The sequence below is a fragment of the Pteronotus mesoamericanus genome, unplaced genomic scaffold, assembly GCF_021234165.1.
Source record: "Pteronotus mesoamericanus isolate MK-2021 breed Mesoamerican mustached bat unplaced genomic scaffold, CSHL_Meso_final contig_436, whole genome shotgun sequence".
Taxonomy (NCBI): domain Eukaryota; kingdom Metazoa; phylum Chordata; class Mammalia; order Chiroptera; family Mormoopidae; genus Pteronotus; species Pteronotus mesoamericanus.
In genome coordinates this window covers 44,289-110,933 of record NW_026555164.1, presented here as the reverse complement: position 1 = coordinate 110,933, position 66,645 = coordinate 44,289, and the positions used below count along the sequence as shown (strand labels likewise).

At 66.2% G+C, this 66,645-nt stretch overlaps 2 protein-coding genes across 3 annotated transcripts; both read left to right on the top strand.

Annotated features, from left to right (window-relative positions):
- Positions 1-12,771: 12,771 nt before the first annotated feature.
- Positions 12,772-40,602, top strand: MYT1 (myelin transcription factor 1). Its single transcript, XM_054577472.1, has 21 exons — positions 12,772-12,826; positions 13,442-13,472; positions 17,439-17,501; positions 18,088-18,335; positions 19,555-20,355; positions 21,833-21,967; positions 22,452-22,542; positions 22,803-22,916; positions 23,508-23,722; positions 25,225-25,349; positions 25,804-26,100; positions 28,364-28,518; positions 29,415-29,477; positions 29,582-29,650; positions 32,967-33,029; positions 33,275-33,358; positions 36,425-36,646; positions 37,606-37,697; positions 38,183-38,286; positions 40,136-40,279; positions 40,458-40,602. The coding sequence occupies exons 1-21, from the start codon at positions 12,772-12,774 to the stop codon at positions 40,596-40,598; spliced, it is 3,312 nt and encodes a 1,103-aa protein (XP_054433447.1). The 3' UTR covers positions 40,599-40,602.
- A 6,856-nt stretch (positions 40,603-47,458) lies between these two features.
- PCMTD2 (protein-L-isoaspartate (D-aspartate) O-methyltransferase domain containing 2) lies at positions 47,459-60,879 on the top strand. Of its 2 annotated transcripts, none has more exons than XM_054577506.1 (6): positions 47,459-47,579; positions 50,653-50,979; positions 53,146-53,248; positions 53,951-54,122; positions 57,107-57,230; positions 58,318-60,879. In XM_054577506.1, the coding sequence occupies exons 2-6, from the start codon at positions 50,673-50,675 to the stop codon at positions 58,695-58,697; spliced, it is 1,086 nt and encodes a 361-aa protein (XP_054433481.1). In that variant the 5' UTR covers positions 47,459-47,579; positions 50,653-50,672; the 3' UTR covers positions 58,698-60,879. The 2 variants fall into 2 exon arrangements, with proteins under 2 accessions (XP_054433481.1, XP_054433482.1); XM_054577507.1 differs by lacking the exon at positions 47,459-47,579 and adding an exon at positions 48,062-48,900.
- Positions 60,880-66,645: the final 5,766 nt, after the last annotated feature.

Below are 66,645 nucleotides of genomic sequence, written 5' to 3'. Positions count from 1 at the left end.
ACCCATCGCTTCACCCATCGCTTCACCCCTCCCTGTTTTCACATTTGCCTTTAAAAGTGCAGCGTGATTTTATCAGAGGGCGTGACACCGGCCGGGAGCCCGTCTGCTCTGCTAGGTGAGAGCGGCTGGGGGGAAGGTGGGTCAGCGCGGGTGGGCCTTGCGCCCGCAGCCCTGCCTCCAGGCGCCTTTGGCAGCTGCGGGGGTTGGTCCTGGGGCAGCTGGGGGTCCGCCGGCCGTGTGTGGTGCTGTGGCGCTGGGGTGGGGCCGTGGCAGGAGCCGGGCCGCTGTAGGGGGCGGGGGACAGGCCGTCGAGGGACGGGCGCTCCGTGTGGCTCAGGGGGGCGGGTGAGGTGCGGCCGCGCCCGTGCGCCGACCTCGATGGCAGGAACAGGGGCGTGCCAGGTGGTCCCCGTCGCTGACAGATTGACCCGCCGGGCGCCCGCCCCCCTCACGTCTGGCTTCACACCTTCCCCGTGTCGGACATGGGCCAGAGGGCTCTGGCGGGAGCCATCGGGGTCCCCTCCTTTCCTCCCATCTGGTTGCCTGAAAGCCCCACGTGGAGGAGCAGCCCGAGGGACGGGGTCCAGGCGCGGCCGCCCCCGAGTGCCTGCTGCCGCCGTGGGGCCGCACACTCTGCTCTGCCCAGGTGCCTGCTTTACGAGGTCCGGCGGGGCGCCGGGGCTCCCAGACCTCACATCTGCGGCGGTGGCGGCATGCCAGGCGAAAGGCCCTGAGCCACGCGAGGCAGGCCCACAGCCCTGAGGTCCCCGGCGCGTCCCAGTTTCCCCGGACGTCTTGCTGAGTCGAGCTGCCCCCGCCTTCACTCTCCGCATCCACTGGGCTTGTTGAATTCCGAGAGCTACCAGCCTCGGGTCCCCGTGAGGCATCCCGGAGACCACGCTTCGCCGGCCACGTGGGTGCTCGGCGCGAGGGCCTGCCAGCCCAGGGGTCCCAGACAGTCACCCACGGCCCAGGGCTCCGCCGGCCGCAGGGACTGGAAGCTGCCTGTTCAGTCACCAGCCCTGACGGACCCGCGAGCTCCCGCGTCAGTCACTGGTGCGCACGCGAAAGCGTGCAAGTCCTCAGGCCTTCGCCCGGGCCGGCGTGTGTGCGGCAAAGACGGGGCCTGAACTCGGAAGGGCTCACTGCACCGTCTCACGGAGGCTGGGCCCCCGCTGCAAGGCAGATACATGCAGCGCTCACCTCGGCCTCTGTGCCCGGAGCCGCGCTTCGCGGGCCCGTTCCCAGGCAGGCGCCAAGGCTGGGGGAGCCTCCCCGGTGAGCGGGGACTGGACGGGGCCGCCCAGTCCCCGCGGCCCAAGGGGCCGACCTGCTGCCGTCCGCCCTGCGCGGCCCTCTCGGGAGGCATCCTTGGTCTGTATCCAGGTGCCTCCAACCTTACCCTCCGTCCCCAAAGTCAGGGTCCCTGACCTGCCTCCCCAGCGGAGCTCCCCCTCCTGCAGAGGGGTTTTCTCTTTCAAGGCCTCGTACAGGTGCCGCCGGGGACCTCTCGGGCTTCACCGTTGCAGACAAACTGGCCGTGTCCGCAGTTCCTGACTTGTAACAAGCGGGGACAGGCCGCCTTTTGTCGTGCAAGTTCTGATGCTTCTCGGAAATGCTGCCGAGTCGCCCGGAAAGCTGGGGACCGGGGGTGGGGGGGCACCCAGGTCGGGGCCCTGCCCCCTCAGGGTGTCCGGAGCGAGACCAGGTGTGGCCTCTTGCAGGCTCTGCGCCCGGGCCCTGCCGTGCAGCTGCAGGCCTGACGGTCGGCTTATGGCCCAGAACCTGCCCCGGACCCCGGAGGGGCTCTGGCTGGGGAGCTACACGCCAGCTCTTCTCACGGTGGGGGTGCGCTGCAGACAGGGCTGTGACCCCCGGGCCCTGGGGCGCTGCCCGCCTGGAGTGTCCGTGGCCGTGACCCAGGGCGCGGAGCTTTGAACAGCTTTCCTCTGTTCTCTCGGGACAGAGCCCGTGCTAGTCGGGCCGCCTTCCAAGGGGCAAGGCAGGGGCCCGTCCCCGGGCCGGGCAGTCTGGACGAAGGCCGGGGGGCGGAGCGGAGCCCCGGGGAGGCCCCTCCCGGCCGCGGGGGCCGCCTGCGCTCTGGGGCCCGAGGCCGACGTGGGGCCCTGAGCCGGTCCTGGTCGTTCCGCCACGGCGGGCGAGGCCTGTGCCCCATCGGCCGCGTTGCCCTTCCTCCGCCGTGCACCCCAGGAGCCAGGCAGCCTGGCTGGCCCGCACCCCCTTTCCTGAGTGCCGGGGGCAGCCGCGCTCTGGGTGTGGGGGCGGCGGCCGGACACAGAGGGTGGGCGGGCGGGTGGGTGCTGACAACCGAGTGGGTGTCTTCCCTGCGTCTGCCTGGCCTGCGGACGGGAGGGGGGTCCGAGGGAGCCCCCGCGGTGCCTTCTGCATACGCGTGGCCCTAGGGCTCCTCGGTCCTCCTTGCCCCGTCCTCCCAGCCTTTCCTCCTGGCCAGGAGGGTCGCCTCCCCTGGATTCCCCCCTTGCGGGGAGCCTGTGTGCCACCCCGAGGGCATCCGGTCCCGTCAGCCCCAGCAGAGGTGGGCACTGGGGTCAGAGAGGACCCCTAGGGCGGACCCTGCGTCGGGGGAAGGCTGCCAGGAAGTCCGTGAGCCTGGCGTGGCGCTCGCTCCGGCAGCCTGCGTGCCGGGCACCTGCCTGGGCCGGAGGCCTGGCCATTGTGCCGTCCCCGCCACGCGGCGGAGGGCATGGGGGTGACACCTCCTCTGGTCACGCCGGCACCGCCCACCCCCGCTGGCAGGCTCGCGACAGCCGCCGGGAGAGGCGTCCCGCGAGTTCGCGCGGGAAGTCATTATCACTGCGAGCACTTTAGCTGTTGTTTTTACAGCCTCGGGAAGGTTAAAAGAAATAATAATAATAATATAAGAAAGGCTCAGCCCCAGTAACTGCCTGCAACGTGCTATTTGCATTTTTAAGGAAACATGTCTCTGAGACAGCTTGGGTGAAAGGTCACTATTTGCATATAAATGGAAAAGAAAGTGTACGAGGCTGGAAGTTACAGCTGCATTATTTTCTCAGCGGAGAGCTGCCGTGCGAGATTAGGGGATAGGCTCGCATTTGGCTTTTATTGAAAAGAGAAAGTCGCGCGAGGCTGATCTGGAAGCGAAATAATGAGAGGAGTGTGCGGAGCCCCCGCCCCTCGCTGGCTCTCACCTAAACTCAGCAGGAGCAGGTCTGTCTCTGCCCCGCTCAGCAAGTCTTCATTTCCTTCTCCCTGCAACCCAGCTTCAGGGAAAGGAAAGGGAAAGAGCCAAAGCCTCACTTGCCCCTTGGCCCTGTTTGCGTTTCCTGCCACACGCCAGCCCATGGGTGGGGCCCCGGCGCCGGCCAGGGCCCCCCCTGCAGCTGCGACCCCGGTGTGGGGGTCGGGGATGAGAGGGAGGCCCCGGGGCTGCAGGAGGGGCCGTGGGGGGCAAATGTGGGGCCTGAGCTGCCCTGCAGCCCCTGCCTGGGGCCCGCGGTGTCCCAGGCACAGCGGCCACTTCCTTTCTCCTTTCCTGGGCGGCAAGACTCTCCCGAGGACCAGCGCCCCCGGGGGGCCAGGCCCCGTGGCTGGAGCCGGCCTTGGCCCAGACCCTTCAGCCGCCCTGGCCCTTGGGGACGGGGAGCTGTCCTGGGACGCGAAGGTGGAGACCTGCACGTGGAGGGGCCTGTCGGCCGGGTCGGCTGCAGCCTCTCTTCAGGCCCCCGGTGACCACGCCTGCTGCGGAGGCTGCGTCCCGGTGCCACATTGTTTTTAAAGATGTTCCACTCCCAGAAATGTTTCCAGATCAGGACGGAACAGCCCTTTTGGAAGCACCCGAGGGCGTGTGAGGGGTCCATGCCCGTCGCCCAGCACACCTGTCCAGGGCGCCCCCCTCGCCGTGCCGGGGCCAAGGGCGGGCGCAGGCCCCGGGGCCTGGCGGCTGCGTCTCACTGGCCCCTGTTGGTCAGCCCCTCTGAGGGGGGCCGGTCAGTTGGCCCTGGAGCTCCGGTTTGGGTTTGTCGGGGGTCCTGCGACCGGACGTACGATGCTGGGGATGCCCAGGCGGGGGGCGCCCCTCCCTGGTCCTGATGCCCCGGCTTCGGTCACTGGGTGGCACAGGGCCCCCTTGGCTCCCAGTGCCGGGAGGCTTTCTCTTTGCAGTCAGTCAGTGTGTGGGGGGTGCGGGGGGGTGCTTGGAAACTACAGAAATACCCCGTCCCCCGTTTATTCATTTTTTTTGCGCTCTGGGAGGGTGCAGCCTCTGTGTGTTCCCGGGACAGGCGCCGGCCACCACGCCGATGCCCCAGCGCAGCGTTTGCCTGGCTCCGGGCAGAGCCCCAGCCCCACCGATGGCTGCCCCGCGCTGACCCCAGGCCCCGCCCCCTCCAGCCCGGCTCCGGGCTCCGCGGGTTCGCCGTTTCTGGGTGGTCTGTGGAGAAGGAGCCGCGTGATGCCATGGTTTCCGCCTGCACCGCACAGGAGCACTTGACCCCTTTGTGCTGGCCACGCGGTTCAGTGGCATTTTGCCTTGTCCATTCAGCCCCTGGCTGACCCTGTGCTCTTCCCACTTTTTGGCCGCCGGGAATAAAGATGCCAAAAGGAGCTGCGTCCAAGGCCTGTGCGGACGACGCGTGTTTTCACGTCCCGGGGTCTGTGCCGAGGGCGGAACGGCTGCGTCACGCGGTGACGCTGTGCTTGACCTTTCGAGGCGCCGCCGAGCCGTTTCCCGAAGTGGCTGGGCCGCTGCTCATCCCTGTCAGCAGCGAGTCAGGCAGCCTTCCAGTCCCCCCTGTTCTCTCCGGCTCTGCTGTTGCCTTTTTAAAAAAGTGTAGCCGCCTCAGTGAGTTGGTGGCTCTCATTCACATTTCCCCAATGACCAGGTGCGGAGCGTCTTTCGGGTGTGTAGTGGCATGTGCGTGCTGTCTTGGGACAAGTGTCTACGAGAGCCTTTTGCCCAGATTAAAACCGGGCTGTGTGGTTATGGGGTGGAAGCCATTCTTTGCGCATTCTGAACGCCAGTCCTCTGGCAGATACCCCATGTGCAGATATGCTTCTCCCAGGTTATGGGCTGCCTTTTTGCCGTATCGATGGCGCTTGACGCACCAAAGTCCTAAACTTCACGGAACCCAGTGCATGCATTGTTCTCTTTCATACCGTGTGCCTTCAGGGTCACGTCTCAGGGACCACGGCCGACGCGGGAGCGGGAGGGCTCGCTGCCGCGCCTCCTGAGACTCAGCTCTTCTGCCGAGCTAGGTCTGCGATGCTCGGCGCGCTCGCTCCTGTGAGCGGGGTCCGCCCGCACAGCTCCGTCGTTTGGCCTCTGTGCCGGGCACACGGGGGCTTCTGTGCCGCCTCCGTGACTCAGACAGGAGGGTCTGGTCTGTGGGGCGGTCGGGTCACGGGCAGGTCTGGGGACTCAGAGGGCCCCTGACTGCTTTCCGGCAGAGGAGCAGCTCTGTCTCCCAGCGGTGCCTGTAGCTGGCTGCCTGCAGGTTCCCGGGCGAAGGAAGGGCTCGCGGGCAGAGCTGCGTCTGGCAGGAGGGCGGAGGGTGGTCTCGGGCCTGTGCCCCGTGGCTCTGTGTCCCCGGGGCCCTGCCTGCGGCTGTGCCCAGAGGACGCAGGGGTGGCCTTGGAGGGGACGGGTGGAGCTCTTCCCTGAGCAGGAGGGGCCAGAGCTTCCCTTCCAGACCCCAGACAGGCCCTGGGGGCCTTTGTGTCCCATCGGCCAGAAGACCAGGGGGGCCCCGCCCACACTCCCCCACAGAGCGGCTCTGGGAAGCAGGAGGCGCCTCAAGGGCGTCCACAGGGGTGGGGGCGCCACTAGGGCACCTGTGGGGGCCCCGGGGCCGGGGGCCCTTCTGCTGCTACCACAGAGCTTAGCTCTTGGGTCCTCCCTCCGGCTGTCCCTGACACGTGCCCGGCACCTCACAGGTTTGCTCTGTCACCTGGCGAGAAGCCCCACGTGAGCCTCACGAGTCAGCCCGCCTGGTGGTGCACAGGTCTCTGTGGCGCCTGCTCTCCCGGGAGGGGAGTGTGGAAAGGGGACCCCAGGGCTTTGCCACGGGCCACCCAGAGGCCCCCCCGCCGTGTCCTCGGGTGCGAGACACACGCCGCGGCTGGCGGACTCCACCTGCGAACCCAGGGCCCGTGTGACTCCCGAGAGCTGCCCCAGGTGCCTGGGGTCCCCGCGGGCTGATGACGCCGAGGACCTGGGGGCCGGCGCACACCCTGTCATAGGGCTCCCGCTTCGGGCGAGGCCAGGCCTCACAGGCCCCCTGCAGGGGACCCCTGGCTCGGCAAGGGGGGCCTGCAGTGGGTACCACGCAGGTCCTTTGGAGCCCTGCACTAGGCGTCTCCTTGACAACCAGGCTGCTGCTCTCCGAGCCCTGCTCCTGGGGGTCCCAGGAGGCCCTGTGGTGGCGCAGAGTCACTTCCAGACAAGGACACTGGCCAGGAGCCTCCGGGATGCCTGGGGCGGGAGAGGGGAGATTGCGGAGGAGCCGCGATGGGTGCAGGGGGGGGTGCGGCCTGATCTGCCTCGGACCCAAACCCCCTTCCAGGGGAGGCAGGGAGCAGCGCAGGGATCTGTATTTCCTGTTTTTATTGTTGGTTACTAATGACCTTCCTTTGAAATGCGCCGTCCTGGAAAGCTGGTTGTCATGGAAACAGGGAGTGCCGGGCGGGGGGGATAGGTACACAATGCGTTTCTTTGTCACGTCCAGCTGATGCCTCAGCCTCTGCCCGTGAGGAAGGAAACGTCCACTGGAGGCGTTGTCTGCAGAGGAGATGCCGGAGCCGGGAGCCAGGGTGGGGGCAGCGCGGGGGCCCCTCAGGGACCCGCACCAGCCCCGGCTGGGAACCCACAGTGCGTCCCCTCCCCCGCACGGAGAGCGAGGTCCCTAAAAGGGCTCCTTCTCCTGTGCCTTGTGTGTCTTCCGGTGGCTTCCAGGAGAGGGGCCGGTGCGGATGCTGTGCGGGCCTGGCCCGTTTCTCGGCTTCTGCCCGCACAGCCTGCACTCACTGTGCCTCTCTCTGACCCTCAGAAAATGAGTTCCGGGGTGAGCTGCTGAGCCAGAGGTGGACGCGCGGAGACAAGGCCAGCCGCTGCAGGACCTCCAGGCCCCCGGACGGACGCGGCAAGGTGAGGCGCTGGAGGGCCGCCTGCCCCGGCCCCGGGCCTGGGCCGGGGCCCTTGTCGCTGGGGCTGGGCGCACGCAGAGGCTGCCCCGTCGGTCCAGAGCAGGCGACGGACAAGCGAGGGTGAGGGCCGTCCGTGACCTGGTCCCTTTAAAACCGAAGGAAGAGAAGTGACAGCTGCCTCAGCTCGTGGGCCAGGGCCCAGCCCCGAGGCCCCATCGCGCTGCAGGGGGGCCTGCGCCTGCCTCCCCGCCGTGGCCGGCAGGCCGAGAGGCCCTGCACACGCGTGAGGCGTGTCCACCGCGGTCATTTTGCTCTTCCCGGACGGCGGCGGATGGCTTGTGCGGGTGTAAAACTCGCTGTGCACGGGGCGCAGGCGCCCGGCCCGGTCCCGGGGCACCACGCGTGCTGGTGGCCCCACGGCGCTGCTCCTTCTCGAACCGCCCCTGACGTGCTCTGGGTGCCGCCGGGGCCCCAGGGCAGGTGACAGTGGGCTTGGGGGAGCCCGGGTTCTGGCGTCCCTCTCCGCAGGGCCCGGAGCCCGGGGTGGCAGCTCCAGCGTGGAAGGGAAGGGCTGCAGAGCTGCAGGTCGCGACCTCAGCCGAGGCGCTTTCCTTTCCTCCCAGAGCCCCAGGTATTTCTTTAGAACTGGGCGCCCGGAAGGAGTGTGGCCGTGGGCCAGTCGCGGAGCTTCCGCCCGGCGCCCTGGGCCGTCGGTGTCCGATGCAGCCCCGCCGGCGGGCGAGTGAAGGGCATAGTGCTCGTCTCGGCTTTTCTGCACTAGTTTTGATGTTTTAAAGTATTGCATTAAAGTACGAGTTAACCTTGCCCACTGAGTTTTTGTTTCCCCTTGAGTCTGCACCTGGGGCAATGCCTCGCTGGCTGCACCCCTCAGCCCCAGGCCCAGCAGCTGACCAGAGATCACGTGACCATGAAGGTCACAGGCAGCCTCAGAGGTGTGGCGGGTCCAGGCCTCCAGGGTAGAGCAAGTCACCCCAAAACAGTCACAAAAGCCACACTGAAGACCCCCGGTCACAGGCCACCGCAGCACACATACCAACACTGGAACAGCCTGAAACCCTTGGAGAATGACAGATGTGACACAGAGGCATGAAGTGAGCAGACACTGTAGGGAAAGAGGCCCCAACACACTTGCTGGATGCGAGGTTGGCGCAAACCTTCAGTTTGTAAAAACACAGGATCTGCACGGTGACAGATGTCGCAGCTCTCGCAGCCACAGGAGGACGGGTTGGGAGGTGGCTGTCCCCGTGCCGGAGCGGAGACCATGCCCGGCTCCCCAGCAGCGGCGGCTGTTTCAGGAGACAGCCTTTCCTTCCCTCTAGTTGGGGCCGGCAGGGCCCGAGAGGATGTGCACGTGAGGAGGTCGACTTCGGGACAGCAGGGGCAGGACCGGCCCGGGCAGGCGGCGGGCGGGGGAGGTGCGCAGCTCGGCCGGGCCGTGTGGGAGGCGCCGAGCCGGCCTCCGGGTTCAGCACCAGGCCTGTGGACAGCTCTCGGGTGGGCGGCAGGGCCCTCTGTGCCGATCAGGTGGCTGTGTTGGCGGGCGGCGGGGGCTGTGCGTGTGTTCCAGCGTAAGGAGAAAGGGACTCAGTGTGGACTGTGGGCCCTCAGACCTCTGCCGGCCTTGAAGAAGGAAGCACCGGGGCCCCAGGCCGCACGCGTCAGTGGACGGCCGGAGATGTGCAGGCGAGAGTCGGCCAGGCCCTCCTCCTGCCGTGACCCGGGCCCCGACGGGGGAGGGCGGTGCGGCCTCGCCTGGTGCGCCGATCCCTGCCTCTGGGCGGGCGGAGTGTCCAGCAGGGGGGCTCAGACATGGCCACTCTGTTGGGGTCACTGCGCAGCTGTGGTTTTTAACTCGGGGTTGGAGGGAGCCGTGGCCCCTGCTCAGAGGCGTCAGGAGAACCCTCCCCAGGACGCGCGTGGCAAGTGCTCCGTGGGTGTCCTTCCCGCAGCCCCGAGGAAGGCTGGTCCCTCCGGCTGCCAGGAGGTCGAACAGCGGGGGGCCGCCAGGAGAGCGCCGGATGCGCAGTGGGGCGCCCGGGGGAGGGCAGTGCTGTCACCGCAGGGCCCCGGGCGCTGGGATGGCCGTCCAGGGCGCCGGGGGGCGGGCAAGGCTTTGGCCTCCGAGATCGGGGGCTGGGAAGCCGGGCGCCTGCTGGGGGTTCGGAGGCAGCAGGGCCTGCCCGTCTCAGAAGCCCTGGCCGCTGGGGGGCCGACCGCGGCCGCGCAGGCGCGCAGAGGAAGGGAAGCGGGGAGCCCGTGCCGTGGCGGGGGTTGAAGGATCCCATGGGAGGGGGGCCAGGAACATCCCGGGATGCTGCCCCGAAGTCCCGAGTAGAGCTCGGGACGGGGGCGGCTGCGGTGCCGTCCGCCCGTGCGAGCAGGCGCAGCCCTCGCTGGACAGCGAGAGAGCAGAGCGGGCCCGGACCGTCACCCTGCCCCAGAGAAAGGTGACACCGGGCGGGTGCTTCGGAGCCAACAGGGCGGTGACAGCCAGTTGTGGGTGTCCCCCTGCCCTCCTCACGCCAGGGCGCCCCTGCCCGGAGGTGGGTGGCCTGGGGCCTCCTGGGGGTCAGCGATGCTGCCCTCCTCTCATCTGCCCCGGGGACACTGTTACCCATCTCCTGTGGGTGTGAACGATCGCCCCAAGCCCGTTCCGTCCCGCGCGCTGTTGGAACGAATTCTGAATAAACGAAGCACTAACCTGTCTCCTCCTGCAGCGCGGGGCCGGGCGAGCACCCCCGTGGCCCGGTCCAGGCCCTCAGAGACCTTTCTGCCTGTCCCCTCGTGGCTGTCCATCCGCCCGTCCTCACGCCATGTGTGCTGAGCAGTGAACGAGGCCGCGGCCCCTCGCTCTGCAGGACACAGCGACCCGCGAGGGGAGCGAGTGGGCTTCTTTCGGTTGGAATCGGGGGCCGTGAGGGAAGCGCCGCCCCTGGCGGGGGGGCAGGCACAGGCCTGGCTGCTGAGAGGCGCACACCCGGCTCTGGGCGCCGCCTGCCCCGAGACGGCCTGGAAGGCCTCCGGGGTCCCCAGTTCAGAGGCTGCCCTCGCGCCAAGGCCCCGCCTGAGCGCGCCCTGGCCCCCTTTTCCTGGAGCCGGGACCCTCAGGGCCTCGGGCGGTGCTGCTCCAGCCAGGACACCCTGCAGGGCTCAGGGAGGCAGGTCACTGGGGAAGAGCCGAGTAGAAAGGTGTGAAAGCAGGAGAGAGGCTGGGGTGGGGGTGAGCGAGGAGCAGAGAGGGGCAGGGAGGGGCAGCGTCCAGAGCCCACCCCGGAGTCCCTGAACACGGGGGCGGACCTGGAGCTGGGGACCCCGCGGAAACGGTGGCGCTGAGTCGAGGCCCCTGAGGCCCAGCAGACCAGGGGCTGCGCCTGCACGTGTGGATCACTCTCCTGCCTCGTTCTCCATTGGAGGCAGAACTCGGGGACCCTCTCCAGGGCTCCGGGCAGGCCGGGAGCACAGGGGAGCGTGGGACGCCCCTCGAGGCAGAAACCCGGGCCGTGCCCTGAGGGGACTCCTGGCCCCGGGACAGAGGGGCAAGGGGGTCTTTTCGTGCTTAAGGCAGGGTGCCGTTCCGTTGTCTGGGCTGCAGGAAAACAGGGCCTCGATGGGTTCGTGCTTGGAACAAGTGGAGGATTTTTAACAACCGATGAGTGAAAAACTGGGACACGCCTCCATGCCTCTGCAGGGTGGGGCTGCGGGGCGGTGCCGGGGAGCAGCAACGTCCAGGGCTCGAGGGCAGCGGCGAGCCCGCCACTGAAGCGTCCGCGCTCTCCAGGGCTTGGGGCTCAATCGCAGCCTCGCTCAGGGCTCCAGGGGGCCGGGGACGCCTCTTCGGAAGAGCTTGGGACCCTGCCTTGTCGGTGCTGCCGCAGGTCCCCCGTGCACGCAAATTCACTCTCACGGTAAAGAGCTAACCCGCCTCTCGCCCCGTGGGGCGGTTCCTCCTCCTAAAATCAGAGCTGCACACCCCGAGAACTCACCGTCTGACGCGGAGCAGTTGCAAGTGGAAGGTTCCCGGCTGAGGGCTCGCAGTTTGCGGGCGGCGCCGCGGCCCACCCTGCCTCCCCCTCTGCTCCTGGCTCCTCGAGTAGTTTATCTGCAGGAACCCAAATCGCCAGGGCACGCCAGTTCCCTTGGGGAACCTGACGAGGGAGGGGCCGCAGATGGCCTTTCAGCGGCGAGCAGGCCTGCGCCCGGCAATCAGCCGCACCAGCACCTCCGTGTGCCCGGCCCGGGAGGCGGGCGCTGCGGACCCCAGGTGCAGAGGGAAGGGAGATGGGTCTGGAGGCTCGGCCTTTGACCCCGCCCTCTCTGGTGTTCAATGGGAGCCGTTAATCCACAGGGGACCTCCTTACAGAACAGAAGCTAAGGCCCTGTCTCCCGCTGTGGGTCGGCTGCTGCGGGTGCAGCTCGGACTCTGCGGCTCCGCGAGCGACCGCCGCACGGGTTACCCAAGGTTTGGATTTTCCTTTTTAACAAGTCACACGGCTTGTCATCGGTGCCGCCTGCGGGGGGTTCGCTCTGCAAACTGCACCGCACGGACCCGGGGTGTCCCCACGTCTTCCCCCGGGGCCTCGCGGTGGCCTGAGGCTGCTGGGACTGCGTGCTCCTCTTCTGGGCCACGGGGACAGGTGGCGAGCCCGGCCCTGCTGGGGTTGGGGTGCGGGCACAGGCCTCTCTGCTGAGGGGACACACAGGGGCCCCCGCCCTCCGCCCACCGCCTGCCTGGACGACACGGGCCGAGGGTCTGGGGCGATGCCCTGTGGCTCCTGGGGGCTTGCCCTCGACTCCCTGGGGGGCGGAGTGGGTCGGCGTAGGGGCTACTGGTGGGTGGGGTCCCTAGCGGGCCCTGGAGGGGGCCCCTGGGAAGCACCGCTGCCTGTGTCCCGGGAGGAGTGGCCCCTCGAGGGTGGCGGAGGGCCCGGCGGCCCATTGGCCTCCGTCCGTGCCTGGGCCTGGCTCTCGCCAACACGCCTCCTGCCACGAGAGTCGCACAGCCCTGGGCGCGTGGCTGGTCAGACCCTGACGTGGCTGGTCAGACCCTGACGTGCCAGGAGCCGGGACGCGGGCGAGGTTCCTCAGTGTTCCCGCGGGGCGGCCCCCGCTCGTGCGGTTGCGTGGGTTGTTGTTGGAGCCATGTGTCTTGGACAGATCCGGCTGAGGACGTGTGCTAGTAAAATTAGTTTTGGCTGTTTCTGTTTACACCGTTGCCGCGTTCCCAGTGGTGTGCGCGGCGGGGCCCTTGCCCACGTCGGGGAGGGTCCCTGAGCTCAGGCTACCTCTCCTGGGGCTGTTGGAAGCTGTCCCACCTCTGGACGCTTCCTGGAGGCCCATTGGTGTCCCAGCCACCTGTTCCTAACAGGGTGACCCTCACATTACCTCCCGGGGGCAGCCGGGCCCAGGGGCGCCGTGGGGTCTGCGTCGGCGGTGGGTGGGGTGGCCTCATCCTCCCCGGGTGGGCGTGGGGCAGGCGCAGGAACGGGGACCACGGCTGCCCTTCTGTGTCACAGATGTGCCCCCCGCCGCCAGGCGGGCGCGGGAGCTCGGCGGGCAGTCCCGGCAGCCCTGACTTCCTGTTAACGTGGCCGTTGTTTCTCGTTGCAGATGAGCTTGGAGAAAGAGGACAAGCGAACTCGCACGCGGTCCAAGGCCCCGCGAGGTGGGTGCCCCCGCCCCATCCCGCTCTGTCCGCAGCCCCAGCGTAGACGCCCCAAAGCTGCGGACGTCCCTTTCCCTCCTGCGTCCTCAGGAGGACGGGGCCCCCGGCCGGGCCCTCCCTGCACTGGCCCCCGGCTGCCCGAAGGCAGCTGTGGGGCTCGCGTGCTGGGACGGGGAGGCCAACACGGCTGCACGGGGCGGGGTGTTGGGGGGCGGCAGGCCGCCGGCCTTGCCTCACGAGCCCCCGCCTCCCAGGAGGCATCGGCCCTGCAGGGACTGAGCCCGCCCCTCAGCCGGGGCGGACCCTGGCGGGGGCGCTCGGCCCACCTGCCGCCCTCCTGTGCGGCTTTACCGGCCGGGTCAGGTTTCCCACCAGAAACCAGCTTCTCTGTGCAGTTAGAGAGAGACCGGCCTGGCTGGGAGGGCCCCTGTCAGGGCGGCCTCCGTGTCCCGCAGGGCCACCGGCCCCCACGCTGGGAGGACGCAGTGCGCCCGCTCAGGCCTGGGGCCGGCGGGTCAGCAGAGGGCGGGGCTCACACTCCCAGCGGGGCCGCTGCACCTCCCTCCACGTGCCTGCCTCGCTCTGACTCCCCGTCTCTCTCTCTCCCCCCACCAGCGCCCCCAGAGCCCGCAGGTGCCGACCTCAGGTAAGGACCGCTTCCTGCTAGCACCGGGCACGGTCGGGTCTGGGGCCCGCTCTGGGGGCTTGGGATTGGCCACGGCGCCCGGGGCCTGTTTCCCTAACGAGGCCCCGCCCGCTCTGCCACCTGTCAGTGGCCGGCACCTGCCTCTGCCCCGGCCGCACCCCGCCGCCGGCCTCCGCTGGGGCGCGGACAGGTGCGCACCTGGCTGCCACCAGCACCTGTTGTCCCCGGGGCCCCAGCCAGCAACAAAGGGCCGCTGAGGGGGCTGTCACCCAGGCTTCTGCGCTGGGCGGCCTGAGGCCATGTTTGGCCGGAGGTGGAACAGGCTGTTCCCGGTCCCGAGTCTTTGGTTTTGTGTGCTGGTGGCCCTGCCGCTTCCAGGCCTCATCTCTGGGGACGAGCGTCCTGAGGAGGAAGGGAGGACGGCCCGCCACAGCCAGGGGCAGGTGCGAGCGGGGGAGGCCAGTGCCGCCGCGGAGGCCGACCGCCGCGCGCCTGCTGGCTCTGCCCCGGGCTTGGTGAGAGTCGCCGGGCGGGGGATGATGGACCGAGGGGAGCCCACCGGGTGTCACCACGCCCACGGCCTGCGGACGGGGACTCTGCGGGCCTGGGCTCCTTGTGCGTCCGGTGCCAGCCTGGTCCCTCTTCTCAACCAGAACGGGGGTGCAGGGTGTCCAGTAGCTGGCAAAGGAGAGCGGCCCCTGGCCCGCTTTTCGGAAGGGTGGCAGTGCTGGCTCCACACACGGAAGACGGGGGGATGCTGGCTGAGGGCCCCCGATAGGCCACGTGGGCCTTGGTGCCCCCTTCAATTGCCACGAGGTCCCCAGGAGAGAGTCGGCCCAGGCTCCTCCTGGACGGGTGGGGGCCCTGCCCCACAGCGGCTCTGGAGCTGGGGACACCAGGCGCCTGACCCCTGAGACAGCGGGGTGGCCGTAGCACGAGGTGCCCGCACGGAGGGGCCGGGTGACAGCAGTGTCATGCTGGGCGTCTCTGTGGGCTCCCAGACCCAGGCGGAGAGACAGGCCCCCGCTCCCGAGGACCGGAGCGCCCGTTCCCGGGCCGGCTCCCCTGCAGCCGCGGGGTCCCAGGGCCCGCCCAGCACTTCGTTCTTAGGGGCAGAGGTTCTCACTAGAACCTCTGAGAACACACCAGGGGTCGGGACCATTTCCTTCTGCAGACGGCTGTTGAAGGATGGTCTTTTGCCAACCTGGAGAATGGGAGGACCCCAAAACATCCAAGAGTCTCTCTCGCTCTGAGGCTGTGACGGAGCCGGGAGGGAAGACGGGGTGGGGGAGGCGGGGGTTGCCGAGCCCGGCAGGACAGGCTCCGCGGTGGCTGCATGACGCTGTCTAGGTGTTGGGGATCCTCGCGGAAGCTCTGCCTGCTGGTGTTATGGTCCCATTTGTGAAGTGGGGGCACTGAGGGTCACAGGGCGGGAGGGGTGAGGGCGGGCGGCCGCCACACCAGCCCCACGGAGAGACGCCGCGGGGCCCTCCGAAGGCCCGACTTTCCGGGAGGAGCCGCCACTCCCTTGCCGGGGCCATGGGACATCCACGCGGGGCCATCCTGGAGAGAGTGAGGAGAGGATGCGGGGCACAGTGCTCGGGGAAGCCCCGGCTTTGCCGATGGCAATGGACTTTGGCAACAGGCGAGGCTGTGGAAGAAGTTGGAAAGGCAAACCCAAAGGGCTGGGCGTTCTCTCGCAACTTTGAAACAGGAAGCAAAAATGACTCTCAAAAGAGATCCGCTTTGAAATATGGTACGCGAGGCCCAGCCAACATCAGTGAGGCGCTGTGTGGACGCTGCGTTCGCTCCACCGTCGCTGGCATCACGGGCCCACCTGTGGACTTGGAGCCGTGAGGCCCGCACAGCTTTTCGTGCAGAAAGAAACCAGGGACGGGTCATGGACACCTGGCGTCCCCGTGACTGCCTGCCGACGGTGCCAAGGGGTCAGACGTGTGCACCGCCCCGCCCCCCGGGACGCGAGCCGCTCCCGCCGCAGCCACAGGGCCTGTGACCTGCGGCCGCTCACGGCTCAGCTCTCTCTGCGCGCCGTCCGCCGCGGGGGCACGCTCGCCACAGGATGGGCAGATAAGGCAGCCAGGATGCGCCCCGTCCCTGGGGGACCCCCACAGCAGTGACTGCGACCGCAGAGAACTCACGGCTGGCGGTGCGAGAGGCACCTCGTGAGGCCGGAGGAACTGAAGCTGAATTGCACGCAGGACTCTGTGTGGGTTGGGGGCCCTGCGCCCCCTTGTCCCCGAACCCACGTCACCCGCACCGCCGCCGTCCCCGGGCCGGCTCAAGGGCGGTGGCACGGGGGCCGGGATGAGGGGAACTGCGACCAGCGGGCCCCCCGCTCCTCCTGCTTCCAGAGCCGGAGCTGAGGGCTGGAGAGAAAGCCCGCGGGCCTGGTGGGGGCTCCCCTCGCGCTGAGGGAAGGTGACAGACACCCTCCCGGGGCCTCCGTCTGGGCCCATCTGCCCCATCTGCTCGTGCTCAGGGCCCTCGGCGGCCGCCCACAGGCACACAGGCCGGGCCGGGGCCGGGGCCGGGCCTCTCCGGACGGGGCGGGGGCGGAGGTGCGTCTCGGAGCAGGTGACACGCTGGGGCGGCGCCAGGACCCCGCCGGCCTCCCCGGCAGCTGGCACCTAATTGCCTGATTAGCTCAGTGATTAATCGACTAATTGGGACCTCAGCTTCAAATCCCCCGTAACAAGGAGCTTTTGTGGAAAGTCTGAAAGCTAGTTCTCGAGAGGGCGAGGCGAGTGTGGGGCGCAGACGGGCGCAGGCAGGCCAGGGACGGGGGCCGCGCTCTGTGTGTGCAGAGGAAATCCACCGCGGGGGGGCCTCCTCCTCCCTCCTCTCCCCTTCCGGCTTCTCACAAAGACAATGCGACTCAACAGGGAGGCCGCGGGCGCTGTCCCGTCAGCCCGCCCGCCCGCCACGGCCGCCGCCGGCCCCCACGCACTGTCCCTCCCCTCTCCCCGACGGGCCCGCGGGCCCGCAGCTGCCTGCGCAGGTCAGGCCGGGCGTCGGACGGAGGCCGGTGGAGCCCCCTCCTGGGCCCAGGGCCCGTCGGGGTTAGTGGCCCGAGCGCTCACTCTGTCTCGGGCTCCGGGGGCTCTGACCCCGGGGCGTCGCTCCTGCTGAGAACCCGGTCACCCTGCCGTGGGCGGGGGCACCTTGGGGTGACTCCCGAGAGGCGCTCAGGCCGCCCTCCTGGAGGTGCCCCCCACAGACCCTCCTCCTGCTGTGCACCCGTGTGCTGCTGCGTGACGTGCCGTGACGGCGGCTCTTTGCGGGCCTCGGCCCGGGGACGTGTCCCGCAGACGCTGACGCCTCGCTACCCCGGGGGGCGGGTTGGGTGGCGTGGCCCACGTCCACAAGCAGAAGTTTCCGGAGCTCCCCACAGTTCGGTTCTGCGGGGAGACTGAGGGTGGTGAAGGCTGAGGAGCCCCGGGCCCCTGTCCCCGCCCAGCTGGCTCACCAGCCCTGAGGCTGCGAGAGGCTCTGCCCCCACCGAGCCGCTCCTGGGTCCCCGTCCTCTGGGCTCCCCCCGGGCCGGCTGCCTCCCGCCAGACCCACCGCGTCTGCGTGTTCCCAGGGCCCTGCCTGCCCGCGCAGCGCCCCGGGCCCGCCTCGGGCGGGGGTCTGGGGGCGCCGCAGAGGGTCTGCCTCCAGCCCCGGGGGCCGCTTGCCTGCTCTGGGAAAGGCCTGTCTGTGGAGAAAGGAACCTTCCGGGAGGGGCCGCCCTGGAAGGCTAGGCCAGGGCAGGCAGGCCCTCCCAGTGGGAGCGCTCGCGAAACGGCCAGGAGCCGCTCGCGTATTTAAGTGGGGGAGTCGCTTCCCCAGCTTTCAGTGCCACAAGCAGCTGCTTCGAGAGGGGCACCTCGGAGGCGCCTGCTGCTGCCCAGGGTGAGGGTCTGGGGGCCCCGCCCCGAGTGACCGCTCTGTGTGTCTCCCCAGCTGCCCCACCCCGGGGTGCACGGGCGCCGGCCACATCCGCGGCAAGTACTCCAGGCACCGGAGGTAAGGAGGCCCCGGCCTTCCCCGCGGGCCCTGGCGGGGCGGGCAGGCTGCTGGGTGTCGGAGCTGGTCACTCACTCTGGGCATTTTGTGGGTCTGGGACCTCCCGTGTGTGCCCTGGCGGCAGCGTCCCCCCAGGCCTGCTACCAAGGGCCCTTCAGAGTGAAGGCTGGGTGTGACCGTGGGTGGGCTCGGGGCCCCGGTTGGGCCGCCATGAGGTGGCAGGAGAGCTCGGAGCAGACCCGGGGCACATCCCGGGGGGGGGGCACTTGACCTCGGGGCCCCCCCAGCTGCCCCCAGTTCAGAGGTCGGGGAAGGGTGCAGGGTCTGCTGGTCGACCAGCCGGTGGCCCCGGGGACCTGCGCGGCGCGCGTGGCGCAGAGCAGCGGGCGCCCGGCCTGCGCTCGGGGGGACTTCTGCGAGCAGCTGGGAACGCGGCTCGAAGCCCAATCAGGACCCTTCGCGCAGAACCTGAAACAGCCCGCCCTGCCAGGGCTGCAGGTGGAGGGGCGGCAAGGAGGTGCCCGCGAAGCGGGGGCGGGGGCCCCGGAGGTGCTGAGGGGCGGCCGCGCCCGTGCCCTTCCCCCAGTTTGCAGAGCTGCCCTCTGGCCAAGAAGAGGAAGCTGGAGGGCAGCGAGGCGCCGCACCTGGCGTCCAAGCGGAAGTCGCACCCGCTGAAGCTGGCTCTGGACGAGGGCTACGGCGTGGACAGCGACGGCAGCGAGGACGCCGAGGTGAAGGACGCCTCTGTCTCCGATGAATCGGAAGGGACCCCGGAGGAGGACGAGCCCGAGATGCCAGGACAGGAGGAGATTCATCGCCCCGAGCCAGCTGAAGGTGCTCTGTGGCTCTTTCTGCTCCGAATAAAGGGCGCTCAGTGTGTCCCCGGAGAGTCGCAGCCTGGGAGCCGGGCGGGCCCCCTGCCAAGAAAGCCCTTCCTGAGAACAAGTGACGTCCTGTCCTGCCGCTGGCGGGGCTTCCTGGGGCGCGTGGGGGCGTCTGTGTGTGACAGCGGGCGGTGTCGGCGCACGCGAGGGACGGGCGGACGCGCGGACACGGCCGTGTGTCTGGGCCCTGGGGAGAGCTGCCCGGGCGGGGCGGGGGTCCGCGGGGCGTCCGGCGAGACCGAGGGGGACCAGGGGGCACCCCTGTGCGCACCGTCTTCCCTGAGCGGCACCCAGGCCTCAGCAAATGCTGGTGGGAAGGCCTGAGGTCCCAACCCCCAGCACCCTGAGCTCCGGGTGTCTCCTGACCTCGCAGGGTCCGAGGCGGATTTTAATTTTATGCTGGAGCCAGCGGGGGCGGGCCGCACACGCGCCTCCATCCCGACCCTGGCGCGGCCCCCGGCACGGACTGCGGGAAGCGCTCGCTTGGCCGCTTCCTCACAAAGGAGGGTGTCCGGGTCGGCCGCCAGCCCCTGCGTGGGGCCCGGAGCGCGAGGGCGGGAGCTCCTGTGCCCCCGAGCCCTGCGGACGCCCGCAGGCAGGGCGTGCGGTCAGCACCACGCCTTTTCATTGTGGCTGTTGCAACCTTTAAATTTACATCCTTTAATAAGTATGAATTCTGCCCCGGCTGGCACGGCTCCGTGGACTGAGCGCCGGCCTGTGAACCGAAGGGTCGAAGGTTTGATTCCCAGTCGGGGCCCAACCTGGGCTGCAGGCCAGGCCCCCAGCCGGGGGGGGGGGGCAAGAAGCAACCACACAGGGATGTTTCTCTCCCTCTCCTTTTCCCTTCCTTCTTCTCTGCCTAATACACACACACACACATTTATTTGGTGTTTTTTGATTTTGAAAGAGTTTTTAAATAGTTGAGCTCCGTTTTGAGAAATGATTTGAGAAAGTACCACATGGCTTTAAAAATACAGGAGCCATTCCCCACCTGCCCCCCGAGTGCGCTCGCCGGGACCCCAGTGCAGGCGGAGGTGGGGACCCGCAGGGCCTCCCCGAGCCCCGTTTCCGAGGGTCTCGTGTCCCGGGCCGGGGAGGGGCGGGACCAGCGGCCCGGACGCCCACCTTCCCTGTGGGGCCCCCCCATGTGGCTTTTCTATGTTGTGCAGGAAGGAGCCCCACCAAGTCCCACTTTGGACCCCACCCCGTCGGCAGCCCCGCGGGCCCCCCGAAGGGCGGTTACGGCAGCTACCAGGAAATCCTCGCCGCCTCTCTCCTGAACTTGGGCCAGGTCGCTGGGGAGACCCTGGTCCGCGAGGGCTCGGGCCAAGGAGCCCAGCCGGGCCCCAGCGTCGTGCGCCTGGCCCAGGAAGAGGCCGAAGAAGGGGCCACGAGCGACGAAGGGGAAAGGGCCATCTTCATCCCGCCCGAGGACGCGGAGGAAGTCGTCGAGGTCACCAGCGAGCGCTGCCAGGAGCTGTGTCCCCCGGCCCTGGAGGGTGGGACCGGCGCGGAGCCCAGCCCGCAGAAAGGCGCCCGGGGTCCTGAGGAGGACGAGGAGGAGGAGGAGGAGGAGGAGGAGGAGGAGGAGGAGGAGGAGGAGGAGGAGGAGGAGGAGGACGAGGAGGCGGCCACCCCCGAGGGGCCCTGCCCGGAGGGCGCCCCCCACGCCGGCGCCCCGCAGGCCGCCCACGCCCCCCGCCCCCCGCCCGAGGACTCGGCCACGGCCGAGCTGCGCTCCGAGGACGAGGGTGCGGACGAGGACGCGCGCTCCCCGACGTCCGCGGTCACGGACGACTCGGAGCTGTACGACGTGATGACGCGCGGCAACCTGGGCCTCCTGGAGCAGGCCATCGCCCTGAAGGCCGAGCAGGTGCGCGCCGTCGGGGCGCCCGCGGGGCAGGGCTCGGCCGAGCCCCTGAAGGCGGCCCGGCCCCTGGACGCCGCGCGGAAGACCTACGGCGGCAAAGGTAGGGCTGGCGCTGGTCCTGCCCCCGGGCCTGCGCCCTGCGGCCCGGGACGCCGACTTCCCCCCGAGGCCCCTTGGGGCCAGGGGCGGCCGCAGGCGCAGACCAGGGACAAAGATGCACACGGCGCAGAGCCGGTCCTCGAAGCGCAGGCGACGGGCTCGCAGAGGGTCGTGGGAGGCGCAGGGCCGAGGGCAGGGGCCGGAGGGGCAGGGGCCGGCCTCAGCGGCTCGGCCAGAGCCCGGGGAACCCGCCGGGTCGTGGCGGGGCTTGAGTGGGCTATAGCTCGGGGACCCCCGGCTTGCGGAGACGCTGGGCCACAGTTTCTGGGAGCACGCACGCGTGTGGTTCCGGCTCAGGGGCAGATATTCAGGGACACGGCTGAGGGGACACGGATGTGGACGTTGTTTCAACCTGAGGGTGGCTGTCGGGGCAGCAGGCTTGAGGGGGAGCAGCTTGGGGCCCACAGCCGGGCCAGCACAGGGTCCCACATAGGCCTCCAGGGCCGTGGGCACCAGGACACCCACGGGCAGGGGGCGGAGACTCGGGGCGGCTGGGCTCTCAGGCTGGGGGTGGGCCTGGGGTCCCAGGTCAGCAGGACACGGCTGGAGAGGGGTATGGGGGGTACGGAGACACAGACAGAGTGACGGCTCTGGTCCCAGGCGCTCGGGACGCAGTCCCGTGGGGCGGACGTCAGGGGCCCGGACGCCGTGTCCTGCTTTCAAGGACAGCGCTGAGGGCGTGGGGCCAGGGGCCGGTGCGGAGGCCGAGCTGCGGCGACAGACCCCACGACGCAGGCTGCCGGGGGTGGGGCTGAGGCGCAGACCGGGCGCCTGGGGGAGGCCAGCGCGGGGGGCCGGTGCCGGAGGGGGCGGCGAGCCCGCCCGCCGCCCTGGGCGCGTGGCCCTGGGGCTCCCGGGGGCCCCCAGAGGGCGGCCCCTCCTGCGGGCTTCTCAGGGCGGAGGCCGTGCTCCGGGGACCCTCCGCGTCCCGGCAGGCGACCCCTTCGGGCCCCGCGTGCTCCCGCGACCTCTCTGGGCGCGTACAGGCTGGGTGAGGCCGGTGGCCGAGAGCCGAGCCTCAGTTCCCACCCGGGCACCGGCGAGTCACGTGCCTTTGGGCGAGTCCCTCTGCTTCTCTGTCGCCCTCGTTCGGTCACGCCCGCAAAGGGCACGTCCGGGCAGGGGCCTCGTCACATCACCCCCACCTCCCTATGCGGACGCTGGGCCTCGAGGGACAGGGCCCTGGCCGTTCGCCCGACTCTGAGTCCAGCGGGGGGAGGCGCTGGCGCCGGCCGCGCTCTGGGCCCCGTGCGTCGCTGTGCGTCCTGCCCGCTGTTTGGGGCCGTTTGGCCAGGCCCCGGGCAGGCAGCTGGAGTCGCCTGGCCCTCCCGCCCCGGCCCCTCTCCCCTGGGGCGCCCGGCCCCTCCGCCCCCCGCGGCTCCCACGCCGCCTCTGACCGGCGCGCCGTGTCTGTTTAGAGGCCTCAAGGGCGGAGAAGCGGGAGATCAAGTGTCCGACGCCCGGCTGTGACGGCACCGGGCACGTGACTGGCCTGTACCCTCACCACCGCAGCCTGTCTGGGTGCCCCCACAAGGACAGGATCCCCCCGGAGAGTGAGTAGCCCCGCAGACCTCAGGCCGGCTCTGGTGTTTGGACAGCGGCCACTCGGGGCCCCATCCCTGGGGTTGGCCCCGTCCCGACGCCCAAACTCGAGCCCTACAGGTCTGGGGACACAGAGGGTGCCCGGCCGTCCTCCTCGAGAGGACCATGCGGGTCAGGCCCCCGGGAGACGGCCGTGGATGCAGGTGCCCCGGGGGCGGACAGGCTGCGGGGGGCTGCCCCACACCCCGAAGGCCCAGCAGGAAGCCCGTCCTGGCTTCCGGGCCGAGGCGGTAACTGTGAACTTGAGGTTGGTGGGGCCAGTCACAGAGCAGCCAGAGGTCGGGAGGCTGAGCTGGTTTCGGCCCAAGGGCCCTGTGGGGGGCTTGTGCGGGGCGGGGCCGCGGACCGTCCCCCCGTTGCTCTGTGCCCGTCCTAGGCGGCCGCGGCTCTCGGGCTGGCTGTGCTCCCCCCAGCCCCCCGCTCGCTCTCTTTCAGTCCTGGCCATGCACGAGAACGTGCTCAAGTGCCCCACTCCCGGCTGCACGGGCCAGGGCCACGTGAACAGCAACCGAAACACGCACCGAAGGTACGCGCCGCGCCGGCGCCGGGGGCGGGGCGGGGGCTCTGGGGTCCTGGTCCTGCAGGGCTGGCGTGAGATCGGGACAGACCCCCAGGTGCCGCTGGCTTAGAACGGCCCCCACAAACCACCTGAGGGCTGGGGCGCAGCGCGCCCGGGAGGTCCCGGCTCTGGAGGCGCGGTGGCTCCCGGGGCCCATGGCCCTGCCCGTGTCCCCGGCCCAACAGGCGGGCCCACCAGAGGCTTCAGCTGCCCCCGCCCTTCCCTAGTTTGTCCGGGTGTCCCATCGCGGCTGCAGAAAAATTAGCCAAGTCTCACGAGAAGCAACAGCCACAGACGGGAGATCCTTCCAAGACTGGCTCCAATTCAGACCGGATCCTCAGGTGGGTCTGGGGCGGCTGCCCCCATCCACGGCGGGAGGGTCCCCTGTGTTCCTTTCTCTCCCTTCCCACTGAGTGACGGCACCGAAGCCCCTCCCTGCCCTGCCGGCGCGGCCGGCAGCCTCCTCCTGGGTGGTCTTCCTGGCCTGGGGTCTCACGCCACCGCTTGTGCACTTAAGCATTTGAGCTCTTCCAAGAGCTTCAGTAACGAGGAACGCAACGCTGGCAGTGGTCTCGGCCTGTCCCTGACCCTGCGCGGTGGCTGCGTGAGGAGCTGCGTCCTGGTTCTTGGGAACCTTCCGGGACCCGTCCCCCACCCCCTCCCGGCCGAGGCAGCCGGGCTGTGGGAACCTGCTCTCCTGAGTCCTGGGGGAGGGTCTCAGGCCCCCCCCCCGCCATGCTGTCCGCGAGGGGTCACGCCCTCCTCCCCCCTCAGACCAGGCCCCAGCTCCCGTTCGGGCTGGGGCACGGGGGGCGGTCTCCCCGGCGGCCTGTCCCCACAGGGCTCTGCGGGCCCCTGTGCCGGCGATGGGGTGCAGAGTGCGGGGTCCCTGCGTCCCGTCCTCACGGCTCTGCATCGGCCCGGCCCTCCAGACCTATGTGCTTCGTGAAGCAGCTCGAGGTCCCTCCGTACGGAAGCTACCGGCCCAGCGTGGCCCCTGCCACGCCCAGGGCCAACCTGGCCAAGGAGCTGGAGAAGTTCTCCAAGGTCACCTTCGACTACGCAAGTTTTGATGCTCAGGTTTTTGGCAAACGCATGCTTGCCCCAAAGATTCAGACCAGCGAAACCTCACCTAAAGCCTTTAAATGTAAGTGGGGGACTTGCTCCTGGGAGGTGTGGGGTGGGGACGGTGGAGGAGGGGCCCTGGCCGTTCGGCCTGGGGGCTGATGGACGGGACGGGCCCTCACTGTCCCAGGCCCCGCGTCCTGTTTGCCACCAGGCTCCACGCGACCCCTTGCTGCTGTGAGACAAAGCCAGGCCCCCTGCGGTGTGTGTGCCCAAAGGCTTAGGAATGGCTTCCCGGCCAAGTGCGGCTGGGCAAGCGCCCGCTCTGGGCCTCCTGCTCCCAGCCCGGGGGTCGGGACTCAGGGACCCCACGGGCAGCCTGTGCCTGTGGGGGCCGGGGGCGGGTCAGGCAGCCCGGGCGGAGCCTGGCACCCACCAGGGGACCATCTTGCCAGATTCAATGTGCTATTTGTGATACTAGCAACATATTTTCCGGGTGCTCCTACTAACAAAAATGAACCTTCGGGAACAATCCTTCTGTCACTCATTACTCTAGTTTGTGGGCTGCCAGCCTGTTCGCCCTGGAAGTGCACATGAAACGGGGAAGCGTGTCCCCCCGCACCAGACCCGGGATTGGAACTGGCATCTCCCGGTGGGCGCCGGCCCCCAGGGGCGGCAGGGAGGAGGTTCCCACACGTTAACCACAGAAGGCCCGGCTGGCACAGTTGCCGGCTGTGTCGCTGTAGGCCCGAGGGCGCTGCCCGCCAACCCCAGCCCCTTCCGGAGGCCTGGAAATTGGTGGAGGGTGTTGTGGAACTCTCATACCTTAGAGTGGTTTTATGGCTACGGCACAATTACCAGAGAAGATGACATTTTATGCCTTGTGTTTATTTGAACAGTAATGTCACGTGTTAAAGCAGGGACAGCAAAGTCAGCCTGTTGAGAAGTTTGATTCAGTTTTCCTGTTTGGACGATATTCCAAACATGCATCCTGTTTTCAGAATTCTTTAGTCTCTTTTTATAAAAAAATTTTTTAAAAGATTTTATTTTTTTATTTTTAGAGAGCGAGGATGGGAGGGAGAGGAACATCCATGTGTGGTTGCCTCTTGTGCGCCCCCTGCTGGGGACTTGGCCTGCAGCCCAGGCCTGTGCCCTGACTGGGGATTGAACCTGCGACCTTTTGGTTTGCAGGTGGGCGCTCAGTCCACTGAGCCACACCTGCCAGGGCAGAATCCTTTAGTCTTTTGGAGACCATTCACCGGTGGACAACCTGTTTTTGTTTGAAACATCAGGGATGCTGGAATGTCTTTGAAGGGTTTTGCTCTTTCTGCACAAATTTTGGTGAGGCCAGATATAGCCTCCTCAACCCCAGGCAGGAAGGTGAAGGCGGGGGTGGGTGCAGGTGAGCCCCAAGCCCCCTGCCCCGCAGCTGCGCCCGTGCGCCCCGCCGCCCCAGCCCCGTGTCTGTGAGCCGCCTGCCGCGCCGGGCGGGCCTCAGCCTGGCGTGTTCCCTTCTTGCCGCCAAGCCTTTCCCAAAGGCCTCGCCCCCCAGGCTTAGCTGCTGCTCCCCATCCCCCTCCGCAGGCTTCGACTACGCCCACGACGCCGAGGCCGCACACATGGCCGCCACCGCCATCCTGAACCTCTCCACACGCTGCTGGGAGATGCCTGAGAACCTCAGCACAAAGCCGCAGGATGTGCCCGGCAAGGTCGGCGAGTCCCCCGCAGGGAACAGTCACGGCCACGGGCGGGCGCGCAGCGTCTCCGGGGAGGCTCACCCTCACATGTCTGCCCCAGCCCTGGCCCCCGGGGACCGGGGAGCTCGGAGGGAGCCTCTGAGAGCCGTGTGCTGGGCCTACGAGGGCACATGGCTGTGTTCATGCGTGTTCCCCCGTGTCTCCCTGCGTCTGAGGGTCGTGCCCATGTTCCCTCTGACCGAGCTCACGCCCTCAGGGGTCTGGCCTGTGGCCTGGGGACGGGAAGGAGGGAGGCAGCGTCTCCCCCACGTAGGTTCCACAACTCGCCTCCCGGAGGCTCTTCCGCGCGGCTGGGCTCTGCGTCCCTTCGAGGGCACGCGTGCTCACGGGGCCTCTGCGACGCCGCCTCGACCACCGCCCGCTGGGAGGGCGGGTCCCGGACGCAGCTGGCGCCTCTGCGTTGCAGGCTGCGGACATCGCGGTGGATGAAAACGGGACCCTGGACCTGAGCATGCGCAAGCACCGCAGGCGGGAGAGCGCGTTCCCCGGCGGCGGCGGCGGTGGCGGCGGCGGCGGCGGCGGCGGCGGTGGCGGCAGCCCGGGGGTGAGGTCTCCTGACGCCTCCCAGCGCCAGAGCAGCGCCAGCGCCCCCGGCAGCTCCATGACCTCGTCCCAGGCCAGCCAGGCGTCCCGCCAGGAGGAGTGGGACCGGCCCCTGGACTACACCAAGCCCAGCCGCCAGCGAGAGGAGGAGCCCGAGGAGGTAGGTGCCGCGCCAAGGGCTGCTTCTCTGGGCAGAGTTTCCGGGGCCCCGCCCCTTGGCACACAGGGCGTCCCCTCCGCGCAGCCAGGACGCAGCCCGGAAAACCTCTGCGGGGGGCTTTCCCTGCTGGGCAGTGCGATGTCCTGGTCTCGTCTGGGGGATGATCTCCTCTCTCCGAGGACTCGTCAGTCCCCAGGGGAGGAGATGGCTTCTTTCAGACCCCCCAGGGCATGGCTCAGGGGTAGCCCTGAAGTCCCTGGTTTTGTGGGCCTCCCACCAAATGGGGACACCCGGAGCCCCAGCAGCGGCCCTTCCCATGGCCTCAGGCTGCTCCCAGCCACCCCGGCTACAGGCCGCATGGGACCCCTGGCCTCGGGGGCCCCCGGCAGCAGTGGCCCGAGTCCCAGGACGAGTGCCCCCGGCGAAGAGCACACAGCTGGCGTCTCCGCGGGGGCGCGGCCTGGGGACGGCGGGCAGTCCCTGCCCAGGCCCTCCGCCCCCTGGGAGCCGAGGGAGGGCTTTTCCCGAAGGGCCGTGTGTCCCGAACAGCGGGCCCAGCTCAGGGGGTCGCAGGCCGGAGGTCCCCGGGCTCCTTCGGGGTCCTTGCCAGCCTCCCCCTCACACACACCCGGAGGGCAATCAGGTCTTCGCGGAGGAGGAGGTGGCTGGGAGGACTCCCTCTGAGGACCCGCCCCTCGGCGGCTCTGCGCTGCTCGGGCACCGGGCTCCCTCCACCCTGCGACCGCCCCGCCTTCCCCCTGCCCCAGCGGAGGAGCCGCCGGCCCCTGGCTGAGGTCGCGGCTCAGTCACGGGCTGTCACGGGGCGTCGGGCCGCAGGCGAGGGCGCCCCGAGGCGGAGCCCAGAGGGGAGGGCAGCCGGCCTACCTGCGGGTGGTGGAGCCCCGTCCGCGGCCGGGAGGGGCCCTCCTCTGGGGGCTGCCGGTGCAGGTGGGGGCCCCGCATCCTCGCTCGCCCCTTTGCCTGCCCTGCCCCCGGGTGGAGCTGCACCCCTTTCCCTGGCGACCTCGCCCCTAGTGGCCCCCAGCTCGGGCGGGTGCCCCTCCCTGGACCGCCCTGCCCCTGCCCTTCTCCCTGGCACCCTCGTCCCCTCCCGGGGCTGTCCTCGTCCTTGGGCCCCGGTGGGGTGACCCAGGCCCAGAGGCCCTGTGCTTCCCGCCCACTAACGCCTGTCCCCACCCTCCCCTGCAGACGCAGCCCAGCCCCGCAGAAGCCTCACACTCGCCCAGGCCCAGTCCCCCCTCCTCGGCCTCTCCGTGGGGGTCCCACACCCCGGGCACTGGGTCACCCTAGCGACACCTCCCAAGCCAGGCTCTCTGGGGCCCTGTGTCCGGGCCCTGGGCCCCGACCCAGACCCCCCTCCAGCCCTGCCCGCGCCGGGCAGGCGGCCACCCCCATGCAGCCTCGCCGCCCGAGCCCAGCGGCCCCGCCTCCGCCCGTGTCCCCGCGTCTCCGGGCCGCGGGGGTCGCTCTGGCCTGGGAGCCCCGTCCAGCCGGGGGGCAGCGTCTTCACGTGGCTCAGGCGCAGGCGGCCTGCGGCTGCCCCTGCCGGGCCGTGCCTCAGGGAGCCTCCGCCCCGGCCCTGCAAGTCCCGCCCGCAGCTCCAGCCCGGTGGCCCTGGCCCCAGGGGGTTGAGTGGGTGCTCGGGACGAAGCGCGGAGGGGGGGGGTCTGTGCGGGGAAACCGCCGCACACTCCTGCCCTGCAGGGGCCGCCCCACCGCGGCCCGGGGTCCCTGCGCCCTGCCCGTGGGCGGTGGCCGAGCGCCTCCAGACCCACAGCCACGTTCAGAAAGCTAATTAAGTGCCGGCTGTGGTCCAGGCATCGCAAGGGGTTGGGGGGTGGGGCCAGGTGGCTGCAAGGCTATGGCCATCGGCCCTGCTGTCCCGTGCGTGTTATCCCGCTCGTGCCCATCTCCCCGTCGCGCCCGTGTGCCGGGCACCGAGCGCCCCTCCTCGGGGCAGCCGCCCGCGGCAGCGACGCCCGTGTCCAGGAGGGGCCCGGCGGCCATGGGGTGTCAGGAGGCCCCCGTCGCTGGGGCAGCTCTGGCGGAGGTGGGGGTGCCCCAGCCCCTCGAGGTGCTGTCTTCTGTGCCTGGGGGGCGGGCACCTTCCTCCCTAATCCAGGAGGCAGGAGACGCCAGGCACCGCCTGCGAGGCCACGCTCTGAAGGGTCCCTCTCCTCCGCCCCGGGTCGGGCGCCCGGCCCGCCAGCGGCTAAAACCTCTCCCTGCTGGTTTTTTGCAGTCAGAGCCAGCAGCCCATTCTTTTGCTTCTTCTGAAGCAGATGACCAGGAAGTGTCGGAAGAGAGTTTTGAGGAGCGGAAGTACCCCGGGGAAGTCACCCTGACCAACTTTAAGCTGAAGTTCCTCTCCAAGGACATAAAGAAGGAGCTGCTCACGTAAGTCCCCGCCTGGGCCGACGGGACCCCTCAGAGAAGCTGCGCGGCCTGGGGAGCCGCGTGGCTTGGGGGCGCCCGGGGTACCGGCTGTCTGGGCTCCCGCAGCCCTCGGTGGGCAGGGCTGGGCGTCCCTCGCTGGAGCCGCCCCACCGGGCAGTGGGGACAGGCCCCCTGCCTCCTCCGCACTGCGTTGGGCTCTCACATGCACCCCAACACGGCTAAGGATGAGGGGGAGCCCCCGTCTGACCCACCCAGCAGGCAGGGGCTGAGGGGACCGGCCTCTCCCGGCCACAGCGGGCTGCCGTGGGCCACGCTGGGCCCTCCGCTCCGGCAGCCTGGCCAGCTCCTCGAGCTCGTCCTTAGAGGGCTGGCCGGGCGTTGGCGTGAGCGGGGCAGCTGTCAGTGGTCGAGCCCACCCCGCAGCCTTCTGGTCGACCCCTGCTGAGCGCCACCCCCGCCCCCCGCCCCCGAAGGCCTGCGCGAGCCTTCACCTGCGGCCCGGGAGCCGGGTGCCCTCTTCTTGCCCTGAACCTCCTGCTCTGTCGCTGGCTCCCCAGGACGGCCAGGCCCCGGCTCTGGCCTGGGCCTTGTCCTCAGGGAAGGCCATGTGCTCCAGGAAGGGACTCCCGCATGTTCTCGGGCTCCCACTTGCGAGCGCGCGACCTGTGCGCTCCAGCGGCACCCTGCCTTCAAGCCGAGCTCTGACGTGCTTCCCTTCTCCTTCCTGAGTCGAGCTGTGTGGGGGAGCTGCCTCCCGAGGCTGCGGTGGAGCTGTGAGGGACGAGGGGCGTCGCCCCTTGGCCCGTGGGAGATTCCGGAGTGGGCGCCGCTGCCGTTGCCCCGCAGGCTGGGCCGGGCAGGCCTCTCTCTGCTGACGCTCTGTTTCCTTTGTCCAGCTGTCCCACCCCCGGCTGTGACGGCAGCGGCCACATCACCGGGAACTATGCCTCCCACCGCAGGTTCGTCCCCGCTCGGGCCGGCCTGGCCGGGGTGCTGCGCGGCGGGCCTCCCTCCTCTCCTGCTCTGCTCCCCTCTTCGGCTCACCCCCTCTCTTCTCTTTCAGCCTCTCTGGTTGCCCTCTTGCTGACAAGAGCCTCAGAAACCTCATGGCTGCCCACTCTGCTGACCTCAAGTATGTCTGCCCTCCGGGCCGCCCGTCTCTTGGGTGGCTCCCTGGCTCTGCTGTCCCTTCGCGAGGCTCCAGCCCGGACCGGCCCTCTCTGGGGCGCCAGGCCCCGGCCGGCCCCGCAGCTGGCGGAGGGGCCGGTTCTGCTTGGCTGGGGCCGCTGCTGCTTGAGCCTCCCCGCTCTGAGCGCTGCTGTCTGTCTGTCCCCCTGCCAGGGCCGCTGCCGGCGCCCTGCCGGCTTCTCGGGGCCCGGGTGGCAGGACCGTGCTCTTGCGGCTCTGAGGCCTCAACGGGCCCTGCTCCCTCCTGGCACTCGGGGCTGCGAGAGCCCGGGACTGGCCGTGCCTCGTGCGCCTCGTGCGGCGGGTGCCGGCTGCGCAGCTCGTGCTCAGTGTGGGGGATGCCGCCGGTGGAGGGCAGCTGTGTGCCCGCTTCTCGGCCACCCCTCCGGCGGCAGGGCCTCGGCCCGTGCGGCCCCAGGGGTGCCTCGCCTCCCCTCCTGGCTCCTGCTCTCCCCAGCTGCCTCCTTCTGCTTCTGCTCCTCCCTGCCCCCAGCGGCCCCGCTGGCAGGACATGACCGGCCCCGGGGCACCGGCGCCCGCTGCACGGTCCAGCTCAGATGAGCTGCGCACACCCTGCGGTTTCCTGGGAACCGGTGCCTCTCGGGGCAGGAGTCGGGACAGTCCTTGCCTTTGGTTTTCGTGCCTTCGGCTGAGCTGAGCCCCGCGGGCCCCGGGCTCCCCGCTGAGCCCGGGTGGGAGAAGGGGGCCCCACTTAAGCCCCCAGGCCCCTGTCACCGGGGCTACTCCTCGCTCCCCGGGCCTCTGGGTTGGGAGGCTCTGAATCCGGACAAGCCCCCACCCAGGAGCCTCTGAGGGGGCAGCGGAGGGGTCCTGGGACCTGAGCTGACTTAGAGGCAGGGCGGAAAGCTCAGAGGGCACGTCTGCCCTGGCAGCCGGGCCGGGCGGGTGCAACCCTGGAGGGTCTTGCTGGGACTCACGGCTGTGACGTGGGTTCCCGGAGGCTCCGCCCTTCGGGACTGGTCCCTGCGTCCAGCCCAGAAAACCAGCTCAACCCTCTGCCTCAGCCTCCCCGCTTCCCCGCCCTTCTGCTGTCCTCACACCCCTTCCTCCCGTCTTCTGCCCAACTCTTCTGTTTCCGTGGCCTGTGATCAGTGTTTGTGAATCCCCAGGCTGGACGCCGCGGGGGTGACCGCGTGGGCTCGGCGCGGCCGGGCGGGAAACGGCCAGGGCGAGGCCGTGTGGGGAGGGGAGGCTCCCCCTCAGACCCCCACCCTGGGGGGAGCTTTCACCCCAAACATATTCACAAACAGCAGCAAAGAGTGTTCCCTGCGTGAGCACAAGTCGGCGCTCAGCCCTCGGGAGGCAGCTGAGTCCGGGCCCCGCGCAGGCCCAGCGTGGGCTTGGGTGAGGGGCCGGACACTCCCCTGTCTGCGCCCGGCTCCTCAGCGGGCTGCTTCCGACCAGCCCCGGGGCAGGGACGGGCTCTGGTGGGCCATCCGCGGGCAGACACCCACGCCACCGCCTTGTGACGAGGCTCCGCTGGCGCAGGCGCAGCAGCCGTCTTGTGTGAGGGGGTTCTGAGTCGTAATTACATTGCTCTTCCCTTTCGCGGCCCGTGGGGCGGGGGCTGGGACCGGCCCTGGGAAAAGCTGCTGAGCGATGTCTCGACAAGGACGGCGGGGCAGCCCCCGCCGCCCCGGGTGGGTGCGCCTCGGTGGGACCCTGGGGTGCGGGCCCGCCCGCCCTGTGTCCTCCGGGAGCGGCCCCGCTGCCCCAGGCCCAGCCCCGTCGGGGGCTGCACATCGGGCGTGTCCCTGGGCCGCCGCCCGCCGCCCCGGGCTGCGCGGCGGTCACTGGGCGGAGGCCGAGAGGGAGCAGGGCCCCAGGTGGCCGCCTGCGCGGCTGCGCCCTCCCTGCCCTGCTCTGCGCTCCGCCGGCCGCCCTCACCCGAGGGGCAGCGGCGCCCGCGCTGGGCCCCCGCAGAGCCGCGGGAGGGCCTCCCTGATGTGCGCAGCGGCCGGGGGGCTGGCGCCGGGGGCCGGGGACGGCGCAGACGCGCCGCGGCACAGTGGGACTGCCGCAGCCGCTGCCGAGGTGGAGGTGGGGGTGGCCCCCGTGGAAATGAGAACCCTCCGTGTCTCAGATGTGCGTGGGTGAAACGTGACCACGTGTGACCCGTCAGGAGCCATTGCAGCCCCAGTGGGGTCTGGCCAGAGGGCGGCTGGACCAGGTGGTCAGCTGTCCCGCCAGGGAGGCTTTGGGTGTGGGGCCCCGGGACTCTCCAGAGAAGGAGCTGGCTGGGAGAGGCCAGAGGAGGCCCCGGGCGTCGACGCCCCGTGTGGCCTGCCAGCCTGGTGGGGGCGGGGGGGCCGGCCTGCGGTCCCCGGTGGCCTGACGCCGGCCACTGCGTGTGCCGGTGCAGGGGCTCTGGGGCGGGGCCTTGTGCCCAGTGCAGGGACCGGGGCCCCTCTGCTGATGGCCCGTGTGCCATTCCTGTGGGCGCTCGCCCCTAACCCTCTTGGGGCCTCTCTGGGCCCCCCAGTTCTCTGTGTGTGAGGGCGTGCTGTGAGCAACCGGCTCTCCAGATGCAAACGCCGCGGGCTGCGTGGTCAGCCCCTGGGGTCGGGGCCGCGCCCCCACGAGGGATGAGGCACGACGCGCGGCCGGCTGTGGCGGGGCTTCCTGCGGAGGCGGCGCAGCTCCGGCTCGGGCAGTGGTGGGAACACGCACTTCCCCCGTGGACAGTCAGGGAAGGAGAGCCTAGACGGCCCACGTGCGTCCACGGAAGGGGGATTTCCGCCTTCTACAGGACACACTCGTCCGTCGTTTTGCGGGCAAAGTTGGGCTTTGTGTGTTGTGTTTTTCCTTCCTGCTCTGCCGGCACCTGCCACCCTCCCTGAGAATGCTCCCCACGGTGACCTTGTGGTGGGTGGCGTGTCTTGGATGTTCAGGAAACGTGTTCACGTGCTCACATGGCACGTGACACCTTGAAGCCAAACAGTCTCAGGTGTTAGGTCTGCCTCCCTGACCACCCGTGTGAAGCAAAGGCCCGTGTGTGTTCTGGAACCTTCTATCTTAGCCCAAATCCCTGCAGGAGGCCAGGCTCGAAGCCCTGCTTCCTTGCAGCGAGCTGAGCTCTCCCCTTGGCCTCCCTGGGCCCTGTGGGGCGAGGTCGGGGCAGAAGGCTGGCCGTGAGGCCTCGCCGGGTGGGCGGGCCCTCGCAGAGGTTGAGTGCACAGGGCGCTGTTCTGTGGCCATGCGTCTCTGTGGCCCTGGTCCCAGCTCCCTGTCCCTTGCAGGTGCCCCACGCCCGGCTGTGACGGCTCAGGCCACATCACAGGAAACTACGCTTCGCACCGGAGGTGAGCCCACCACGCCCCGGGTGCCGGCAGGGGTGGGCCTCCTCCTCAGGTGAAGGTGTACACCACCACACGGGGCACTGGCGTCACCAGCGACGGGGGCGGGGGGGGTGCTGCCTTCGGACCGAGCTGTCCCGCTGCGGGGGTCTCCCGGGGCCGCTGACCCCAGGCGGGAGGGGAGGGCGGGGCCGGCGGGGAGAAGCTGCCGTGCTGGGGCCACGGCTGTATCTTTCGCCTTTCCACACCAGCTTGTCCGGCTGCCCTCGTGCCAAGAAAAGTGGAGCCAAGGTGACCCCCACGAAGGACGACAAGGAGGACCCCGAGCTGATGAAGTAAGCCGGGCTCCTCGCTTTGCAGAGCTGGGGCCGCCTGGCCCTCGAGCTGAATGCTCCTTTCTCGCTCCCCTTCACGTTGACAAGGACTGTCTGTGACAACACCCGTGTTCACAGGGGGCCTCGCTCCACGCACAGGGCCCGCGGGGGCGTGAGCCACGCGCGTTGGATCACGGGCCGGGGGTCTCGGCCCCTTCCGGGCCTCTCCAGCTGGGGGCATCTCCCGTGCGCAGAGGCAGGGCCACCCGGGCTCAGGGCTCGGGGTGGGGCAGCCGCTGGGAGCCAGGGGCCCCGCGCGTCGCGTGGCAGCAGCCAGAGGGGACAGCCCGGGCGCAGGAGCCGGGGAGGGGCCGGGTCGGAGCGAGGGGAGCCCTCGGGGCCTGCGTGTTGGCGCTGCCGCGTCTGCGGGGTCACACGGCTGGCGGCCGGCACGAGAGCCCTGGGGGGCGCCCAGGACCGGGGCCTCGGCACGGCTGGGGGTGGCAGAGGGTGTCCTGTGCCTCGTGTGATCCAAGTCCCCAAACCCTCCACCGGCCTTCTCGCGGGCGGTGCCTGACGCGTCCCCGGGGCCTGTGCGCGCACTCTGACCCTGCTGTGCCCCTCTCAGTGGGGGCTTGTGCCATTGCCGGCCGATCCTTCCAGAGGGGAGCTTGTCCCCTTGAACCCCCCGTAGCAGGTGGGGGCAAGGCTGCAGGTGCAAGCAGGAAGCCCACTGTGCAGTTTGTCCAGGACTTGAAGAGCTGACGTGGCAAAGCCGGAACGGCCCCCCGGCCAGCAAGGGGTGGGAGGGACAACGGTGGCTCCTGCTGCCCCGACCTGCTGGAAGGAGCAGCCAGAGACCCTGCCGCAGGGAGCCGCCCGCCCGCCGGGTGCCTGGACGCCTGCCAGCCTCGGGGAAGCGCCTGAGCGGGCCGCGTCACGCCCTCCCAAGGGGGCCTGTGAGCTGTTCGGTGGGATGGGCTATGCCATTTTTATTTAAATTTTACAGTGATACTGTAACAGATGCTAAATCAAAAATGCAGAACGTGTGGCTGGTATTGTGAAGGCCGCCTCCTACCCGTGAGGGTGGCAGGGTTTTGCTGCGATCGCAGGAGTGGACCGCCCAGGCCCTGCCGCCGGCCGCCGTGAGCTCATTGTGCTGCCTTTGCAAATGATTCCGATCGTCGTCAGCACTTTTCAAGTTAACTGGGGAAATCGATGTTCCTCCTCTGAATGCGTTTTTTTTTTTTTTAATTTTTTTTTTGAAACAAGATTTCTGCCTCCAAGCGGAGAACGTGACTGTAAGAGACAGGTCAGCATTTGTAGGACGGGTGTGTCCCTGGTGGCTCCTCGGCGGGGGGGGGCGCCCGCAGCGCCTCCCTTGCAGGCCGCCTGCCGCCGTGAGCTTTAGCGTGGTCAGAGCTGAGCGTCATCTCTGCGCGCGAGCAGGCCACTGCAGAGACCGCCGGGCGCGCTGGCCCCGCTGCGTGATGGGGTCCCGTCGGCGCGCGCGCCCTGCCTCTGCAGGGGCCGGGGGGGGGGTTCCCTTGGGTGACGCCCTGGGTCTGCACCGTTCGAGACCAAGTCCCGCCAGGGCTTCGGCCACAGCTGAACGTGGAGGTCCCAGCCTGGGAGCGGGGGGCGCCACGCCCTCTGTCCGCGGCTGCGGCAGCGTCTGACCGAAGAGACACTGCTGTGGCAGGGCCTGGGGGCACGTTGCTCCCGCACCCCAGCACAGGCTCATCCGGGACCCCGGAAGCCGCCGAGCTGGCAGCCCATGTGTGCTATTGTGAGACCTCCCGGCAGCCCTGACGGTCTGGGCGCCGGGCAGACGGAAGGAAGATGCCCGTTGCCAGTGCAGCTCCGGGGAGCACGGCCGTCCCTCTGGATGGGGCTGGGGGTGGTCTGCAAAGAAAGGGGGAAGGAGACTTCCAGTCTGACTGTGCGTTGCAGCAGCAAAGGGTGGCCCCTCATTTGGCCGTTCGACCTTGTGCATCGAGGCCGCATGGGCACCTCAGAACACCTGGCCCAGGCGTCCCCTGGGACTGGCCAGCTGGGAGGTGCCAGGTTTGGGGAGGGAGTGTGAAATGGAACCTCCCAAAGCCCCTGCGTGGCCCCTGGAAGTGTCTCTGCTCTGGACTGCAGGCCAGGATGCCCTTGGGCTGGCTGGGCGGACACCCCCGAGGTCTGAGGCCCCGTGGGCGGGTGGGCAAGGGGGGCCGGGGCCGGCAGAGGGGACATGTCCGGCGGGAAGCACATGCGGTGCTGCCTCCTGGGGCGTCCAGGGCCCGGGAGCCTGAGCAGGCCCTGCCCCTGGGTGCCCCGTCCCCGGCTTCCTGCCTCTGACCGCCCTGAACCCGGGGGACCTTGCTGTAAGCGGGGGTGATGTGCCTCTCTGGGTCGCGCGTGTGTGCCAGGCCCGCAGCGCGGACCGTGTGTGACAGGCATCGGGTTGAACGAGGCCGCTGGGTGGAGGGAAAAGACCGAGCACCTGCAGGCGGAGGGGGGTCTTGTCCTGCGCCTCACGCGGGCTCCAAAGTCTGGACCCGTCGGGCTCCGGAGGCGCAGCAGGCGCTCCCGGTCTGGGTGCCCCGCAGGCAGGCCACGAGGAGGGACCCCCAGGGCTCTCTGCCTCGTCCTGTTTCCTGTGACTGCGTGGATCCCGACAGAAGCGTGTGAGGCGGTCACTCTGAGCCTTTGTCAATGGGACTCACCTGTCCCTGGGGAGACGGTGGTTTCCACAGAGACCCCCCCACAGCGTGAGCCAAGGGGGGCGGCGAGTCACTGCGGGGTGTCTGAGTCACACCGTCCCTGCCTGAGCTCTGTGGCCTTACCGGCTGCCCTTCCAGAACTCACACCGCAGATGCGGCAAAGCTGGGACGGCCATGGGCGTCGTGCCGTGTGACCGCCTCGTCCTGGGGTGCGCAGGGCAACAGGCTCCGCTGTCCCCGAGCTGCCTGGCGCAGGGGCGCTCTGACCCCCTGAGACTCCTGGGCCACCCAGCCCTGAGCTTGGTGCCCGCGCCCAGCGAGGGCTCTCGGGCTTCTACCCCCGCGCCCCTCACTCTCCCTGACCTCTCTGTGCCAGGTGCCCCGTTCCAGGCTGCGTGGGGCTCGGCCACATCAGCGGCAAGTACGCCTCCCACAGGAGCGCCTCGGGCTGCCCGCTGGCCGCCCGCAGGCAGAAGGAGGGCTCGCTCAACGGCGCCTCGTTCTCCTGGAAGTCGCTGAAGAATGAGGGGCCCACCTGCCCCACCCCGGGCTGTGACGGTTCCGGCCACGCCAACGGGAGCTTCCTCACGCACCGGAGGTAGCGGTTCCTGCCCCCCGGCCTGTACACCCTGTCCGTGCACCTGGGAGCCCGGCGGTGGGCTCTGCACAAGGCTCCCGGGGGGCCCTTTGGGGTGCAGAGGTGACCTGCGCTTTCTCGAGGGAAGACAAGGCCGACTGGGGAGGCAGGAGGGAGTCTGTTGGTACCAGGTGATGGCACTTGCGACCCGTGTCCCCTGCGTGTCTGTCTCACCAGGCTGCCCTCCCCGAGTGCTTGGCCACAGGCTGCCCGCTTTTCAGAAAAGCTTTGCCTGCTACCCCCATGCCCTGCCCCTCCAGCCGGGGCCTCGTCTTTGAAGTTTGGGGCCAGGCCTCTGCCTGGTTTGCAAGGGGCCTGGTGACGAGACGCGCCCGTGACAGGGCTGGGGCCCCAGGTGCTGACGTGCCCGCCCGCCTGCCCCAGGGCCGGGCAACCTCGCCTGGCCAGCCTGCGTCCCCTCTGTGCCAGGTGACGGCTGACGGGCCGGGGTCACCCCCGGCCCCGTCGGGCCGGTCTTCTCCCCCGTCCTCGCCCTTGTCGCCGCGCCGTGGGGTTACTCCGCTCGTTTGTTCCGCAGGCCTTTCCTGGGGCCCAGCTGCCCCAGCTCTGGAGGCAGAGCAGAGACAGGAAGGACAGCGGCCCCCCCGGAGCCGATGTGGGCCGGCGGTGGGGGGCAGGCGGCAAACGAACAAGCGAGCAAGCGCCTGGGGTGGGGCGGGAGGGGGTGGCCTCTCGGAGGGTGAGCAGCCCCCAGGCCTCGGGGGTCCGGGCCTCGGGACAGGGCCCGGGTCCTGGATGAGGAGTGAGGGAGCCGCGGGGCTGTTCCGCAACGAGGGGCAAGCGGACGTGAGCTAGAATGTTCTATCCAGCACCCTTGCCGGCTGCCAGCGGCGAGGGCTTGGCTGTCGTCGACCTGTGTGACCTTGGACTGGTTTTTGATGTATGACTTTTGCTTCCAGCCTGTCTGGCTGTCCCAGGGCGACCTTTGCTGGGAAGAAGGGAAAACTCTCAGGGGATGAGGTTCTCGGCACGAAGTTCAAGACGAGCGACGGTAAGGGCGGCCCCGCAGCGTCTCCGCGGGTCCCTGGCAGCCCGGGTGCGCGGGCCTCCCCCCGGGGTCTCCCAGCCTCGGCACCGAGCTCCGGTGGCCCGCGTCCGGGCTCCCAGCCCTCCTGCTCCGACCTCCGGTCCAGGGCGTGGGCGTCGGAGAGGCCGGTGGGCGGCCCCGGGGGCCGCGTCCTCGGCTTGCGGAGCTGAGAGCGTCCGTGAAACGCAGCAGCATCTGATCCCGGCCGCTGGTGCCGGCCCGAGAGCTTTGTCCACTCCCACCCGTGACCCAGGGCCCGGAGGCAAAGCACAGACACGCGGCTCATGGTCTCCAAGACCACCCTCCTCAGTGCGAGGCGTGGGGGCTCAGAAAGCGGGGGGGGGGGGCTCCGCTTGGAAGGGGCCCCTGCTGCACCCGGAGGGCGGCCCCGGGCGCGCGCCGCGGGCCGGGGGCGGGCCGGAGCCAGGCGGGGTCTCTCTCTGGGGCAGTGCTGGAGAACGACGAGGAGATCAAGCAGCTGAACCAGGAGATCCGCGACCTGAACGAGTCCAACTCGGAGATGGAGGCCGCCATGGTGCAGCTGCAGTCCCAGGTGCGTGGCGCCCCCGCCCGCCGGCCCGCCCGCCGGCCCCGGCCCTGCCCTCGGCCCCCCGCCCTCGGCCCCTGGCCTCCCCCTCGAGGCCCCAGGGCGCGGGGGCAGAGCCCCGGACGTGCTCGCCCGTCCTCCGTGGCGGGCGGCGCGGGCAGGGGTGAGTGTCGGGAGAAGCAGCACCTCCCAGGTTGCGGGTTCTAAGCGCCTGGGCGGGGCGGGTGCCGCCCCTCGCACGGCCACACCCAGGCTGCGGGGCGCGACCTCTCGATCGGATTGGCGTGGCCTCCCTGTCCCCGCTGGCGCCGGCGGGATGGGCGACAGCCTCCCAGTCCACGTGGTGGTTGTGACAGGAGCCAAGCAACCAGCACAGCGTGACCCAGACGGGGCTGCCGCTGCTGAGCGATGGGCCCACACAGGGCGCAGGCACGTGGGTCCCCCCTCCCTGCTGTCCCCTGACAAACGCTCGTCCGCGCGAGAAAAGCCCTGAAGGTCTCGTTTTGAAAATAGGGCCGCGGCCCGCCCTGCGCCGCGGAGCGGGCGCCCAGAAGGTGTGCCCCACGTGGTCACGTCCCTGTGGCTGGAGGGACAAGGGGTAAGGAGGGGGCCGGGCCCGGCATGACCTCAGGCTGAGGACGGATGGGGACGCGGGGCCCCCGTCCCCCGGCTGCCGCGTGACCTGTCCAGCGCTGCTCCTCCCCCCCGCCCGCCTCTCACCCAGAGGCTGGTACAAAGACAGCGTCAGCCTCGGAGACCGGGAGGGGTCTTCACGGGGCCAGCAGCTTCTCCCCCAGGTTCGTGGGCAGCAGAAGCAGAGCGGGGACGTCGGGCCACCTCTGGGCACCGAGACCCACGGCTGGGCTGTGTCTGCCCCTCCCTGGCCCTTCCCTTTCGGTGCCCTGCCGGTGGCCCCTCGGGCTCCTCTTTCTGTGCCAGCGCCCACGTTTTCAAAGACAGTGTTCAGCGGCGTCCTTTAGGAAGGACTCCCCCCGGCCCCAGGGCGTTCAGGGCCACGTGCTCTGCAGAGGGCTCGGGCAAAGGGAGGGCAGACCCCAACCCGTGCTCCATCTTTTAAGCCAGAGGCTTGTTGCCGGTGAGGAAGCATGACGCTCCCGGGCCACCGGCCGCAGAGCCTCCTGGTTGGAGGAGAGCCCTCCAGCTGGCCCACAGCCTGCCGAGAGGAAGCCCCTGTCCCCCAGCAGGGGCGGCTCCGTGTGTCACCGACACTGTGGACTTGCCTCGGCCCTGGGCCCCTTCGCGGTGCAGCCAGGCCGGGGGCTGCCCTCCAAGCGCGTCTGTTGCAGGCCTAGCCCCAGGGCGCGTCCCCCTTCCCCACGCTGGCTGTGCCCTCTGCACGGGCCCACCCGAGACTCATGCGGTGGCCTGTGGCCACCCCGTTCTCTGGGATTCCGTCTTGGAGCTTGAGAACCCCCGGGAGCAGCTTCTGGGCTTCTGGCTGGGAGCCCCTCCAGTGTCCTGTGGGGTCCGGAGAAGAGATGCCCTTGCTGGGGGCCCCAGGGCACTGTTGGGGCACCTGGCGGAGCCATCGGCTGCTCCACTTGGTGACGTGCAGGGGGTCGGGGACAGGCAGCTGCCCTGCCGCCTTCCACAGTTCTGCTGGACACGTCGGTGGGCTCTGTGGGGGGTGCCCCAGAGGCAGCCAGACACCCTATCGGGTGCAGAGCACCCCCCAGATGAGGAACAGGAAGCTAGCGCTGGGCCACGGCCCCTCCCCCCTGAGGGACCAGGGCCCCGTCCGCCCCTCAGCACGGCGGGACCCCGGGCCTCCCCCAGAGGGATGCGAGGCGTGTCTGGAACATGCGAGGGACACGGGCCCGCCCTGTTGGCGCAGATCTGCTCTATGGAGAAGAGCCTGCGGAGCATTGAGCAGGAGAACCGGCTCATCGAGGAGCAGAACGAGGCCCTGTTCCTGGAGCTGTCGGGCCTGAGCCAGGCCCTCATCCGAAGCCTCGCGGACATCCGCCTTCCACACCTGGTGAGCGGCTCCAGCCTGCGTCGCTCGGGAACCCCTGCCAAACCCTCGTGGTTGACGGGGCTGCGGGCGGAGCGGTCAGTGCTGGGTGGGGCGGGGTCTTGGGGCTGCCCCATCGACTCTCGCAAACACGTGGGCCTGCTGCACGGACAGGGCTCGCTAGACCGGTTCTGTCCTCCAGGAGCCGATTTGTGAACAGAACTTCGACGCCTACGTGACCACCCTCACCGACATGTACTCCAACGAGGAGTGCTACCAGAACCCCGAGAACAAGGACCTCCTGGAAAGCATCAAGCAGGCCGTGCGGGGCATCCAGGTCTAGGCCCGCCTGCGGAGGGGGCTCCAGGCACCCGCGTGGCTCGCTGTTTACCTCCCCCGCCCTGCCCACCCCCGCGCAGATTCCCTCGTCACAGTGACTTGTAGGTGGCAGCCCGGGTGGCCCCGGGGCCGTCTGAAGGGTTGCCTGGAAACCCGCCCCCCAGGGTGCTGGCCAGGCCACGGGCCTCCGCCTCCCCGAGCGAGGGCAGAGCTTGAAGTTTTACAAATTGATTTATTTTTGTTTTCTGAAAATATCTGAAGAGCAGCTCGACGTCTCCAGTGGTTCTCAGGGAAGTTTCCGAGTTTGCGACCGCGGTGTTCCTGTGTCTGGGGAGCCGGGGGGCGGCCGCGGTGGCAGCCCGGGGCTCGTGCCCGGCGCGTCTGCTCGCCGGGCTGTGGGGAAGTGTGTGTTCTGTTTTCAGTTGGTTCACTTTTGTGTTAGGGATGGAATGAAGCACCGCTCGGGGGTAAGGCAGGGATAGGCCTGCAGCCCTCGGGCCGCTGAGGGGCTGAGCAGGGGCCCCCCGGGGGCTGGCCGCTGGCTCCCAGCGGAGCACCCCCTGGGGGCAGCGGACGTGGCTCCCGGCTCCCGCGTGGGGCTGCGGCCTCTGTGCCCGCGTCTGGCTTGGGGCCGGGCCGGGGCTGTGACGCTGGGTGTCCTCGGGCCGGGACCTGTGCTCCTGGCTCTGGGCTGAGTGCGACCGAGGTGGGGGCAGCTTCAGCCAGGTCAGGGGGACGCTCTGAGGTAGAGACCACCCATGTTTCACTTTTTTTTAGATCTGTTCACGATGCGGAAAAAGGTAAATTTTAATTTAATGTGTTAAAAACACAATGTTCCTACATGTAAATAGAGTCCAAATCGATTGTGACTGCAATTCCAAGTTAGTATTTAAAAGTAGAGAAATTGCTCTTTCTGGAAGAAATAAAAAGTAGTTAGTTTAATTATTCTGTAAATTATTTAATTTTGTCAAGATGTAAGTATTTATATTCACAACCTCTTTTATGTTAACGTTTACTATTTATTTGACATTTTATTTATTAATTTTATACTATTTTAACTAGACCCCAGACACCAGGACGCCAGGAGAGAGAAATAAACAAAATCAAAGCAAAATTAACCGACTATGAGATAGGCCACACACAAAAAATCTTGCTATAACTTCTAGTTATAATTTTGATGCAACCAAGTTATTTTTTATATATTTTGTTATTTATTCTTTTAATAATGGAATTTTTTAAGAAGTATTTTGTAACTGAGGAATTTTGATAATTTGGGGATGTCCTTCCCTTGGTCCAGCGGAAAGGAAGACTTGGTTTTCTTTACCCCTTTCGGTTCCTTTGGTTCCGGGCTCGGGCAGGCAGCAGCCGGCGGAACTCGGTACTTACTGTTCATTTACGTGTAGCGCAGCTGTGTGTCGTGTCGCGTCCGTGTGTGGGGCCGTGACGCCGAGCCGTGTCGCTGGGAGGGCTCGCGGGCCCCCGCGGCGCCGCACCCCGCCCGCTCCCTGCCCCCCGCGCCCCCGCGGCGTCGATACTGTGACCCTCCTTCCTCAGGAAACGCGTGGAACCCACAGCACAGCACTTCTCGGTGTGTTTGCAGGGTGATTTCCTAATAAAAGTCCACTCTGACTGAGTGTCGTGCGGACGCCGCCTTTGTCCCCGAGTGCTCCCGGGCGCCGTGCGGGGAGTGGGGGTGGGGGGTGGGAGGAAGCCCGCAGGAGGAGAGAGTTGGGACCGTGTGGAGGGGGACAGGGCTGAGAGGTGGAGAGCAAGGTGGGCGTGGGAGGGGAGGGGCCTGAGGGGTCGCTCGGGGCCTGGGTCCAGCCACCTCAGAAGCCACGGCCCCGGGCACCGGAGGCGACAGACCCCTTTCATTCTGAGCGGCGTGTGTGGCGCCTCCGGTCACATCTTTGTGGCAGGCGGAGCCCCGGGCCCCAGGGCGGGACGTCAGTCGGGCTTCCGGTCACACCCAGGCTGACCCGCCTGGGCCTGCAGGCCGCTCCCGAGTGACCGTCTCACCTGTGAGCAGAGGAGGCGCTTGGGGAACCCTGGCTCCCATGTCCAGCCCCGGTCCGAGGCGTGCAGGGCCCAGGGCGCCCGGGGGCACGTGGTGTCTGGGGGGCTCCGACCGGCTGTGGGGACGGGGGCAGGAGGCACCACAGTGGGGATGGGGCCGAACCTGTGTGGGAGGCTCCCGGGAGGACCCCTGGGCGTCCCCTTTGCTGAAGGCCCACGGTGGGGGGTGGGGGCTGTACTCACATCGGTTGGCAGACGCGTGGGTGTGAGCGAGGTGGCCCTGAAGCACCCCGTCCGCACGCTGGGCTGCAGCCAGAAGCCTCTCTTCCCAAACCGGCCCCTCCTCGCGGAGGCTGGTGCCCTCACGCTCGTCCCTGCGTGAAGCCTGACCTCTCCTGAGTCACAGGGGGCGGAAGGGGTGCTGGGGGTCTGGTGAAGGGAGCGGGACCCCACCTTGGGACCTGCACCCTAGGAAACATGGGGTCCTGTAGGCAGGCCTCCGGGCCCTAGTCTGACACCATTTCTCTGTGCGGACCCTGCGTGGGTCAGCTGTCCAGAAATCAGGGCCCACGGGAGGCCGATCAGAGAGATGACAGACTGATTTTAGCCAATCGGCTCACGCGATTGTGGGGGCTCCGTGTGAGCCCCGCAGAGCCGGCCAGCAGGCTGGAGGCCCAGGAGGAGCCGCATCTAGGAGTCGGGGGGCCGAGGTGCATCTTCCCTGGGGGTCTTGCCTCTGCTTATGGGGCCTCAGTGGCCTGGATGTTAACACATCAAAAGAAACACCCTCCCATCCACGTGCAGACCGAGGTCTGACCAACTGCTCAGGCACGTGGCCTGGCCAAGGGCTCACAGAAGTCCACCTGCTCGGGCCCTGCCCTGTGCCCCTGCATTGCTAGCTTTTTATTGGGGTGGTGTGTTTGAAGATGAGAAAGTATTTTATTTCACGAGCCTTTTCGCACTGACAGATACAAATATTAGAGCCCACCAAAACGTTCAGATCGACATCGGACCGCGGTGTCCTGTGGGGTGCAAACAGCAGAGAGGCCTCCACGTGAGTCTGAGCCCTGGCAAACTCCACGCTTGGGCCACACACGCTTTAAAAAGAGGAAACGCTTTTCCTTTTCCAGAGAACCTAGTTAGGATGTTCCCCACACAACAGCTGTGCTGTGGCGACATCTAGTGGTGAATCTCACATCTTGTTATCACTGTCCCCAAGCGGCTGGGGTCGGGGTGCTGACTCTCCAGTGAGAAGCAGGAGAGAAGGTTCAGTGTGCGGCCGACCGACTGGGATGCCCCCACCCCCGCTCTGCTTCCCGGGCCAGGGGGCGTCTTGTGCGCGTGCAGGGAAGATCTCACTCAGGCCCTCGACACCGGAGGGGGCACGAGGCCTCCCCTCCTCTGCAGATGTGAGGCGGGGCGGCGGGGTGGGGGCCCCCCACGCGCCCTCCCACTTCCTCTGCCCAAGGCAGCGAGGTGGCCTTGGCCGCACTTCCTGGCTGACAAGGGAGGAGCCCGTCCCCAGCGAGGCTTGTGTACCTGCCTCCACGCCCCAGCCCGAGCAGTCCCCAGCCGGGGGCCGGACTCAGCTTCCTAATCTCTGTCTGAGGTGGAGAAACAAGCTGCTCCTAGAAACAGGATGCTCTGTAAAGCTCTTAGCCGATAACACGCACTGCGGTTACTGTCATCGCAAAGCCAGCACTTGCCCGCAGTGAAAACGGCCAGGCAGCGCTGTGTGCAGGGCACGAGAAGCGGCGTCCTCAGCCGGGACCAGGACGTACTCGGAAGCCTCGGGGAGTCCACACGGGGCTCGCGTTCCCCGCGTCTCCACGCCCGGTACAGACCTGCGTTCCCGCCTGGCGCTGTTCGCTTCCTGTCCGGAAAGCCCCTTTATCAGGTCATGTTGCCTGAGTCTCCTTCTTCTAGCTTTTATTTTATCATTTTAAACAATTAATAGCCTGAATTTTTGAAAGCAGTTTTAGGTTTGGAGGAAACATTGCAGAGAGGGCACAGAGACCTATCGGTCTCGCATCAGTGGGACACATTGTGATAATTCACGTGTCCAGGCTGATGCAGTGACTCAAGGCCATAGTTTTCGTTCATGGATCATATGTTTGGTGTTGTCGTAAAATATCATTGCCACGCCCAAGGTCACCTAGATTTTCTGTTACTTTGTAGAACTTTCATGTGAATATTGTGAGGCCTGTGTCCAGCCTCGTTTCTGTGAATGCGGATGTCCAGTTGTCCAAGTGCCGGTTGTTGAAAAGGCGATCCCGTCCCCCATTTGCTGCCTTTGCTTCTCTGTCGCAGGTCCGGTAACCGCATTTGTGCAGCTCTGTGTCTTGGCTCCCTGTTCTGTTCCGTCCGTCTGCCCACTCTCTCCCCAATGCCACACTGTCTTCGTCACCGCAGTTTTGCAGGAAGTCACGTGGCTGGGTCATGTCCATCCTCCAACTTGGTTCTTCTCTCCCATGCTGTATAGAGTCTTCTGGTTTGGGGTTTTTTTTGCCTCTCCCCATTACTTTATTAATATTTTTCCTCATTGATTTTAGAGACAAAGAGGAACGGGGGAGAGAGAGAGAAGTCGATTTGCAGTTCCTCTTCTCTCTGCACTCATGGGCTGCCTCTTGCGTGGGCTCTGACCGGGGTTCCAGCCGGCAGCCGCGGCGCATCGGGACAGTGCTCTAGCCGCTGTTAGGCGGGGCCTGCGTGGTGGCCAGTCTGGGGCTAGTCATCACATGGCGGAGGCAAGACCCTTGGTGGACTCTGTCCGATGTCCCATGGACCGCCGGGTTTCCGGCCTGGCCAGCGGGGCAGGCACTTCTCCCCGCCTGATGTGGCCGTGGCCAGTGTTGCTTCCGGTCATGTCATTGCAGCCCTTTCCCTGCCCGGGGCTGTCTCCCCACACACCGGGGCCGACCCGTCCTCCACTGGGCCCTTGTGCCCAGTCTGCTCCTCGACGGCTGGCTGGCTCTGTCTCCCTGGGCCCTCACCCCGGGGAGCCCTCCAGGCCCTGCTGGGGGTCCCCTCTGCCTTGCGGCCTGGACGCAGCGACAGCAGCGGAAGGGGCGATCGTGAGGCTCGGCCCACTGGCCTCTTGTCTCTCAGGAGCCACTGAGCTGTGCCGCGTCACAGCGCGTGGCAGAGAGCTGCTGCCTCACGCACGAGTCCGCTTCTTGGCTCCAGCGGCGTGGGAGCCAGCCCAGCCCCTGCCGCTCGTCTTGGCCATGGCTCCAGAGTGTGTTGGCGCAGCTTTAGTTGCAGTTTGCGAAAGAATTCTGGCGATGATGGTGATGGTTACACAACAGTGTGAATGTGCTTAATGCCACGGTGAGTAATGGTTGAAATGATACATTTTGTTATGTACATATTTTCACAGTAAAAAAAAAAAAAACTTTAGAAAGGGGTTACCTGAGCCCAAGGAAGCCGCAGTGCTGGGTTTTGAAGACAACACAACGCAGGGTGACCCCGGCTGATGGCCAGCAAGGGCCCCGCAACTGCCCTGCAAGCGAGGGCTTCCCAGGGGCCACGCACCGGCCCAGGGACGCCCCGAAACCAGGGGCTGTCAAGCACGGCTCCCCCGCGCCTGGGGCGGTGGGTCAGCACCTCCCGTGCGGTGTCCCACAGGCCACCAAAGCTGAGCGTGGTCAGCTTTTCCAGGACAGGCCTGTCAGCCTGAGATGAACAAAGTGCACACACCCTTACCCGGCATCTCCTGTGTGGGACGTACACACACGCGCGCGCACGCACGCACATGCACGCACACCGCGGCCCCCCCGTGCTGTCCTGCTCCCCTTCCTGTGTGGCCATGTGGCTCACGCCCGTGTCTTGCTCCTTCTCATCGTTCTGCAGACAAGTTCTCTTTGCCTAGTACAACGCGCGCAAACTGCACAGCCGTTCCCCTTGCCCAGACTCCATCCTCCCACGTGTCACAGCGGACAGGCTCCAACTGAGCCAGGAGTCCCGCAGGGCTCCTGACACCCAGGGCGGGCGGCCAGAGCCCCGCCGGGGACCGTGGCCATAGCGCCGCGGCCTCTTGCCAGCCCAGAGGCTCCTGCCGCCCGCCCGCTCAGGCCTGCGGACTGGAACGTGGGTGCACGTAAGGAAGGGCACCCCCCAATCCTTCGTGTTTGAGGTCAGCACCCAGGACCCAAACGCCGCGACAGTAACGTTCTGTTCTCCAGCGGACACTGCTGGGACTCGGGGTCATTTGCGATGCCTTCCGCTGTCCGTCCTTCATGGACGACGCAGCTCCACTGTCCGAAACGTATTTGTTCGCGGCGGACTTCGCTGGGGCGCCCAGCCGGGCCTGTTCGCGCGGCGGGCGTCTCCGCGGGGACAGGGGAAGGGGCGCGGTTCTGCCGAGGCAGGCGACCCAGGCGAGGGCGAGGATCGGTAGCTGGTGGGGGGTGGGGGGTGGCCCGGCGCGGAACCCGGCGCGGACGGGCGCTGCGGACCTGGTCGGAGGCCGCCCGCCCGCTCTAGGCTGGATCTATCTCGTCCCGCACGCGCGGGCCCGAGTGACGCTTCCGCGCCGCCCACGCCGCCGCAGTCCCCGCCCCCCGTGTGGCCGTCCGCCACCTGTCAGCCCCGCCTGTCGTGCTCGCAGAGGGGTCGCCGTGCGGTGCCGAAGCGCTGACTCCCGCCTCCGGCTGCGCTCTGACCTCCGCATCCCCGCGGGGCGCAGCGCCCGCCCTGCGTTCACTGGTCCCTCCACGCGCCTCGCTGTCAGTCGTCGGTCCGCGGGTCGCGGCCTCGTGGGCGGGGCGGGGGCGGGGCCGGCGCTGTCGGCCCTGTCCGCGCCGCGCCGAGGCGCACGCGCAGTCGGGCCGTTGCCGGCGCAGGCGCGCCGGGGCGGTGGATGTTTACGGCGGCGGCAGTCGGCGCGGCGCGGACGGGAGGCGGACGGGCGGCGGACGGGCGAGCGGCGCCTGGGGAGCTGCGAGTTGCGGGCCGGCCGGGCCCGGAGGTAGGGCCGCCGTCGCCGCCCCGGGTCCCGCCCTGCTGTCCACCTGCGCCCGCTGCGCGGCCTGAGTGCCGGCCCTGGGGCCTGGGGTATCCCCGCCCCGCCCCGGTCCCGGACCCGAAGCGCCTCGGCACCGCCTCGGGGCGCAGCGGCCCCCTCTTACCAGCGGGAAGCGCTCGCGGTTGTCAGGCAAATCAGGAGTTCCCGCGGGTGAGCCCACGCTGCTCCTGGCCCTTTGCAGGAGGGGACCGTCGCCCCCAAGCCTGGGGCGCGGGGACAGCCCCCACGTCGCGGGTGGCACATCGCTGCGGCGCGGAGAAGCCGCTCGGCCTCGTCCCCGCGCCCGCAGTCTCGGCGTCAGGTCGTCCGCCGGGGCTCGGTGGAGTCGGGGCCCCCGCACGGCCCAGAGCTCGGGGGAGCCGCCCTCGGCCACCAGGCCCCGGACCGGGACGGGCTCCGGCTCGGGGCCCCGGGCGGCACTGCCCACGGCACGACAGCGAGCCCGGTGGTCGCAGGTCCGACCTTCGTGGCGGGAGCGCGCGCGCGGCAGCCCAGATGCGTCGGGAGGACGCGGCGCGTGTCCTGTGAGCTCCGGTTTTGCAGACGAGGAGTCTCGTGTCTCCCGTGCCCGTCGGCCGGCGGTGCGGTTGGGGTCCTTCCCGGCTCACCTGTCGCGGGAGCTGTCCTGTCCTTGTTTTCCTTGAGAAGTGGTGTTCCCCTTGGAAGGCGTGGGCCCCGGCAAGTGCCCGAGCAGCTGCGGGCCTGGACGGTACCCCACGCGTCAGGAACGGCGAGGCCCGTCCGGTGCAGCTGCCGAGAAGCTCCTTGCGTCCCTTTGTCCAGTCGGATGTGAATGGACAGGAGACCCAGCGTTGGTCTGGCAGAGACCCCGGTGACGCTGTGGTGGCTTTGGCGGCATGAAGACGGATCACGTGGGTCAGGGATCAGCGGTGACGGTTCTCAGTGTGGAGGGAGCGATGCAAAGTCAGTAAACATTCAGCCCGCGAGGGCGCTGCTGCCTTGAGAATCGTTAAAACCTGCGTTTGTCCGGCGCCGGTCTTGGGTTTGAATTCCAGGCCAACTGACGCGGGACTGACTGTCGGGGAAGCAACTGCTTGGTTCCCGGTTTGCCTGATTGTGTTGTGGCGCCACAATGAGGTCGCGACGGACAGGGGGTGCCTGTGAAAAGGGTGTAGCTATTTTTACCCAGAACGAAGCAGAACAAAAAAAACCAGCCTCGGCATATGGAGTAAATTTTCGCAGTGAGGCAAATTTGAAGAGAAGCGATAGTGCGGAGCACAGAGCAGATCTGCCCGACGTGCAGGTTTGCCGGGTTTGCCGTGTGGGACAGCGGGTCTGGGTGGGAGGCTCGGGGCCCCCGGGGACGTAGGGTTCCAGGCCTTTTCCCAGATACACCCCGAAGCAGCCACGCACAGCTGTACTTTGACCCCGTGACCCAAATTTGCAGTCGCCTGGCCTAGACCTGGGCTGCAGACTTCAGCCTGGACACTAAGTGGCTTATCCAAGATTAGATTCCACCTCGTTAGCACCTCGTCCCATTTGGTTAAACCGGGCCCAGACCAAAGCCTAACAAGGGCCTTGGCACCAGCCGTCCTGTCCTGGGGGCCGGTAAAGTCTGACATTCGGCTCTCAAGTCCCAGTGACGAGGGCGCCCTGTCCTGTCCTGTCCTGACTGTGATGTGAGAGAGTGTGTGCCGTGCCCCCAGCCCCACACTTGTGCTCGCGAGAAGCTGGAGGTTCGTCCGTGGGCTTCTCCCTTCTCTCCTTGGGACAGCCTCTCCCAGCCCAGCTCCCGGGGTGAGCGGGCATGTGTGTGGGGCCTCTGTGCCCGGTGATTCCCGTCCTGTTACAGTCGAGAGGGTTCTGAGGGGAAGCCGGTGTAGACCTTGTGGGGAAATCATGGTATGTTCTGGGAGTTGCCTGATTCGGAAAATGTGTTAGCCTTTGAGGTCAGATGTTTTCCTTTTTTTCCGCCAACGATTGATGAGACGTTTGGTAAAATGTTACCATTTCATGGGAAGTACAATCATGGTTTTGGAAAAGTTACATGGACTAAGTATGAAGTTGGAATAGATGTTTTCCCAGGTTTGGGGAGGGTAAGACCTCTACAAAGCATTTCCCCGAGAAGGAGAGGACGGCACCTCAGGTGTCACTAGTGGGGCCAGAGGGGAGCACGTGGTGTCACTTCGCACTGGGGAAGGCAGGTGGGAAGACGACAGGGAGCCTGCGATTGGCTGGTCCAGAGCTGGAGGGGCCACGTGGCTGGTCTTCAGAACGGGGTGTGGGGGTGGGAGGAGCAGCTCCTCCTCCCGACGAACTGTGGCCCAGAAAGGGAGTTTGTGTTTGTTACCGTACGGTGTGTGCGTGTCACCGTAGGCTGTAGAGTAAGAGTCTTGTGGATGTTGTTTTTGCTGAAATTTGCGCATCAGCAGGTCCAAGGGAGAGATCGGCGGGGTTGCTGGGCTTGGCCTCTGCCGGCACATGGGCCAGATACACCCTAGGACCATGGACAGCGAACTTCAAATCAACAACGAATAATCTCTAGTATTTGTTGTTTACCTGAGTTTAATGGTTTTGGTTTAAAGATTCACAGGAAAAGAGCTGCAGCCCTTGAAATATTCCAAGAGCAGCGGCTGTGTGAGTGGGTTTCTGGGCTGCTCGCTCTCCTGTTGTGTTTGCATTCGGAGATTTCGCCGCGGGGGGCACGTCTGTGTTCAAAATAAATTTAACCCTAAAATCCTGACTTTGTAGATTGACAACGAAAGTAAACTATGGAAATCATAGTAAATGATGTGTTAAAGCTGTTAAATAATGTAAGTATCTCCAGTTCATGTGAATTCAGTTGATACTATGAGGCACAGGCTTCCCTCTACATGGGTGTCACTGAGTTGATTTCCTGCTGAATCTGACGTCCTTGGGGCTGGGGCAGGTGGGTGTTGGCCAAACCCACTCCGTCCGCAGGTTCCCGGGTTCAGAGTTCGCAGTGGGCATGTGTTCGGAACTCTGGCCTTTTCCCTGCACGGTCAGTGGCTCCTCTGCACTGTTCTGATTGCAGCGCTGCCGCGGCGCCCGGCGATGGGCGGGGCCGTGAGTGCCGGCGAGGACAACGACGAGCTGATAGACAACCTGAAGGAGGCGCAGTGCATCCGGACGCAGCTGGTGGAGCAGGCCTTCCGGGCCGTCGACCGCGCAGATTACTACCTCGAGGAGTTCAAGGGAAACGCGTACAAAGACCTGGCGTGGAAGCATGGCAACCTGCACCTGTCGGCCCCCTGCATCTACTCGGAGGTGATGGAAGCCCTGGACCTGCAGCCCGGGCTCTCATTCCTGAACCTGGGCAGCGGCACCGGCTACCTCAGCTCCATGGTGGGGCTCATTCTAGGTAATCGGGAGGGTCTGTGGCAGGAGCGAGGCTGTCGGCAACGTCCTGTGCCGGGACCTGTGCCGCTGCCCTTGGCCTTCCCCGCGGGCTCTGGAGTGTTGACCCAGAGTTGGGGGCAGGGCAGGCGGGGGAGGGCCCTGGGGCATTGCTCCCGGTCCCTCTGAGAGCAGCCGCCCTGGCCACTCCCCGATTGTCCTGCCTGAGGCAGTCACTGGTGGCCCTGTCGCTCCATCTCTGAACTGAGAAAAGTTCAAGTCCCCTGGGGGTGAAACGCCTCTGACGTGGTTTCGGTTTGTTTTGGGGCTTGAGTCCCAGAACAGTTAACACCTGCACGTTCGCCTTCTGATAAATTCCAGGGTGAGCGGGATCTCACAAGGTGTCTTGACTTGATGTCTTGCAGCAGCAGTGCCAGATGGGGAGTTTATATTTATTCCTTCCCCAGGAAAGGCGTGTTCACGCCTGTCATGGCCGACAGCTTTGTTTTTTGGGGGGGGGGTGTATTGAGGAGAAACGGGGCCAGGTCCGGGCACGCAGGCCGGCCCCGGGGCCTTGCTGGGTGGAGGAGGCGGAGGTGTGCCATCCGGGTGGACAGGGCGCTTCATTAAGCGAGTGAGTAGCCGAAGGGCGTGAGTGGCGCAGAAGGGGTTCGCGTTGGGGGTCGATGGGGGGAGGGGTGAAGCGGGCAGGCCCGGGGCGGGGAGACCCAGGTCCCTGCAGCCCTGACCCCCGCCCCCCCCCCCCCCCCCCCCGCCGCCCGCTGCACTTCACCTCGGGCGCCTCGGAACTTCCTCTGTCAGGCGCCTGTTTGCACGGTGAGCGAGGTGGCCCCGTGATCCGGGGTTGGAGGAGGCAGAGCAGGGCTGTTCTGCTGGGCGTTGGGGGCGCGGGCGCTGGCCGGGCGCTGGCCGGGCGCTGGGAGGCCGGTGCCTTTTGAGGTTGGTTGGCTGAAGGTGGAGATTTCCCGCACAGTTTTTGTCTGAATGAGATTCTGAACGTGGGAGATCTTCCCAGGGTGTACGTTGCAACACTGTTTCCAGTGGTGGTTAGAGCTGCTTTAGAAAATCTTAGCAGGAACAGTCCGTATTCGTGGATATCGGATGAGATTTTTGGTTTTTTTATAAGTTCCTATGCTTTGGGTCTTGGTGAAGTTTTGAGACTGTTGTTAAATTCCTGAGGAGTCAGAATTGAGGGGGATTTTTGACGGCGGGGCACCCTTTGGGGGTCGCTTGCACTTGGCGTCGCATCAGCTGCGGGAGGAGCGAGCTGAGGCCGGGGCTGTGTCGGCTGCGGCGGGCAGGACGCTCTGCCTGCATGTGTCTGAAGGGGCGTTGCCCCGGATGTGCGGCCGGGGCGGGGGCGCACGTGCGCCTGTCCCGGCACGATGTCCCTGGGGCGCCCTCTTCAGGTCGCTCCACCTCAGCGCCGTTTCTCGCAAACCCTCCCGGGGTCCGGGGCTCCCTGGCCTCCCAGGGCCTGCGGACTTGAGGCCCGGCCCTGAGCGAGACGCCTCCCCCCACCCTGGCCACCCTGCCCCCTGACTCCGCGCGTTTCGTGGGTTCCCTTCTGAGCAGAGGGCTCATTTGCAAAGACATGTTTCTTCTTTAGTTTATTAGAGAGACCTTGAACTGTTGGTTTCAGACCTTGGCTAATTTTTAATCCTCACCTGAGCACATGCTTTATTGATTTTGGAGAGATGGGGGAAGGGAGGGAGAGAGAAGCATCCGTGTGTGAAAGCCACGTCTATTGGGTACCTCCCGTAGGCGCCCCGGACGGGGACCGGACCTGCAGCCTGGGCACATGCCCTGACCGGGAATTGCACTCGTGCTGTTTCGCCTATAGGCCAGCACTCTGAACAACGGACCTGCGCCGGCCAGGGCAGACCTCGGCGTTCGCACGTTTTCAGATAATTCCTCCATGGTTGGAGAGCAGGGAGGCGTGGGCTTTGGAAAGCTGTGGACCCAGTGACTTCTAGAAAGTCTGGGCGACTGAGCAGCGGCTCCCCTGGCAGAGTTGTGTGGCGACCAGGCCGGCAGCGCGGTCAGACTGGGGAGCCTTGCGCCCCGCAGCGGTGCCCGCCCGGCGCTTCCTCTGCGGCCGGGGGAGGCGTGAGGAGGAGGGAGAGCTGCCGCCCCTCCTCTGAAGGCTGTCTTGTTGGGGCCCTTCCAGGCCCTTTCGGGGTGAACCATGGCGTGGAGCTCCACCCCGACGTGATCGAGTACGCGAAGCAGAAGCTAGACTTCTTCATCAGGACCAGCGACAGCTTCGACAAGTAAGGTCCGGTCCTGTCCCTCGGGGGGTCGTCGCGCAGACGTGAGGCGTCGCAGCGTCCCGGGGGCTCGGGGGCTGCGGGAACCGGGTGTGCTTGGATGTGCTCCCGTGACTTAAAAGTATTTTGTGGTTTGAAGGGCTTTCGGTTTGTTACCTGGGATACCTTGGGGAAGGTGATTTTGCACCAATACAGTAAGAGCGGGCATGAGCGTGTTCCTTTTGCTCAGTTTTCAGTGTCGGATAGAGACTTTTATCACCTAATTGTTTCTGAAATAGAATTGCTACATTTGTCTTTAAATAGTATTTGGAACTCTTGTCCATTTTTAAACAGGGCATGAAAGTTCTTATTCTAGGGATTACACTTTTTAGAAATGCCGAGTGCATTTCGTTTCCCCTCCCTTCACCTGCGTGGCCGACTTTGAATAAAAGAACGAATTGTAAATGGCGGGCGGAGACGAGGACGACCGGAGGCCGATTCCCGTGCAGGGTCTCCGGTGTGGGATGTCGGGGCGCCAGGTGTGGAGCGTTGAGTTCTTTCTGAATCCTGGCTTCCCGCTCCTGGCTGGGCGAGCCGCCGCGCGCTGCTGCGCCACCGAGCCCCGGAGCTCCCTGCCCCGTGGTCGGCGCAGTCGCCGGGCGGGACTCGCCGTGTGCACCGGGAGCAAGCCCGTGCCTGTGGCATGACCCCGATTTCTCCCGCCAGGTTCGACTTCTGTGAACCCTGCTTCGTGAGCGGCAACTGCCTGGAGATCGCGCCGGGCCGCTGCCAGTACGACCGGGTGTACTGCGGCGCGGGCGTGCAGAGGGAGCACGAGGCCTACATGAAGAGCCTCCTCAAGGTGGGCGGCATCCTGGTCATGCCGCTGGAGGAGAAGGTCAGAGCCCTGCCGGCGGCGTCCTCGCGCGGGGCCCCGTGCCAGGGTCGGCTCCAGGAGGTCCCCGCCCCCCGTGTCGCCCTCGCCGCCACCGCCCGCGTCTCACCGACAAGCAGACAGACGGGAGCCCAGGCGCCGGTGGAGCCTCCCCGAGCCCCCCGCCCCCCGCGGCGCCCTGCGGAGGGGCGGGCGGCCTGCTGTGCCCGGGACTCCTGCGCATCAGGAGGGCGGGGGGGGGGGGCTCTCCTCTGACGGGCGTCGGATGGGGAAGAGCTGTGCGCGCGGGGACTTGACCGGAATCCCTCGCTTGGTAGGAGTCTTGCCAAGTCTGCTGTTTGCACAGAAACATTTCTGTATTGTTTTCTTCTTTTTTAATTGCATTTTTCCCCATTGCCATTTAGCCCCCGATACCCCCCAAATCCCCACAGTGTTGTCCACGTCCACGAGCCCTTTTACTTTGTGCTCGATCCCTCCACCCCCTACGTCCCCTGTGGGTTTTTGACATTGTGTTTCAGTGGGAAAAACAGACCTGACTAGGTCACTGGGGAGGCTGTCTCTCCGTCACAAAGAACGAGGAGAAATGGAAATGATAAAATTAGGAGCGAATGCATGCGTTTCCAGTTTTCTTTACTTTTTTAAAAAAGGTTTTATTGATTTATTTTTAGACAGGAGGGGAGGGAGGGAGAGAAGCATCGATGTGAGAGAAGAACAGCAATGGCTTGTGTGCGCCCCCAGCCGGGGACCTGGCTGCCAGCCCGGCCGGTGCCCTGACCGGGAATCGAACTGGTGACCCTTTGGTTCGCTGGCCGGCGCTCACGCCCGAGCCACACCAGCCGGGGGCATTTTCTGCAGTTTTTAAATGTTCATGTTTGATTCACTTTGTTGAGAAGGGGTCGCTCATTTTCGGGACCGAATGAAGAGCAGGGGCGCTGGCGGCCGGGCGCGGTGCCCGCACCTGCTGGCTCTCGGGCGCCCTTTGAGGCGGCGACGGCGTGCGCGCGCGTGCACGTGCGCGTGCACGTGCGCGCCGGGGTGCGCGCTGGGGTCCGCACGCGAGCTCGCGGCTGCGACGCCCAGGCCGTCGCCCTCGTGCCGTGGCGCTGCGCCCTTGCCCGGGAGCCGCCGAGGCGCGCGCCCCAGTTCGTGGCCCCGTTCCTGTGACTGGCCATCGGGCCGTGGGTCCTCTTCACCGTTGCTGAACGTTATGTAAAGGCCCTGTGAAGTGAAAAAATAAGTAAATAAAACATTTACAAAAACGACTCGTGAATCTCCCAGATTAGAGGCAGACCTGCCCACACCTCCCAGGCGGGCGACGCCATGACCGCCGGCCGGCGTCCTCCCCGCGGGAACCGGCCGCCCCGCGAGCGGCCTCGCTCACGGACAGCGCGGTGCGGCCGCACAAGGCAGTGGGGGCCGGGCCCGCAGAGCCGTGCGCAGCCCAAACAGTCAGTCGTCATCTCTTAATAGCTTCCGGGGTCAGCTCAGCTGGTGATCAGGTTCCCTCATTGTCCCAAAATTTGTTTTAAGATTTTATTTATTTTTATACGGAGGGGAAGGGAGGGAGAAAGAGGGAGAGAAACATTCACGTGTGGTTGGCTCTCGCGCGCCCCCTGCTGGGGGCCCGGTGCCCTGACGGAATCCAACTGGCGACCTTGTGGTTTGCAGGCCGGTGCTCAGTCCACGGAGCCGCGCCAGCCAGGGCTTCCCTAAGTGCTTTTTAACCTGTAAGTTCTTCCTTTTTCTTGGCAGTTTTTTGAAGAAGGGAGGTCGTCTGTCCTGCAGAGCTGCCTGCAGCGTGGCCTTGGGGGCTGCACGTCAGTGTCCTGGGCTCTCCCGTGTCCCTTCTGTCCTGTGTTGCCTGGGGGCTTTGCGACCTCCTTGCACTCTGTCAGCATTGCCAGCCCTCATGTGAGCGGCGGGGTCCCTGCACCCCCTTTGTTGTTTGTCTCCGATGGGGGCACATCGCGTATCGGCAGTCTGATTTCTGTGACCGGCTGAGGATTTCTTGCTTTTCTGCCTCTTTATTTCCCTAGAGACGTGCAAAGTGTGGTGCCTGCCTGCAGGCTTCCTCCCACCCTCCCATGCTCAGTAGATCAGCGTGCGGTTTAAACACGTCTTTATTCACAAACAATTGTAGAAATCTTTGTTCTGCAAAAATACATGGGATCTTTGCTGGACCCGTGACACAGCTGGATCGGCTTGAAGAGGGTTGACATGTTCTCAGTGTCCTGTGTGCGTCTGGATGTGAAGTAGGGTTGGTAGTGCTCAGGGCTCACACATCGTTTGTTGCTTGTATTTAAATATTTGATGGTCATTATACCTAGGAATTTTCCTTTTAAAACCGTCTTTGCCGATGCACACAAATGTGAGTGACTTGATGTCGATGGAGCGTGTGACGCTGCTTTTGGCCCTAAGACTCGTGGCACACGGACTCAGCGGTCAGAGGGTTCGCTGGTCTGGAGACGTTTGGAGAGGCGGCCGCTCGCCTCAGCCTGGCCCTCGGCGCGTCGGAGCGGGCCCGCTGGGGACCGACGGCCCGGGACGCGCAGGGGGGCTGGGTCGCCGGGACAGGCTCCGCCAGAGGGGCCGCGAGCCCCGCGCTGCCGCGCCTGAGCCCCGGCTCCGTGTCCTGGGCCGGCGCGGGGGAGCTTCGGGGCGTCGCGACTGCGGCCGAGAGGTGCTGGCGGCCCCTCCCCGCTGCCCGGCTCTGAAGGGGTCGCCGCAGAGGCCCCGGCCTTGCCTGGTCTTCGCCTTTTGCTGTCCGCCACCTTCTTTGTCTGCCGCGTGTCCCCAGAAACAGGAGGGAGGGGGAGGGCCGTGGGTGCCTCCGACCGAACGTGCCAGCAGGGCCGTGGACGGGCCGCGGGTGGGCGTCGCGACACTGGCGTCCGTGTGTGTGTGGATGGCTTGTGGGCGCGGCCGTGTCTGAGCCCGACCTGCCGGTAGCCCAGCGTCGCGCGCCTTCCCCTTCTGTCTCCGGGCAGCTGACGAAGATAACACGCACCGGCCCCGCCGCCTGGGAGACCAAGAGGATCCTGGCCGTGTCCTTCGCTCCGCTGGTCCAGCCGCCCCGCTCGGAGCCGGGGGGCTCGAGGCTCGTGCAGTTGCGTGAGTATAGAGGCCCCCGCGCGGCGCGTGGGTCTTTCAGCCTCCTCAGAGGGGACCTTTCACATCCGAGGCCAGGGCTTCAAGCAACTGCTCGGGGACGGGTGCCATGCGATGCTGTTCAGGGCCCAGGAGGCGAGCGGTCACCTTGCTGGACGGGGACAGTCGCGCGGATGAAGTCGGTGCATCGGGAGGCCGTGGGCTGTGGCCGCTGTCAGGGTGGGTGGGTGCGGGGCAGGCAGGCGGGGGCCAGTTAGGCGGCGCTGGGGGCTGTCTAGGCCAGAGGGGATGGCCGGACCCAAGGCACTGGCCTGGGCAGACGAGCACTCGAGGGAGGCCCGTGGGGGTGGCTGCGGGGGTGGGTCTGGGGGAGGCCCTGGGCCCCGGTCAGGATGTGAGAGAGCCCGAGGCTGCTGGCCGGCGTCTTGTCACCGAAGCCACAGAACAGATGTCAGAGTGAGGAGTCAGTGCACAGAGGGGAGAAAGGGAGAGGCCCGAACCTCCAGAAGCACCACCACAGCCCAGCAGGTGGAGGAGGAGCCAGCGGGAGACTCGGGAGGCCCCGTAGGGCCATGTCCCCTCACGCCTCCTTGGGGAGGCTGGTGCTGGGGGTGGGATCTGGTGGCCTCTGAAGGGCTCGTTTCAGCTGCCTTAGGAGCAGCAGCGAGTGGCAGGGTGAGCCCTGGAGGCCTTCCTGGAGGAAGAGGACAAAGGAGCAGAGAGAAGGGTCAGTGCTGACGTGGGGACGAGGTGCCGAGGGTTCAGTCATGGGAGCTTCCAGGCTGCCCCGGACCAGGGCGTTGGGTGAGAGTCTGCCCAGGCCCCTCCAGTTTGGTCTGTGAACGTCCCAGACGGGGTGAGAGCCTCACCTCTGCGGTTGCGGTGGTTTGGAGCGTTGAGGTGGTGGAGGGAGAAAGCAGGGCTGGCTCTGAGCCGAGGGGATCGAGACGCTCGAGCCCCAGTCCCTCCCGCTGAGCAGCGCCCCCTTGGGCCGCGTGTGCTTTGGAGTTTTCTTAAAAACGTGGCAGACGTAGGGCGGTTAAGCTTGCGCTGTTGAGACAGACACCGATGCCCGTCTTTTGTGCCGCAGCCCCCCTGGCCGTCCGCAGCCTCCAGGACCTCGCGCGCATCGCCGTCCGGGCCGCGGTGAAGAGAACCATGCGCCAGGAAGCAGCGAGCGGACCGGGGAGGGGGCTGAGGACCACGCCCAGGTGCAAGCGGAGGAGAGTTCGGCGCCGTCGCATGGAAACCATCGTCTTCCTGGACAAAGAGGTCTTTGCCAGCCGGATCTCCAGCCCGGCCGAGGACCCCGGCGGGGACGGCCTGGACGAGGAGCAGCGCGAGGAGGAGGAGCAGCGCCTGGCGGAGGCGAAGCCCGAGCCCCCGGTGAACCTCCTGAGGGAGAAGGTCCTGAGCCTGCCCCTGCCGGACCCCCTGAAGCACTACCTGCTGTACTACAGGGACAAGTGAGGGCGGCGCGGGCTGCCGGAGCAGGGCGCGCCCTGTCTGCACGGCTCGGCTTCCTGTGCGACCTTAGTTTCCGTCTAGAATTTTCATTAAATGGTAGGATTTCTTAAATTGTAATCTGACAGATGTAAGTATGTGGGAGAATGTGTCCTTGAAAGGGATGGAGTCTCTCAGGGGAAGGTGTTTCCTTCCAGCTCCTGCGAAGCACGGGGACAGGCGTGACCATGCCTCGCGCGGCGCGCATCCGGGCCCCCGGGGCCCGCGAAGGGGGTGCTGCCCTGGGCTGTGTGTGAGACGCGAAGGGGGCCCAGGGTTACACGTGTGCGGAGGCCTCTCCGGGTGGGACGCGCCGGCGTTTCAGCGACTCAATGCCTGGCCCCGAGGCCCACGAGCCCCGCCTTTTGGGAGCGGGAACGCGATCGGGGACCCTCTTTCTTTGTAAGTAAAGGGTGGAACCCTTAGGGGAGTTGTCAGCTGTATTTTTTTTCAAATAGTCTTAGGGAAGAAGGAATAAGAGTATCACACCACCAGATGTGGTTTAGGAGCCCCCGGAAGACCCCCAGGGAACCCTTTCCCTGCCCTTTTATTACCTTTAGAAGAACCGCTGTCCCGTAAAACCCAGGCGAGGACGTCCTGAGGGAGCATCCCAGCGCAGGCCCGGAGCCGCCTGGCGTCCGCCCGGTGGCGGGCAGGGCTGAGGGGGGAGCGTGTCCGCAGAGCCCGCGGGGGGCGCTCCCTCTGTGGGTGGATCGAGACTCTGACAGACGACCTCGGCTTTTTCTTTTTTTGAACTTCAGTTGGCTCTTTTTCTCTACTGACTAATTAGAATACTGTTCCATAGATTTTATCTTTTATAATTCTGGAAAAAATACTTGTTTTGTAATTCTTCTTGAGAATAAATATGCGTGTTTGACTGGCTCCCCTGCGGCGGAGCAGCTGCGCTCGCGGCGACTCTGTGAGGCTGGTCCCCAGGCCTCGTGCGTCCACAGCTTCGTGTCTGATCGAGGTCGGGTCCCGGGCAGAAGGGGGTCCTGTCAGTCTCGTTATGTCGTGTCATCTGAAACGTTGGTTCTTTTTCAAGCTTTTTTATCCAAAGAAGGGAACAGTATGAGCGTTAACAGTCAGCCCACACTCAGAGAGCTGCTACGGGGCTCACCGCCCGGAATCGGTGGCGAGTGTCGCCCCTCGGCCCCTTGGCTGCGGCTGAGGGCCAGTGTCTGTGGTTTCAACAGCGTCACCCAGCTCTGGTTACTTTTTACCTGTTTGCGTTTTTAAGGGACTGAACCACCTTTGTCACAGGATGCCGTGTGCACGCGTAGCTTGGGAAACGTGTGTGTGGTCCCCGGTTGGTAAATGGAAGCTGTTGTGAAGGAGGCTGTGTCCTCACTGTGCTCCCTGGCCCGCGGCCCGGAGTCGGGCGGGATGTGTTTACTGGCGGATGCGCCGTAGCTTGACGTTATTCTAATCGCTCTGTAGAGGCCTCGATATACAAGGACATGTTTGGACATAATATTAAATACATGGTACCTGTGAAATCTGTAATGTTACCTGCCTAAATTTGTTTCCTATGATCGTATATGGATTTCATTTATTTTAAACCATGTTTGCCTGGTAGAAAGGCAATACGTAAGACATGATTTTCCCTGTATGTGTTAAACTGTTTCTAACATCTTGTAATTACATGTCAGTTATTTTTTGACCGGAATTTGGTTAAAAACTACGAAGATATAATATATATGCAATAGTTTGGTGTTTACCTTAGAAACATGAGGAGAATTGTGAGTGGGTCTTCCCGTGCACCTGAGTCACCAGGCTCCGTGAGGGTCCGGCTTGTGTCCAGGCGGACGGATCCTACGTGGCCTGTGCCGTCAGCGAGCTCCGGTGTGTGAACCACGTTCTAGACAACGGTGGACCATTATGTTCCGAATAGTCTGTATTTTTATATGTGACTTCTGTCTCAAAAGTAGTAAAGCCATAGAAATGTACAAAACAAATGTAAAATTTATAAACATTAAGTATGTAATGTAAAAATTAACTGTGTATGTAAAAATGTTGTTGCCAGTCTAGGATTTTCAGGGGTCAATGTGAGACATTTGAAGCAGATTTCCGTGAGCTGATGTTACACGTGAATACATACGAGAGATCAATAAAGGCAGTTGAGACATGTTAACCATCTTAGCCTCTGCTTCCTGGGTGGGATAAAACTTCTTGACTACATTTTCTTTCAAAAATAAACTTTTCTCTCTCCTAGTATGTTTCATCCCTCACTTTGCAGTGCTGAATTCTGGTATGTGCAGCATGTCTGTGGTTCGTTCTTTGGCACAATTTTTCCGTCCTGTGAAGATGCTGGAAGATGACTGGATGGTAACCACACACCATCCTGGCAGAAAAGGGTGACGCTTTGAGTCTGGGGTGCAGGGCCGGTTTGGGGTCGGGGCCAGGGTTTAGGATTGGACTCGGGGTCAGGGTCGGAACAGGGCCAGGGGTTAGGGGCGGGGGTCAGTTGGGTTGGGGTCAGGACTTCAACTTCTGAGGTGCTAGTACACAATTTTTCTCATTCCAAAAGTCCAGGTCTTCCTACACACCATTGCTGGTGGCTGCATTCCCTCTGGGCAGCTGTGGCGGCCGCCATTCTGGTGTTTTGGGTGGTTTCCTAACAAGGGCGGCTGATCTCGCCAGCTGGAGGCGGGAAGTCCGAGGTCAGGGCCAGTGGGGTCTGTGTCCGAGGTCTGTTTCCCATGTTGCCGTGTTTTTTCCCTTTGACCTCACACCACAGGAGGGCAGTCGATCTTTCTTTTATTAAAAAAAAAAAATCTATTTTCATATAGCAGGTCAGGGAGTAGGAAAAAAAGCAGCTCCCACACTGGCTCTGCTCAGCGGGTTGGGGAGACTTGGAGGAGACAGAAGTGGGAAAACCCCAGCGGGTGCTGCGCCACGTGGAAGGTCAAGGGCGAGGCCCCGGGCCCTCTGTCTGGCCCCCGCTGCGTCCTGGAACCCCGGGCGGAGGGCGCCCGCTGTCCCTCCTGCGCCTGCGACCGCGGCGGGCAGTGGAGACCAAGGACCCGAGCGCGAGCGGAGAGGCACGTCCTGGCCCGGTGCTCGGCTTGCTGACTCCACGCCCAGCTCTCCGCCGACCTTCGTTCCTTCAGGCGGCTCCGCCTTCGCGAACGGACGGCCTCCCCGCAGCCCCACCTCCCGACAAGCCACGTGGCTGCTGGATGGCAGGGGGGGGGGGGCCGCGGAGGGGAGCCCGGCCTGCCTCTCACGGGCATTAACCCTTCCTGCCATTGACCATCTGTTTACGTATTTTACCTTGGTGTGTCCAGTAAATTGCAATCAAAGGGTCCCAGCGGCCACGCCAGAACAGGTGGTCCCCAAGGTGCCCTCTGCTGGGGGCCTCGCTGGGGGTGCCCAGTGGGGGAGATCAGGGCACAGATGGGGCACACCCTCGGGGAGCAGCCCAGCAGCTCCGCCCTGCCCCCGGCATGTCCCAAGCGGGAAACCCCACAATGAGGAATCGACGATGAGCAGGCGGAAGAGGGGTCTGCGTGGGTAAGTTACCTGTATGTGCCTCGTTTTTAGGGTCTGTTGTAACAATTTGTACTTATACCAGGAAACCGTCCATTTCCTCTAGTTTTCCAGTTATTTGACTCTCAACCTGTTTTTTGTACAGAAATGTTATAATTAATAAACAAATATTGATACATCATCATGAACTAAAGTCTATATTTTATTTTGTTTCTCACATTCAAGGCTGAGTCTCGGTCCCCGCGATGCCATCTGTCAAAGCCCTCACCGCTGCCCAGCCGGAGGGGCTGCTGTCGGCCTCTGGGGTTCCCGGCGGCCCAGTGCGGGGGTGCGGGCAGAAATAAACCTGGGAGAAGAACCGGGGCCTGACAGAGTCTCAGCCTGTGCTGACGATGGAGGCCTACCCTCTGGGCCGGGGCCGGGGAAGCCGTGGCAGCTCTCCGAGCTCACTCTGCTGAGAGGACGCTGTCTGCGCCGTTCCCCACGTGTCCGGCCCGTGGGAGATAGAGGGCACGGCAGGGAAGGGGCAGGGAGGGGGAGGCCGCCCACAGGCCGGGCGGGAGCTCCACCCCCCGCGGAAGCCTCACAGCCGCCCTGAGGGTCCCCGTCTGATAGAGGAGGAGACCGAGTCTCCATGGTTTTGCTGAGGTCACACAGCCAGTGCCTGGTGGAGCCAGGGGTCAGCTTGGCGCCTGCCGGGCTCGGGCTCTTCCCTGCGAGGAAACTGCCGCCTGGACTCCATCGGAGCCTCTAGGAAGCTGGTGCGGGGTGAGGCCCGGGAGGAAGGGAGCGTGGGCCCAAGCAGAGCAGCGCTCTGGGCCGAAGAACAGATTTTAAACGGCTGGGGATGGGCAGGGCGTGGAAGTGGGGAAGTTACTAATGCAGGGACTTGGCGCTGGTTGTGCCCCCGTAAAGGGACAAACCAGCTCTTCCTCCCCACCTGCCCCTTCCGAGCTGCCTGCCCAGGACCCCACCCCTGACACCAGCACAGGTGCGCACGTGGCCGGCTGGGCCATCCGGGTACCTGCAGGTTTTCGTCGAGCACAGGGACCGAGACCCGGCCCAAACCCGTAAGGGGCTAGGATTCCCTGTTCGCGCAGGGCGCCGTGTGCCACGCTCTCCTGGCCCATCGTGGTCTGGACTGGGGACTGTCAGTCTTCAGTTGGAACGCCGGTGACACCCAGTACTTGGCATAGCGAATGCGGACTTTGCTCTTAAGAGCACGTGGCAGGCAGGAGCAATAGGCGAGATGAGGCCGGTGAGGGGCTGAAAGTAGGAATTACATCCAGTGAGCTTATTACCGAGTCCGGATTGTTGCCCGCCCCGCCGCGCTCCCGGCTCCGCTTCTAACACTGACGCAGAGCAGGCGCAGCCTGTTACGAACGCCCATCCTGACCGGGGCCGAGACCCCCTCCTTGAACAAACAGCTGCACCGCCTGCAAAGCAGCGTGGCCTCCCGCTGCGTCCTCCGCGCCTGCGGAGTCGCCCCACTCAGCTCGACGTCCCTGCGGCCCTGACCGTCCGGACCCGCACTGGCCGCGCGTTCCCGGGGCCCTTCTCAGGTCCAGCCCGTCCCCTCTCTTCGCTCCCCGCGGCCGCTGGACCCGGACGCGCTGGTGGATGAACACGCATGCGTGGTGGGGCGTCGTGGGGCCGTGCGGCTTGGGGGTCCCTAGAAGGAGAGTGGAGGATGGCGTGGGTTATGTCTGCCCAGAGAAACTTCCAGAACTTCGGGAGGAGGAGCGACCAAGCTGGTGCCATGTGAGGGGCGAAGGGGCCGGGAAGGGGCGAAGCGTGGGTCAGAGCTAAAAGGGGGGCGCAGGCGGGGCCGGGACGGGCCCTGGGGCAGCGAAGGTGCCGGTGGGACTGCGATCCCGGGGGTCAGGTGTCAGGGTTCGGGGGCGGGGGGCGAAGCCCCGTGAGGAGGGGAGAGGGCGGCGTGTGCCTGGAAGGAGGACGCGACCCTGGCGCGCGGTGCTGGGAAGCGGTGAGCCCCGGGGAGGGTTGGACCGGAGACGCCTCGGGGGCTCGGGGGTTGGGGGTTGGAAAGGGTTACGTTGGGGGCGGGAGGGGGAGGGGCCCGCGGCAGAGCTGGGTGGAGCCGAGAGAACCGAGATTTGGGGACGGCGACCTGCGGGCGGGTGGCGGCGACGGAGGCCGTGGGAGACTCGGGGAGGGTTTGGGTGAAGGGCGACGGGGTGGAGACGGACCCGGGTCTGCGGGTCCGCACAGGTTTGGGGGCCTCTCCGCCGCGGGCTGGGCGCAGGGCGGGTCCGAGGGTCGCGGGGCGGAGCGGGCTGGGGTTCGCGTGGACGTGCTCGCCAAGGCTCACCCCCTCTTCCCTGGCTGGGAAAAGAAGAAAACACGGGAGAACCGGCGCCCGGGACATGGTAAAGGACTGAGGGGATTCTCCCGTTTCCCGCGGTGCGAGGACAGGGATGGCCGCGCGGGGCTGGGCCCCAGAGCAGAGCGGCGCACACGCGTGGCCAAGGGCCGCGGGGTCGTGGCGGGGGCGCTTTTCCCTCCAGGCCTTTCTTTCCTCGGCTGCTCAGGGGCCTGTGGGGACCGAGGGGTCGGCCTTTGCGCGTCCGAGGCGTCCTCGGTAGAACAAACACTCTGGTCCGGGGGGACGCCGCCCCGGGGACGCTTCGTGGTCCCTGTGCGCCCGGCGAGGGGCGGGGCGGAGACGGAGTTTGGGGGCAGTTCTGGTCCCACAAGTGAAGTGACCGCAGGGAGGGCCTTCTTTTCCGCAGCCGCTGTGGCCATTTCTCCCGAAAGACGAGCTTGAGCGTGGATGGTGTCACGACATTAGGCGGGGCCCGCGCGGTGCGGAGGCATGGGGCGGAAGGTGTCGGAGGGGAGTCGCTCCTCGCGTCGCGGGTGGCAAATGCGGGGCCCTCCTTGCGGGGCGTCGCCGCGTCTGCAGGTTCTCAGCCGGCGGCACCCCAAGGGCTGCGCGGCTGAGTGGCGGCGTCCGCGCCGTCGGCGGCCTCGGCCGTGTTTTCCGCGGCGAGTACCGCGGCCGCGCTCGCGCTCGCGCTCCCTGGTGAGGACGCGGGCTCCGCGCTCGCGTCCCTGCCGTCGGAGGACGCCGGGCTGACGGGGCGGGACCCTGCGGCACCCCGCCACCTAGTGCGCACCTTTGGAATCGCATCTGAATGGAGGCCACCAGCAAATGCTGCTTTTTTGTTGCCGCCTTGTGGGCATCTTGGGAATAGCACCTTTTTCCGAAGCATCGGCTCGTAGATTTTGCGAAGACACTTTAAGCCCCAAGGCACCTCACATCGTCACTGCGTCGGTATGTTTTACGTGCCCACGTTTCCATTCTATTTCTGATGCTCGTCTGCATGGGGGGTTTCTGACTCTCTCCTGTACGTCTTAAATTTGGTTCTTTTCATTTGCTGATCTGTGTCATAGCGATTGGGTCATTAGAGTCCCCCAAAGATTCTTGAGGTTACAGGAAAGGTGGTTTGCCCACCGCGTAAGCAGGCAGCCAGGTGTGTAACAGGAGGTGAGTTTGGGGAGTACATGTACGTCAGCATTTACTTAAATAAACTGTAACAACTTAAAGTAACTTATTCTCAAAACTGAATGGTTATGTCAATGAAATGTGGAACCGTGTACCAATTTAGATTGTGGCTATAAAACTTCTATTTAAAGTTTCAAAGGTGGTGATGAGGAGGGCCAGCATTTTGCATGTGGCATGTTGATTTTTTAAAGAAGATTTTTAATTTATTTTTAGAGAGAGTGGAAAGGAGGGACACAGAGAGGGAGAAACATCCCTGGGTGGTTGCTGCTTGGGCGTCCCCTCCGGGGACCTGGTGCGCAGCCCAGGTAAGTGCCCCCACGGGGAATGGAACCTTTGCTGTGCCAGCCAGCGCCCAGTCCGTGAGCCACTCAGCTAGGGCGGCATGTTGATTTTAAATTGCCTGTTAAGAAAGGGAAGACTGAGAAATTAGTTATGATTATCATCTCATTTCTTCCTAACAGATTGAGTTGCCAAAATTTGGCGTAGGAAGAGAGCTTTAGCACAATGTCCTGAGTTTTAGCCAGTAATACTCTTACCAAGAGCTTGTCGACCCGCTGACCTTACTCCTCGTGTCTTACAGTTTTGGGGGGGTTGCCCAACAAAAACTACCCTGGCAGTTGTGCTGCCTTTTAGCTAAATTACCTGCAGGTCACCCATTTCATGTTTGAAATCAAAGACTGTTGTTCAATTTTTCAAAATGTCCTACATACTCAATGTCACCTCACTGTGTCTGGTACTCATTTGAACAGGAATCCCTTTGTGCGTGTATTAAATGTTGAGTATCTCCTGTTAATCTGATCATGTTAATTTGATCATCATCTCAGCCGTTAGAAGGTGCGATGACAATAATCTTTTACTCCCCCGCAGGTTTGGTGGCCCGGCCCCGTGACGCTC

Bases quoted from the DNA above. Each gene is read 5' to 3' on its own strand.
- MYT1 (XM_054577472.1), top strand. From the start codon at position 12,772: ATGAGCTTGGAGAAAGAGGACAAGCGAACTCGCACGCGGTCCAAGGCC. The intron at 20,356-21,832 runs GTAGGGCTGGCG...GTGTCTGTTTAG, and splicing joins GAAGACCTACGGCGGCAAAG to AGGCCTCAAGGGCGGAGAAG. The intron at 29,478-29,581 runs GTTCGTCCCCGC...CTTCTCTTTCAG, and splicing joins AACTATGCCTCCCACCGCAG to CCTCTCTGGTTGCCCTCTTG.
- PCMTD2 (XM_054577506.1), top strand. From the start codon at position 50,673: ATGGGCGGGGCCGTGAGTGCCGGCGAGGACAACGACGAGCTGATAGAC. The intron at 54,123-57,106 runs GTCAGAGCCCTG...GTCTCCGGGCAG, and splicing joins TCATGCCGCTGGAGGAGAAG to CTGACGAAGATAACACGCAC. The intron at 57,231-58,317 runs GTGAGTATAGAG...TTTGTGCCGCAG, and splicing joins CTCGAGGCTCGTGCAGTTGC to CCCCCCTGGCCGTCCGCAGC.